Raw genomic sequence first — 60,948 nt, forward strand, 5'->3', positions numbered from 1 at the left:
TTGACACTAATTAATGGCACAAATAATCCAGTAAACAATTGCAGCACAGAAAAAAAAAGGAATCCTTTTTGTGTAAAGTATTTTCCCAAAAGACAAGGACACAGGCAACAGGTAATACTGAACTAAATGTAAAACCTCAACCTTTTTCATTTTTACCTAAACCGTGTGCACAAAACTCTGGAGGGATCTAAATGCTAACGTAGAACCCAGTCAGGACGTCTGCTACTGCTGTTTGCTCGGTTTGTTTTGTTTTTTTATGGGCGATCGTTTTCAGGCTTCAAGTAGCACCATTACACCAACATTTCACATTCTAGACATTGTTTTAGGTGTATTTGACCAAACGTTTGACTGAAAATTCACATGCAAGCTTTTTTCAAGGCTGTGGTATTTGCCCGCAAACAATACCTTTCAGCTAGCTAAAACAGAATATTATGCTATCAGCGAGCAACATGGCTAATGCCTTTCACACAGCTTTGTCTCAACTCCAAAGAGCCACAGAAGTAAAAGCTAATAACAATTGAAACAATCTTTGAAAGAATGACTTACCAAGCATGGCAAACAACTCAAATATGTAGAGCAAAATGTTCTGAAACGGCTTCACTTCAGCTTCGATTGGAGCCGTGCTGGGGGCGGAGTCTGTGAATTTACTCTGTTGGTGTCATAGCCCCTCTAGGAGTTCAGAGTTAAGAGGTCAAGAGTTAATGTTTCCATTGTAACACCTCCAGATTTGACAGAGAAACACTCATTTTTAACACTCGATTTTAACTACTATCATTTTACACCTCAGAGTTACATTAAAAGAATGTGACTCTGCTTAGAGTAAAATTAACTCTACTTTTGCAAGAAGACTATTAACACCAAAACATTTAACACTTTTGAATTTGCTGTCGTGACATACCTCAAACTGAAGAAGTGCCTTTACATAATGAAACATGTCGCCATGAAGAGAAGTTTTGTCTTTATGTCATCTAAACAGGATTTGTAATGTGACTCCAACTTCTGTTAGTAATGTTGTGTTACTGTTGAAATGTGAACTGTTTCTTTAAAGGGCCCATAGTCACAGTCCACACCAACACAAGTTCAACATGAGTGAAACAGAAACTCTGACTCCGTGAAAGGTTCATGGGTCAACATCACATTAACCATTATGGAGTCTCTGATATAAAACCATGATATGATCCAAATGGAGGATCATGTTTATTATTATGGAGAAAACCACAGAGAGAGGCTCAAACTGTTTTTGTGTCACGGTAACTTCTGCTGTGAGTTTAATATTCACTCACTTTAATGTTCACCTTAGAATCCTTTTTGTCAGGTGGATGTTACATTCACCAGCTGTCTGTTGGTCTTTGGTTTTACTTTAATGTACAATGACTCTACATTTTGCAATCAAGTCAAACCGAGGACAGTAAGGATCTCCAGAACCATTCATATTCATGAGAGAACTCAGAGAAGTTTTTCAGAAGATAGTTACCAAATTATGGTAGTAGAATAAAAATGTACAACTAAAAATACAAATTTATTACTGTTCCCAAAAAAGATGTAAATGTTTTGGTTGATGTGTATTTTCAGTCTTTACTGCATCATTGGCGATGACAGGAAGGAAGAAGCTTTTTATTTGTGAATTTAAGGCAACTAGCAAAAAAATTATGGCTTTTAAAATGTGTTGAACACATTTCCAACATAGTAACATCGACAGTATATTTACACTATAAACACATGCAATAAACATTTACTACACAGTACACATAACAGCAAACATTTGTCTTCTAGCAAACCATCAGCACATTTTCAGTGAGACATTTCAAAAGCTGCTGGGTTAAACCGAACAATAAAAAGCACTAAATACAAATGTATTTCTATTCTTTTTTAAGAGCCTCAATAATATTTGTCTTAATGAGGTTTCTGCTGTGATGTCACATGTGCACAGAGTTATCCACCATACTGAACGTGATCAGAACCACCTGAAGTTTGCATTCATGAAGAGGGCGTTACACCAAAAACCTCTCCTTGCTTTGACTGCTAGCAGATTGCCACAGTTGTCCATAGTTTGGATGGAAGAAGCTGACTTCTGCAGGAACGTGCCAGCTGACCACTGAGGAGTAGTAAAACTTTAAAAGTGCAACGCAAACCAGAAACGGAGAATATTAGCCTTCAAAATAAAAGAAACGCCTCAGTGCAGCAGCTGAGAACAAATGGTGTTTGCAGACAAGTTGGTGTTTTCCATCAAACTGGAGTGACTGCAGCAATCCATTAACTAACCAAGGAATTGTAAGGCTTTAACCAACCAGTTGTATTTTTCCCTGGTGACAGGTGGTTACCAGAGCTCCAGTCCTGTGTGACTAAGGTCCTACTCACTTAACCCTACATGACCTGTTCAAAATAGCAAAATAATTGTCATGTGACTTCAAATCCTTAGTATTATCCAAATAAACCATTTCAAACACCATTTAATTAACATCTTATTTATGAAGATAAAAAAAGGTGGGTCTCTATGTTTTTTAATCAGGGTTTAATTTTTCTATCAAATTATGAAGCCAGAGATACAAAAACACTATATTCAGCTCATATTCATATTCAGTTATTTTTTTCCTCTTTAGTTCAGAGTAATTGTTTATGTGTCTGTTTGCTAGAAAGGACATGTTCTCTTCATAACACAAACATAAAACAGTGACTCACCGGCACACTCATCCACATACCAACATACATACTAGTAATAAATAAAAACACAATATAATTTAAAAGGAGTAATATTCTTCTGTTTTCATTTTATTGTGCCACGTGTATCACCACATCTAATCAGAAAGCCTCTAATCTCTCCTCCAGCCATAAAACACATGCAGCAACACGTTGTATATGGGAAAAACAAAAAAGCAAAAGCAGTTTGAACTTATAAAGAACAGAAAAACATGTACAGATTAAACACAGAGGCACTGAATTAAGCTACTAAATGAAAATATGGCCCAAAGCCTTCTATGAAGAAAGGTTGTGGCAATAAAAGGTGAACATTTTATAAACACAAAGCAGTGACTTTGTTTTGGTGATTGATGTAAATCACCTTCTAACTGGCTTAAAAAATGCCTCCACTGCCGTATGTTATCTACCTATTATTCTATTATTATTTATCTTGTTGATCACTGATTTATGTTGACTTTCAGATACTGCTGTAGTTGGTTTTTAGGCCTACCATTTCTTTTGTTGTTCATTTGTCCACATATTTTTTAAGGACCCAGTGCACACCATGGTAAGATACATTTTTGGCTCATAGCTCGTTGATACAAATTAACGGCGGTGAGACTGTCGTCTTTGGTATTTTTTGTTGTTGTTTTGAGATTCAAATTAAAAAAATAGAAACCTGTGATCTGATTTTGGAACAGATTGGTAATAACAAAGTACCTAAAGATACAACATTTAATTAAAATTAACCATCTGCTTGTTAGCAGGTTTTAAATCTCACATAAAAGCGAGGCCCTGCCATTGTGCATACATTTAATAACATTTTACCTTTTTTTATGCAGAACAGAGAAACCTTGCTTTAGTAAATCTTAAATAAAGGAATAACACAACTTTGTAATTCTGCTTCCAGGATTATTTTATCACTATTATTAGTTGCATTATTTTACTTCCTTACTTCCTGTGCTGAGTCAGTTCTGCATGGCAGCTTTGGCTAACCAAGAAATGGAGCTGCAATTTTGGGAAAACTAGCAAGAAGGAACTACTGATGAGTGCAATGCTAAAATTGCATCTAGCATTGTTAAAGCAACATTTTATTGCACAAAGAGACACAGAATATCTTTTTAAAACTACCTGATCATTTTTAATAATCCTCACAGAGTCAGATGTCTTAAGTCTTTCTAGCTGAAATTTTAGGTAGGAATAACATTGCAGTATACTCACAGGACAAAACTGGGACTTAAGCATTTTCATTGCTACAACTTTTTTCGACAGATGACTGTGGTCTTTTACTGGACTGTTATTAATAATAATATCAGTGAATGTTGGCAAATTACGTAGTTTGGAAGCAAAGTTTCAGATCACACAAAGACATGAAGAAAAATCACATCCAAAAACATACAGGCACATCAAACACGTCAAATCAAATCAAATCAAAACACACATCCAGCAAGACACATGTGGAGAATTTGGTCTTTAGGTTGATACATTCATGAAATGGAGAAGGCTAATTGTCATTTATTCAAGTACAACTCAAGCGGGTCCATCACACTTATGTTTAAAATGGAAGCAAAGATGTGCTTACTTTGACGAGCATTAGTGTACAGTTTTTCAGACATTTTAAGTTAAGCTTACAACATTTTAGGGATAAACTGTCCTTTACTGTCCTCTGAGAACTGAGTAATTATCTGATGTGTTAACACACAGCACATAATAATAATAATAATAATAATAATAATAATAATAATAATAATAAAATCTTGTTTAGGTATAGATTGTGCTTATCCTGATTCATCTGTACATGATTAGACACTAAAGTTGCTCTTCATGTACACTGTAGATCTACATAATTTATGTTATTTAACAGAAAGCAACACAACATAAACAAAGAAACAAACAGACATCTTCCAGAACATGTGTGATCATAACCAAAGCTGTAATCATCAAGAACGTCGACTAGAATTAACGTAAAGCCTTTAGTCTTGGTGTTTTCTCCCAACAGACCGTTGAGCAATCATGGAGTGAGGGACGGCTTGGTTATGCAAATATTTCCCAAAGGCAGAGCTGCTTCAGTATGAAGAAATCATCTCTTTGAGCAGGTAAAGAACTACATTTCTTTAGCCGAGTAATCATTAACTCACACTTTATACCAAATCAGGTTGCCGCTTGTGCCAGGGCTAGCATGATTTTCAGGGCAACTTAATCTCAGTCTAAGGCAACGAGAATTATGGCTTTAAAAATGTATTGCACATATTTCAAACACAGTAATTTTGGACAATATTGCAATTGATGCTGAAATATTGCAGTTAGCCTTTGACCACCAGCACTGACTCAATTTGAAGATCATCAAAGGTAAAACAATCACAAGTGACAATATATATTTCAAAGTAATCAGTTATATATTAACTTATTTATTCAAAATATTAGTTAATTTATTAGCTAGCTCACTTTGAATTAAAAAAAATGTTAAGGGTCGTTAGTTTTTGTTTTATAAACTATTTATGCTTAACTTTGTTTGACCGGTTACGTTTTACTGCTTTACCATAAATAATGTATTTTCAATCCAGTGTTTACGAAAGACTGAGGTTCGAGTTTAGTGGCAAAAAAAAAGGTAAGTATAAATGCAGATTTCAAAGTAAGCAGTAATTCCACATTATATTCTATGTCCATTTAAATATTAGCTATACTAGTAAGATTGGGAGTTTTGTATCTGAGGTTGCTTAATGTTGATCTCAAGAGAAATCTGGTTTTAGGATATGTATTAGTGGTACTGTGATTAATGTTTGAGGCCAAAACACTTAAAAGGGGTGTAGCAAGTAATCAGTCCATGGTTTGGTTCATACCTTGCTGTTTTCTTTAATTCAATTATTCTTAGGTATTTCCAGGGGACTGTCTTTGGATGATCTTTCAACACCAGACTAGCGTGCCTTAACTAGAAAGTAACAGTTCCACATGGCATCAGAAGATGGAGCTAAGTGGGAAGTGATTAATTTCTCTGAATTGATACACCTACACTGGTTAATTTAGTTTTTTGTTTGTAACGTCCAAAACGACTATTATGACAGGTAACTCCGATCCGAGAAGTCTAGAAGAAAAGACATAAAAATCTAATATTACGTGTTTCAGATACAGGATGAACTGAAGGGCTGTATAAAAGCACCATTCAAGGATTTTTTTAACTCAAGGAACAACAAAGAAGAAACTTAATGCATCTGTTATGTTGTAGATGTTTTTACCTGTTAGATTGTTTTGTTTTTGAGCTTTTTATTTCAGGCTTCTAAGAGACGATCAGCGCCACCAAAGCAGCCCTGCGTTTGAGACATAGAACGTGGACTCTGACGTACCGACAGAATAACTCAGAACTTACTAACAGCACAAATTTGTTTGTATTGCTGTTAAATGTGTGCGTTTACAGCCATTACTGCGTTGTTCTTTTAAATCTGCATATTGCCCAGTCTGTGCGAGCTTGGAAGGAGTGTACTACACCGTATCAGTGTTTCCTGTTTAAGCCACAGTCGGTGAGAAGGCTGTGATTGCTTATGCACGGACACACTTGTGCGTCGCGTGCATGTGTGGCATGTAGGAAAAGAAAAAGGCAAAGAACGTGCAAACTGCTAAAGATGAACAGTGTGTTCTAGTATTCATCTTTAGTGGTTTGCACATCACTTCCTGTTTATGATTCATAGACAAAAAAAAGAAAATCATGTCTTCCACGATAAATAACTGAAATCATAAACAACAGATTTATATTTTGGGCCCATTCAGACAGAGAAATGCAAGGAAGCTAACACAGAGCTGCAAAAGAGAACTTGTTGACTGGATTTCCAAGACGATTTGTCAGTGACTGGGTCTCTCCTGTGGGCTGACATATAATTGCTAGTTTTTTTATCTTGTGCTTTTACATGAAAAAGTGCAGCAGTCCAATCAGATATTAGCTATGAAAGACTTCATAGTTGTTCTCCTATGCAAAGTGTCTCTGAGTGAAAGAGCCGTATGGACTCAAAAAGAGCCTGTATCAGTTTTTAAGTTACAGATAAACCTGCACTGATTGAACCATTGCTCTACCAGTGAAGTCTCTATTTTAACTGGTAGAAGAAGTGCATGTGCAAGTAATTATAATCCAATCTTTCCAAACTGCAGGAAAATAAATAAAAAATGTAAAACATAATTCAGAGGAAAAAAAAAACCCAGGTGGAGGTGTCCTCTTAAAACCCAAACACACCTCCACTTCTTTCTTCACTCCAGCTAAACAAACAGCTGCAGTCTGACTCATGTTTTTGTGTATTATGGGGTGCCGGCAGGTGATCCTTTGAGGCTGTTAAGGGCTGCGTGGATCCTGAAGTGCAGTCTGGACTCCATGGAGTAGTCCTTGTAGTTCGTCCTGATGATGACACACAATCAGAATCTCAAATAAACACGCGTTTCGCAATCCTGCCTGCGCAGGAATGTTTTGTTTGGTTAGTATTTTTTTCTAAACCACTGTAAATACCTCACTCGTGCATTTAGTGCCACATAAACAATGCTGTTTTTCCTGTCTGCGCAGCTCGAGTTATGGTTGCAAATTTCCACTGTAGCATCCTTTAATGTTTTCACAACAAGCACACTATGAAGTGTCTTGATGCATGCTCAATCATCCAGGTAAGTAAATCTCTAAAAGTTGATTCTGTTCATCTGGACGTAGCATTTTCGTTTTCTCCGAATGAAAATGAATAGAATATAAGTGTGTGTGTGTGTGTGTGTGTGTGTGTGTGTTCATTTAAAGGTATCTAAAGAGCAGCGACTCCCAAACTGTACGCTGCAGCTCCCTGGTGGGGTATTAAGGTACTTCAGGTGAGACTTGGGAAGTCATTTAAAATAAAATAAAAAGAATAAAAGAACTGAAATAGTTATTTCTTGTAATTCATTTCTAATGCTATCTAAAATGTTAAGGACAATACAATATAATTATTTCATATTTCCATTTCTATTCCAACTTTTTTGAGATATTTTGATGCCTTCAAATTTATTTATTTTTTTGTGTGTCTCATAAACGTGTGTTTATAAGATTTCCAATGATTACATTTAGTTTTTATGAAACTTTTTACCAGCATCCCAACACATGCTCTAATTGGGGTTATAGTAGAATTTCCATTAAATATGTACATTTTAGACAAATCCAATTAATCCAATGGATTAAATAAATTATAAATTATATATAAATGGAGGCATGGCTGTCAGGTGGCAGAAGTAATGAAAATAAACAGGAAATGCTTCATTTTCTGTTTGTGTGATCAGCACAGATAAGACTGAAAGTTTGGGGGCGCTGCAGATTTTCACATTACAGAGTTAGAGCAGTCTGTTTAGGAATGGCTTATAAAGAGTGTTTAAGCAGAACTTACTTGGCGTTCTCGATGTATGTGGTGGCCTTGAGGAAGTCTCCCTGTTGTTTATACAGCAGACCCAACTCATAAAGGGTGAAAGGAATCAAGTAGTGATCATATCTGATCCGACCCTCACTGAAAGTAAAGCCCATTAAAGCATTATCTTTATTTTCAGAAGGTAAACCACAGCATTAACTGCCTAAACAAGGTCGTCGGCATGCTTTTGTGTTCTTATCTGTGCTTGTGTTACCTGGAGAGCACCTGTGTGAAGCACAGCTCAGCCTGCAGTAACCTGCCCAGGTGCTTCAGGCAGAGTCCCTTCAACATCTGGACCAGACAGCTGTCATCTATGTGAAACTCTGACGGATCTGAATGAGAGATGGACTGTTAGACATAGATTTACATAAGCTCCTAACCTTTCATTAGCCAGTAATTATTCAGCAGTAATAACCTTACATGACAACCTAACGCCTTCTGAGATAAAAGGATTCAGAATGGAGACTTAAACATATTTAGCTCCTGGAATACACCAGCTGTTTTTTGGCTGTATGTTTTAAGTCATTGTCCATCTGCATTATGAAACGCCGCCCAATCAATGTGACTACATTTCGCTGAATATGTGCAGACAGTATGTTTCTTAACATCTCATATTCCTTCAGCTGCTTCTGTCCTGTGTCACATCATCATTAAACACTGGTGTCCCAGTGCCACCTGTAGCCACGCACGCCCAAGACATCACACTGTGTCCGCCGTGTTCTACAGATGATGTGGTGTGCTTTGGATCATGACCTGTTCCACTCCTCCTCCGTAGTATTTTTCTCACCATCATTCTGGTAGAGGTTGGTTTTGGTTTCATCTGTCCAATAAATGTTTTTCCAGAACTGTGCTGGGTTTTTTTTTAGAAATGTTTTAGCAAAATTCAATCTAGCCATCCTATTCTTGAGGCTTATAAGTGGCTTGCACCTTGCAGTGAACCCTCTGTATTTACTTTCACGCAGTCTTCTCTTCATGGTAGATTTGGATATCAACTCCTGGAGAATGTTGACGTGTTTGGCTGTTGTGAAGGGGTTTGTCTTTAGCAAGGAAACGATTCTGTGATCATCCACCACTGTTGTCTTCCGTGGATGTCCAGGTCTTTTTGCATTGCTGAGTTCACCTTTCTTTCTCAGGATGTACCAGACTTTTGCCACTCCTAATATTGTAAAAATTTCTCAGATGGGTTGTTTCTGTTTTTGCAGATTCAGGGCGGCTTGTTTCACCTACATGGAGGGCTCCTTTAACCAAATGCAAGCACCACACCTCAAATCAACTCCAGGCCTTTTATCTGCTCAATGGATAATGACATAGTGAAGGAACTGCCCACACCTCATAAACCCTTCATCCAATTTGAATGTGGACAGCAGAGTTTACACATTGTTTGTATATAAATGTATTTAGAACATGTTTCAGTAAACAGGTAAAAAAATCCAAGTATAAATGGCCTAACTGTAATAATGAGCTCACTGTATTCAAATGGCCTCCACAGTAACCAGCTCTCTCACAGATCTCTTCAATAGAGCACCTTTGAGATGTAGTCCAACAGCAGTTTCAAATCATGGATGTGAAGCTAACAAATCTGTCAAACTGTGTGGAGCTATCATGTCAACAAGGTCTGAATTTTCTGAAGACTCTTTCGAACCCCTTGTTCAATCATTAACACAAAGAATTAAGGAAGTTCTCAAAGCAAAAAAGGCTCCAACAAAATGTGTCAAATGAGTGTAAAATACCCAAGCTTTATCGAAGACTTAAATGTAATTAGATTCTTAACAAAACAGCTGTGGTAACATCTTATAGCCGACTCCATGTGCACAGTTTTGTGATGTCTCAGGAGTTTTAATCAGTGTAGATGCATGAATACTAATATCAGCTGCTTACAGGCAGGCTTGAAATCACTAACATGAGCAAAATAGAAGCAGGCCCAGGACAGAACCCTGTGGAACGCCTGTTTTACTCTCATGAGATACTATTGGCAGCACACAGTGTTAGCAGTAGTGCTAATAGCAGAGGTGCAGTGTTGAGCTCACTGGGGTCATTGCGAAGCTGCTCCTCTGCCTTCTCTATGGTTACCAGCAGGGACTCGGCACAGTCGGCTCGCTTTCCGACGATGGTGAAACCATTCCACACGTACATCATCTCCTAAAAGAGACAACAATTGTGCGTTATACTTCACTACCAGCTCATTCAGAGTTCATCACACTCAACTAACCACTCTCAAAGTAGTGAGTTTATTATGTGCATGTGAATGTTTGTGTACCAGCAAAGGGATGACCAGGGGGATGGGGTTAGCAGCTTTGTAACGCCTGGACTTCCTCACTGCAAATTTCTCCGTTGGAATGGACTTCCCAGCCAGGCGCTGTTTCAGCCCCTCCACCTGCCTACACACACACACACACACACTGTCTTACTGCTAATCCTGGCCTTAAACATAGCTCGGCTCTACCTACTTCACATAGGTCGATTCAGCTCAGGGTGTTTAAAAAATACATGTAAAAAACCGGCTGACCTGAAGAGCTCCACAACATTCTCCCCCGTCTTCTTCAGCTCCTCCTCTGACATCATGCTTAAAATAGCTGCCTTCTGGTAAACATAGATAGCCTGCAGAGAGCAGGTTTTATATTGAACTATCACGGACTTTTATGGTTCCATTTCTGTGCCTGATATATGAAACACATCTGTTTTTATTCTGAGCTTACCTTGGACCAGCGACTCTCCTTGCACAGCAAGTCAGCATATTGGTACGCCTGTTCCCACTCCTGCTGGTACGAGTGAGTCCACATGAGCTCCCAGTAACACAAGTGGTGAATCTGCTTCCACTCCTGCTGGCTGCTCACACACTCCTCGTACTTGGCCCGAGCCTAAAAGAAACACAGAACACTTAGACCTGCTGTTCAGGTTTGTAAAGGAAGTGCAGAGGGATGGGAAAAACCAGTGAAAAGGGAAAGACTTCTATTAACTTCATTTTAATTCCACATAAAGTAGAACAGAGAACAATTTTACTTCTTTGTTTAGCTGATAAATGTGCTGAAATCCTTGCGCTGAAACGTCTAGTTTTCATTTGGACTTTGGCACTGAGGGTCTGAAAACACAGGGACAAACCTTCTCAAAGTTTCCTCGCAGCGCGGCAATGCGAGCAGAGTAGAAGAGGATTATGGAGCCCTAAAAGAAAAAACAAACATGATGTTTATTTAGTTACGGCCGAGTTTACTTAGACGACTGTTTGCGGTTTACTTACTTTGGGGTATTTCTGTTGGTATGGCTCCAGCAGAGCTTCAGCTTCCACCAGGTTCCCCTCTGCAGTTCCTGATCAAAGAGAACACAACAACATTCACTGCCTAATCTGCTAAGCAGCAGAAGATGCTTCTGGCTTTATTTAGGCCTTTGTGGTCGGACATTTGAAGCCAGATTAAGATGGTGAAGCTGAGGTTTCTCTACCAAGACTGAACCCCCCCCCCAAAAAAAAAAACATTAAAGTGTTTCCTACCCAGTATGAGTGAGACGTATGTGTGGTAGAAGAGCAGAGTCAGAACACAGAGGATTGACCGCAAACTGTGGCTGGAAGCTCCCTCTCTCAACTGGGACAAACCAAAGCCCTGCAGACAGATAGAGAAACAGTATGATTTTGTCTGTGTAGCCTATAGTGGGTTTTTAAAATGTTATTTTAAACAGAGCTTGTACTCACCCTGTTTCCTGAGAACCCGATAAACTCCAACAACCTCAAAATTCTCTGAGGGAGGAGAGACAACATCTGGAAGACAAAAAGATTTCCCTAAAATCAATCATTCAATAAAATCAACAAAATTGTGCTTTCAATGAACCATTATGTGCCAGATTCAATATAACCTGTGGATTGATGTAAAAAAGAAAGGATGTGGGGCCAGTGATGGTGCGTCCAACGACCAGTTCAGCTGTGAAACAAACTGGCTGAAGTGGACTCTCGTTAATCTTAAGAGCTTAAAAGGAGGTGTTTAACTGAAAAGTGACGATTCTGACTCGATTAATGAAAAAATTAGTGTAAGGACACATGAAGTATATGAAGCCGTTCATAGGTTTATAGGACTCTCACTAATATTTTTCTTTTATCTGTACTTTCACATTAAAATGCCAACCAACGTGCTTCATCAGCTGCACTGTGTGGACGTTTTAGCTGCTTCCATCCAACTAATAAAGAAAATTTGTAGATTTCTTGTAGATTATATTAAAGTAATAATATAGTTAAATATACAATACAGAAAGCATTTACATTGGCCTTTTTTTGGATCCGTAAAAGTTTGACCCTCTGGCCTGATGATCCAGTGGAGAAAAAAAGATGGACACTGGATGTGCTTTATTCTGAGCGAGACGGCATCGTCCTAATTATGGCAGATTAAACCAGCATTAAACTTACCTACATTAACTGACTCCTGTGGATTAAAAAAACAACAACTCACCAGGTTGAAAGAGCCAATGCCCAGCTTGACTCCACCCTCGAACTGTCTAAATGAATCTGATTGGCCGGCCACGTCTTGAGTGGCATTGAGCACATTCTGACAGTCCCTATTGAATACATAACAATCATGTTAACAATGATATTTCTACTAAAATACATTTAAAATGTTTCATTTCCTCCATAGATCATTCACTCACTTGTAGATTTGGTAGCTGGTCCGAATCTTGATCCCTCCTTTGATGAAACTGATCATGTTCTCATCCTAGAAAAAGGAAATATAGATATAATATATAATTAAACAGCCTTATTATTAGTCTTACCAGAAGCTACTCATGAGTCATGATTCTGGCTCAAATCCTAAATGGCTTCTAACCACACACACTATGAAAGATGCAGTTTCCGAGTGTGTAAAGTGAAGCCAGTGCTCACTCATCATCACATCCATTTTCGATGGTGAAAACACTCAGCTCGAGGTTACAAAAGGCATCACAGTGGCAACAACTCAAACCAGAAGGTTTAACTGAACCCAACCTGAAAAACAGTGGACGACCCATCATGTGTCCTGAATCACCCTTCATTAATGCTGGCGTCAAGCTATGATTGATGAGGAAGCAATTTTTAATCTTTAATTTAACACTCAAAGCGTCTGTACTTCAGGTTCTCTGCCTTTTAATGTTGTTACACATTCACACGAGGAACATTTAGCAGCCACTGCGGGAACTGCGCTTTAAAGGGGCTTTCAACTAAGGTTACGTATGAAATATATATGAAACGAAAGCAAATACGTGAGCAGGCACACAGGTGAAGTTAAAGGCAGACAGCATTTCTGACCTGTACAAACGTCAGCGTTGCTTTCTGCAGCAGACATTCAGCGTAGCAAAGCTCTGCGTGCATCTCTCCTGCAAACACACCAATGCAGCACACTGACTTCCAGCTCTCTAAATTTTCTTCACTTTCTGTAGACGTCAGTGGAGTGATGTGTGGGCATGTGTTTACAAACCTTCCTGCAGGTTGGACTGCTTGCTGATCAGCCCGGACAGAGATCCGACCATCGAGTTCTTCTTCCTGAACCTAGAGAAACAACGAGGAGACGTTAAATCTCATATTTAACCAGTCTCTACTGTTGCAGTTTGAGATGACATTAAACGTTGCTGTGCATGGGGGCCTAATTGTTCTCATTTGAAAGAGACTTTGAGATGAAGAACTAAAAGTATATAAAGTATAAAATTGCAATAAAACAATTAGTAGAAAAACCTCCTGTGGGTATTCCCATTTACTGAACCTTTGTTGAGTGTTTTCTTGTAACACTATGAGGATCATTTTCCCTTTCCCCTAAAGAGACAGGATTGCTTGATATAGATTGTGATTGTGATATAGCTTTTTGAAATCATATTTTTTCTCCCTCATTTTTGGAACACAAAGCTACGGTATATATAATATTCTAGAATATCTAATATCAGCGGTCTCCAACCTTTTTCGCGCCACGGACCCGTTTATGTCCGACAATATTTTCACGGACCGGCCTTTAAGGTGTTGCGGATAAATACAACAAAATAAAACCAGTACCGGTACAAAAAAGGAAGATTTATTCATAACACATGGGAAAAGACCCAGGGAAACAGAGTTAACAATAATAACGCTAAAAAAACAACGAGAAAAACCAATAAAACCAATAAAAACCATAAATTTCACACCCGAGCCTCAACTCTCGCGGCCCAGTGCCAGATGACTCACGGACCGGTACCGGTCTGTGGCCCGGGGGTTGGGGACCGCTGTCTAATATCATAAATGGCTTAAAAGACGGAGATAGCCACTGTGGCGTCACCCATTAGTTTGTGAAGCCTGGAGATTAGATTAGCGTTTTCACCTTGAACTTCTTGGTGTTCGGGACTGGCTGCCTGACAATCTAGATAACAACTTGTCAAATCAACAGCCAGTGAGTAGATCTTCGATAATTCTCCTTCATGAAACTTAGAATGAACAAAAAATTACAAAATGGATACATTTTTTATTTAATATGACCTGAAACTAATAACTGAAGCCCATAAGTTCATTGGGAAAGTGTTTTCAGAAGCCACACAGCAAGCGTACTGCTCTGTCAGAGTTCTTTAAGCTGCATGTTATTCTGAAACCACAGCTATTGCTTCCTGCAGGCCGCGAACAGGAATGTGTATTTAAGGCACTTCAGCACTGGCTTCACTTTTCAGACTTGAACGTGCCCATTATGATGCAGCCACACAGCCCGGTCACCATTCATACAGTTACTCACTGCAGTGCCACTGCGCACACACAATCTCTGATTCAGCGCCAGAATTGGAGAAGAAAATGAAATTATCTGCTGCTGATTTTCTTTATTATTCTGGACAATTCAGGGCTCAAGGATGAGTCACTTTTTCCAGACTTTTCAGCCTAAGAAATCTTTTTGCAGCCACAGTGGTCGTACCCCAGTTTGTTTCATTACGTTATTACATGTTGTGAATGGACTGAAAAGCTTCCTCGCCCAGAAACATTAAGGCTATAAACAGGAAGAAGACCATGTTTTCCTGCCTCTCACCTCTGACAGGTGTGCAACGCCTCCTTGATGGTTGCCATGGCAGTCTGGATGTCTCTGTGCTCAAAGGTCATGGTCGCCTGCATCACCAGGATGCTGCTGTATCCCAGAGCGTGGTACATGCTGTCCCTCCACCTGCGCACAGCAGCAGTCATTAATAACAGGGAGCTACGACTCCAGCAGACACTAGAGAAAGAGAGAGGTGTAACGAAGCAGCGCGAGGTAACGACTGCTGTGGTTACCATGGTTTGAGGAGATCCAGGGCTTGAGAAAACTTGTTGTTGAGGACCAGGTTGAGAGCACACTGAGTCTCCTGGATGGCAGTCTGCAGATCCATGTTACCCGCCCTACACAAAGGCAGAACCAGCAGTCAGCACAGAGCGTGACTAAAAGTGAAAGATACACAGGAAACGATCCTCACACACACACACTCAGTCTGTGCGCTGCAGGTGTGTGTGTGTGTGCATGTACTCACGCAGGTATCCGATCAAAGGCATCTTCGAAGCAGTCCTGAAACACACAGAAACACAGAGTTTAGTTCTCAGCATCCTCCTCCAGGTGACAGAAAGGCCTGTGAGACGTCTGATTGGACGCGATTCTAAAGCACCACATTTCATTTGTACAATGTGTGTAATCAGCAACAAGTTTGCACTGCTCGGGAATTACTGGAAGGCTACATGACCCGAATCCTGAACCACGCCGCCATGACTCTGACCTACTCGAGGGCTCTGTGAAACCATCGGAGTCATTTCAGAACTGAACCACGAACTATTCATTCACCGCCACACACGCTGGGAACAAAAAGAAAACCATTTTTATCTCATTCTTCAAAGTGATGTAAAGAATCCATCAGGTTTCAGTCTGAATTATATCCTATAAAATAATACCAGAGTCTTTTGACTGTTAAGTAATTGTAGTTTGCGTTTAATCGAACTGCTTTAAATTTTTAGTGTAGAATGAAGTTATTTCCGACTATCCAGGCAATGTTCTATTTAATTTTTATTTATTTATTTTTTGGGTCTTGTAAATTTATTCCAGTTTTTTTTATTTTTAACCTTTCAGACACTACTTTTTGAGAGTTATTCAAGAGTTTTCGAAGCTTAAGGTGTCTGGATTTTCCAAATTGTTATCAGTGACTTCTCGAGTTGTCACAATTCAGGGCTTCCTCTTAAAAAGCCTTTGAGATTTATTCCTGAGTAATCAAGGGAATACAGGACTTATGATAAATATTCTGACAATTGTAAGAGCTTTTCAAACTTTTTGCAATTTTTCTGCCTTTTCACGATTTTGCACAAATTTCAGAGTTATTCCAGTTTTGGGGGAATAGTGTGTCAGTTTTATGGACCTCCCAGGGCTATTCGAGAGTGCCTGGATTATTCCTAAATTTCAGGTTTTTCGTTTGTTTGTGTTACTGAGACTTTTCAGCGTTTGCGGGGCGTGTTCCAAGAATGCCCTATATTCCTATACTTTTCAGTTACTATGCTGTAAAGTGTTACAGCCCCGAGAAAGCAGCCATAGAAATTAAAATATGAATAGTTGAGAGCGTTTCCATCATTCAGTGTAAGATGGTTTCTCTGAAGTCTGGAATTTGTGTTTTATATTTTAGTAAATACCTGCAGTGCTAATAAGGGTCACAAGGGTCATACATGGCTTAACATGAGTAATAACAATCATGCTGCAGAGCATTAATTCATTAGGCTAATTCAAGGTTTTCCATTCATTTCAATGCAGTCAGCGATTCAGGGAAGATTGCTGTTAGAGGAACTGCTGCCCATTGCTTAATGCTAAGACCTGAACCCTAGAATTAGGTTCGAAACTCCAGATGTTTGAAAGACAATATTTCTAGCATAAATCCAAAAACACTTTTACACACATCTACACGTGTAAGCACGACTGCAACACTTCAGAGGTCTCAACTATGAAATATAAGGATTCATATATGTGCGTAATGGTGTAAACAGATTTGTGTCCACACTACATAAGTAACATTTACACAGCATGTCAGCAGCAGGCTAATAATAGCTACACAGTGGCTCCTTACATAATAGGGTGCAGCTGCAGTCAGCGCTGTAAAGTAACTCTGCCTGCTGGCAGCAGCTTCTCACTGCTCCACATTGGAGCACTGTGACCCATCTAACCACAAAACATATATTTAAATCAAAAAGATATAAAAGAAAAGAACCAAAAAGTGAATCATTGTGAGTTAATAAGAACACAAAAATATCATAGAAATGTGGAAAAAAGCCTTGGAAAGAGAAAAGAACAAAAAGTGACAACATAAAGAAGTGAAAACAAATATACAGAGACACAAAAACACCCCAAAAAGAAGCAAGACTAGTAAACAGACAAGGTATGTAAAAGAAAAAAGCAGGAATTAGAGACATGAAGAAAATACCTATAAATAAACAAATAAATAAAAGTGCTAAACTTCAATAAAGTACCATACCACCTTTATTTATAAAGCACTTTCACATAAAACCAGGGTCCACAAAGTGCTGTTCAAATAGCACAAGCAAAGTAAAAGTAAAATAAAAAAATAAGATAAAATATGTTAAAACAAATTGAGTTAACCTCTTAATATGTTTTAAGAAGCGTTTTAAACTCAGAAAGAGAAGAGGCCTGCCTAACGTGCAAGTACTAAGAAAAGACACAAGAAGTTAAGCAACAAATGAGTTTAAAGACACACTCACAGAAACAACCACAAAAAAGCAAAACAGCTAGAAAGACTTAAAAGCAATATAAATACAAAGTATCAAAATAATCACAAAAACATTCAGCAGAAACAAAAATTACTACAAAGGTGAAAAAATAAAAATGAGTACAAAAAGACTTTAAAAGTGGATCTGTTCATTTTGCCAGTGTTTTACCTCATTTTGATTGTGGTTTTCCCCTTTTTGGGGGTTATTTTATGTTGTTTTGAGGGCATATTTACTGAGAGTTCAAATGGCTTCAAAGAAACAAATTGACAAGAAAGAAAAATAAATTTAAATAAATTCACAAGAACAAAAAATAAAACATCAACAAAGAGGCAGAAAAAGTTCTTATTGCAAGCAAACCGCAACAAAAAAAAAAAACAGCGCAAAAACACATTACTGAAAATAATGAAGGCCTCAAAAAATACATAATCAGAACTGACAACCAGAAAAAACTAAAAATATAGAATAAAAGAAAAAAACAAAATCAAAAAAAGAGAAAAAGTCAAAATCATGGACAAGCAAACATCGATAATAAAAGAAAAAGAAAGACTGGAATAAGTAAGACGGGATTAGCACAAAAAGTAGAAAAAAAATTAAAATATATACACGAGTAAAAAAGAAAATAACCATGAACCACCACATTTCACGCTTTGACTCATTTAAATTTAACGGTAGAATTTTTAATGAAACAACAAAGTAATGCAAGTATATCAGACGTGTCGATCAGACATGTGCACAGGAGCAAATAAAGGACATTAACATGTGCTGAGTGTCAGCATCCCTGAAGGTTAAAAATGGTTTTTACAAGAATTACAAACTCTACGGAGTGACTCTTCCTGCAGGCAACAGCTTCAAGTCTGATTTTTCTGACATGTTTACATAACTCACTACAGCCCTGTGTGTGTCTTTTACCCTGAGAGAGAGGCCTTTAAATGAAAACAATGGAAAACGAGACACAGGACAGAACACAGAAGAATAATAGGAGGCAGAAAATTACTAAAATACGAGACATAATCCCTTCAGAAGTAACATTTGTAAAAAGTTTCTTTTTAAGTTAAAAACAAAACCCCACAAAGAGAATCAATTACCTCCAATGCCCAAGAGACAAAACTAACCACACACAACAAATACAAACATGACAGAGGCCAAAAACCAACCAGAAAAAGAAATGAAATAATGGAGAAACTAAAAATGATTAAAAGTACATTAAAAAAAAGATCAAACACAATCAAAAAGACATAAAAGGCCCACAAAAAACAGAAACGATGCTATCAGAAAGAGCATAATTCCCACAAACATAGATGCAAAGAAAAATATCCAAAAAACTAACAGAAACACGTAAAATGCCATCAAAAAGAAACAAAATTCCCACAAAAAGAATTAAAGCAAATGTAAGCAAGCAGCAAAGCAGCAAGAAGCAAAATGTCAGCAAACAATGTAAAATAACCCCCAAAAAGAGGAAAACCCCAATCAAAATAAGGTAAAAAAGTATGTATGTATAATGTAGAAAGATGAAATCAAAATGAGGTAAAAAACTGACAAAATGATCAGAGTATGTAGAAAGTTTTTATTGGCTGAATTATGGACCGTGTGTTATTTTATGTGCAAGTTTTTCTCTGTTTGAAAGTGAGATGGAGAAAATGTAGCAGATGATGGAGGAGGAGGAGGCCGGCTGCAGTCAACAGAATATTTTCACAAAACTGGAAAAGTCCAAAAGTAAAAATGTGTGAATCCAAACAGACGTTGCTTCCTAACTCTTTTCATTCCAGCAGATGCTCCGTGTGGCATTCCCCTCTCGCTCTGTCAATGTTTTGGTCTGTTTGCGACATTCATGGCTAAGGAACAGCTAGCGATCACAGTGAATAAGACCTGGTTATGTTGTAACTCAGACCTTGCCAAAGTGTGGGGCTGGGGGGGGGGGGGGGGGGGGGGGGGGGGGGGATGAAATGGGGGAAAAAAAAGCAAAAAAAGAAACAACAACGCTTGGACACTGCTAGCACGGGGCGCCCACAGAAACGCAAAGCAGGAGGTGAAGCATCGCTGAATATGTTTCCAAACAAACTATCTTCCAAGCCAAAGACTAGAAAATATGGTGAAGCAAATCTTCTCTTTGGTTTCACCTGCACAAGTGCCGAGGTAGGTCTCCCCTGCAGGATTGGTTTCCCCTGCGTCGGGAGCACGGACTGGGCTCTCCAAATCACAGACAAACAGTATCCCACATTCTTGATTTTTAGTTCACAAACACTTGTTGTAATGACTAACTACTCCTGACATTTTGGAGATGTTAGCTCTTTATACAGTAAAGTTACAGCGGGATACAAATAACATCCGGCTGATCCTGCCACGATTTGTTCCCTCGGTTCAAATCACGGACAAACAGTATCCCACAGCTGTTTATGTTTTTAAACCCATTTTGCACAGAGAGGCCTTTTTTGAAATATTTTTCTTGTAAAACAAAGGGGGGCCTAGCAAAAAAAGTTTGGGAACCACTGTTGTAACTACAGCTGATAAAGTTATTTAAAGCAGAAAGCTAAGTTACATTATCAGCCCCTAGCATTTGGATGAATCAGCTAATCTTACTCAAGATTTAGTTTTCTTGAAATACTTTCAGATTTGCTTGTGTTAACACCTTTGGGATGACTTATAGTGGAGACTGTGACTATGTGATTAGGTAGAGGATCATCAGGGGGTCCTTTGTCCCTCTTTGAGGGGAAACTCCCACTGGGTTTAAATCTGGGACCTTAGAACTGAAGAAGCTTCTCGGATGAGAGGTGAAACATCTTCAAGCAACTTAAAGAAGTCCAGACGCTTTTCTTTCCAAGCTCCTTAGACAGTCTGATCTCACAAATATGTTTCTGGAAGAACGGTAAAAACACACTCCTGAGGCTTGTGGAAAGACTTCCTAGAAAAGTTGAAGCCGTTATAGCTGCAACTCTCTTGGGCCAGATAGCTTTGTAGAAAACAGAGACTACAGATGAGGAACATACAACCATTTAGTGTATTAAAGAGGTTTGAGTCATCGCCAGTTTTACAGCCTAATAATCGTGAAAGTCATTAAACCTAACCCACCATATCATACCTGAGAAAGGTGGCTACGCCCAGGCATCCAGACAGGCAGCAGTGGCTTTTTTAACAACTATATTTAGATTAACCATTAAATATTAATTTTTCGACCATAAAGAGAAAAAATATTGTTATTGTTATAGGCTGGGATCAATTTGGAAGAAATATGATCCAGTACATCTAAACAACCCATAAAAAACTGAGTTTAAAAGCTCATTTAGAAGTTGCATCATTTTATTTTATAGCTTTTTATTCCTGTTATACTTTGGTAGTTAAAGAAGTCAAACTAATACCAGCAGACCAGATACCAGCGTATTGCAAACACACAAAGCAAACACAAAGAGACAAAAAAAAGACAGAAAGCCTTAAACACTGAAAATAACCACAACTAGACACTAAATGACTACACAAATATGGGGGAGAAAAACACACACAAAAAAACAGAAATGGGCAGAAAACGACTATAAAAGGTAAAAAAACAGGAACAAAAACACAACCAAAACGTAACTACAAAGTAACACAACACTAACACAGAGAGACACAAACAGACTAAACTTCAACGATAGGACGACACAGGATTTCTGAACACGTTTGAAACAATCGAGATATAAAAGTCATTGAATATTTTTATCTTTCTATTCACTGTTTGACTTTATTAAGATGTAATGGTGACTTTAATCATGTTGGGATTTTCTGATATTTACAATCAAACAAAAAACAGATTTTTTGGAAAAATCTGCGTCACTTCTGTTTGATGTTACAGAGCAGGAGAGGTCAAAGTCAGAGACGCGTCTCCTGTGACTGCAGCAGCTTCCTCATCAATTAGTCAAAGCCTGCAACTTGTGTCCGATTACCCAACGCACAAATAACCCGGCTGCACTCGAGGAGCGCCTATGGAGCGTCCTCACAGCCCCATCGGAGCCTCGGACCTCCCTTACATCCTCCAGAACCAAATCTGTGACACCTGGCATTAACAATGATCTTCCCTGACCTCTGACCTCACATGGGGAACAGAAAGCAGACAGAGAGTGTGTTTTCTTAACCACATCCTGCAAACTGAACTGGTTGCAAACCACTACGGGATCTGAGGTGTACTTAGGCTTACCAGATGCCATTAATAACAAATTAATACATTTCATATAAACTAGTGAATCTGAATTATATTTCTTCATTTTTTGGTATTTTGTAATTATTCTTTTTGAATTCTCCCACTTTTACTCCCCATTTTTTTTGACCCATGTTTGAACCCTCCCTTTTTCTCATAGTACCACCAGAGGAACACACAACTCCAAAGGGATTTGTGTTTCCTCCTGGTCCTGCATTATTGCCAAACTCACCTCTGGGATTCCTAAAATCAGCTCTCTGGACAACCTACTGCTTCAATTAAATAAGCATAAATTAAATTATCCACTTTGCGAGTATCTGTAAAAAAAAAAAAAAGCCTCTGTGTTGTCTGAGGAGGGCTTCAGCAGTCAGGCTTCCTAACTGGCTGTGAGAAAGGTGTGCATTATATTCTATAAGACTGAGCTGATCTGTGTTTTCTTGGCGTTGCTCACATTCCTGTCGCGCCTTTGGGTGTGTGCACTGCATGGTAGGATGAACTTAAGATCCTGGATTCACAGACAGTCAAATGTCACAGCAAACATGCCAGAACTGACATGATTAGTAGTTTCAGTCTGAGCAGAGGCAATACCCTTGCACTGAGTGGTTTTTAAATAAAAACAGCTCGCCTCACATTATTTAGAGCTGAGCGAAAGTCAGCTGAATTCCTCTGTATTAGGATGAGTCAAGGCTGAAGGAGTCGAACACAGGAGCATTTGTCAGCTGAAATGAGGAAATGACTGGCTGAGGTGTGACGCAAGAGGGCCTTAACAGAAAAAACCAACCCATGTCATCAACCTTAATGTCTGCAGCGGGTCTATCAGGGAAAATGGTCATTTCCATCTGAATCCTTGACACCTCTTCAGAGACAAACAGGTAAAAAGGCTTTATGGAGGCTAATTGGGTGTCCTGCTTGCTAAGTTCATCTGGTAGTAAAACAAGTAGTTTTAAGGGAGCTTAAGAGCCATGGACCTATAAATATCCTACTAAAATCCCCATGGATTTTTAGTTTTGCTGAAGTCCTTGCAGATACCCAAACTTGCAAATAAGTGAAAGTCCTCATAAAAATCTTTCTTTAGTGTGTGCGCTGAACTGAACTCCTAGACGTCTCCAATTCTCTTCACATAGCAACTTGACGAAACCCTGAAACATCTCTAAATAGAAGTTAGTACAGAGTTTCAAAAAATATCCCGATGGCCCTTCAGCCCCCTTGGCATGCTTTAGCGCTTGTCACTACCCGATCTGTACCGGAAACCCAATGTGTACCATGATGCGTGAATCTTACGTCACTTCCTCTCTTTGCCAACATTGTGACGGTTAATGTATTTGAATGGCACGGTTAGCGCCCAGTTAGCTCCTAGCATTTCTCAACAGCTCTGCCTCCTTTTCGACTGCCCGGGACATTTAAACAATGGATAATCCGTATACAAACAAAGTCGTGCTTTTCTACTCAACAGAGAGCGTCCCCCGATTGAACAACAGCGCCGTAAAATAAGAAGAATGGCGCCTAATTACAGACTTAACAATACTGACTTAGTAATGTGTCACGTGAAGATTCATCAGCCAGATTAAGTGTTTACTGACAATTGACAGTGATAGCGAACATCATCATCACTATTCCAACAATCCTCTCCTCACAGACAAGCATGAACACACTCTATCACTAAATCAAGTTTAACACACGTTTATAATGACTAGGGATGGGTATCGAAAACCGGTTCTTGTTGAGAACCGGTTCCCACTGTTTCAATTCCTTGGAATCGTTTGCCATTTTAACAAACGATTCCCTTATCGATTCCAGTCGCCCCGAATGACGTCACCACGTTGCGGAGCGTCATTTACCTGACAGGAAACACGGCGCCTAAGCTCAACGCTCAAAAGTTTGATTATACTTTACGAGAACGGATGACAACAGGGCAACTTGCAATACTTGCAAAGTAGATATTTCATTTAAGGGAGGAAACACTACGAATATGCAAAAGCATTTGCTCACAAAACACACGATGACCTTAAATGAATGTCGTGTTTTTAATTCTGCTCCGGACTCGTGAATCTCAACCCAGCAGCAGCGGTAACGTTTGCACGTCCTCTCCCGTTAATGCGGCAGGTAAATAATCAACTAACAGCGCATATTATGTTAGCGCGATCTGCCTTATTACAAAACCTGCCATTACTGTGCATTTAGGGGACCATGATGAGACAGACAGAGTCTGGCTCAGATGCTGGCAGCTCTCGCTGCAGTCTACCGGTAGCGTCTCCTTTCAGGCCAGGATAGAAAAATGTCACCGAGCAGTGACTAAGTTTGTGGTCAAAGGCTGCCACAGCAGATGTTCCCGATTTTCGGTAAGTGAATGTGTTTAATTGTAGGCAGGGACATTACTGGATATTCTTGTGTAATTGCCACAGAACAATTTATGTTATACTTTGTTATTGCTACAGAAGAACATTTATTTTATTATTTTACATTTACATTTTTTTTCCTGGGGACCCTGTGACACCCCATTGAAGAGCCGTAGGCTGTGGATCTCTTAAGATCTCACTGTTGGGTTTGTAAGGCCATGTTACTCCTAAATTTCTATCTTGTTCAAAGAGAAGATATAAAACAAAGTTCTAAGATAATCGACCTTAGTGTTCTCCTTTTTAAAAAAAAAAGAATCGATAAAGAATCGAATCGTTAAACAGAATCGAAAATGGAATCGGAATCGTGAAAATCTTATCAATACCCATCCCTAATAATGACGCTACTCCGGTTTACAATAGGGTTCATTCGCTCGGTCAGCAAGTGGCGGTATCCTTGTACAAACTGCCATTAAATGAAACAGAAGAATAAGAAAACATCTGCACATGCGTGGTACGGATCCTGTAGACCCGATTTATAACTGTCTTTGTTTTTGTCTACATTATATAGAAAGGTTTCATTATCGCACACATTTTAAGAGATACCTATTATTGTTAACACCTTAATACAGGGGTAGGGGACGTTAGTCCTTAAGAGCCGGTGTCCTGCAGGTTTTAGATCTCACCCTGGGTCACCACACCTGAATCAAATGATTAGTCCATTACCAGGCCTCTGGAGAACTTCAAGACATGTTGAGGAGGTAATTTAGCCATTTAAATCAGCTGTGTTGGATCAAGGACACATCTAAAACCTGCAGGACACCGGCTCTCGAGGCCTGGAGTTCCCTACCCCTGCCTTAACAGATACTCTGACCTGTAACTATCGTAAAATGCTTCGAGCGGAAGTACACGCCTGTCGAAAATGCATGGTACGGATTGGGTTTCCGGTACAGATCGAGTAGTGACAGCTCTCTTGGTGGTCCACTTTCTCAGGATATTTTAAGAGTTTATGGAGACTTCTTTTGGTTCCGTTTCTGTTTTGGGGGTCTTTTGTGCCTATTGCTGGGTTTTGTGTCTAGTGTCTTGTGGAGATGATTTTGAATGGCTGCTTCCAAAGAACACCTGATGGTCTCTACAGCCCAGCCATATATCCAGTATACAGACCTGCTGAACCCTGTCATCTAAACTAGAAAACCTCAAAATATCCTTTAACACCATGACAAACCAGTTGATGAACTCTCTTCTACATTACAGCTGTACTGCGACACTCCCCATTTGAACAGTGTGAACCAGGGAGGGTCAGGGTGGAGGACTGGCTTTAGTGAAAACAAAGGTTAAAAATTAAACCTGGGAACTCGGTTCCCATCATGTTACCACTGACAAAGTTAGCATACTGTGAACATTTTGACTTCCTCAGCTCACTGATGTTATCTTTTCACTAGTTTGAATGTGAATTTGAATGAATGTGGTGGTGTGAAAGTGCAGAAAAAAACCTGCACTGTAAACCCCTGTGTTTACAGTGCAGGAGGCAGCCTGTGGCTGAAATCAGAGCTGTCATTTACATGAAGCTGTGCACACATGCAGACACGTGAACCAATACTATCAGCTCACTTAGCGCTGAGACATAAATCCAATAATGAGCAGGCTGCCTCCACAGCTCTACACATAACTGAGGAAATACATCCAGAGCTCAGTGAGAATCCCATATTATGACAGATCTATGGTCCCATACATTGCTCAAGGATGGCGATCAAGATAAAATGAAAAGTTACTGTGCTGCATTGTATATTTATTAATGAATTGCCCTTTGGTGCACACCCCTGTCCTCTACTTTTACCACTTAATCAAAGTCCAAATTCACTCCCCACAGCCTGCGGCACATTTAGTTCAGTTCAAAGTAAACTGTTTTTTCCCCTGTGAGTAATCATTGTAAATAAAACGGATCTGGAATAGGTGTGATGATGGGTTTTGCTGTAACTCAGCTGCCCTACATGCGTGCAGCACTGTATGTTTGGAGAATTGTATAGATTAGGATCTATTTACGGTCAGTTGGGAGTTCATTTTGCATCCATGGATACAGTCTGTGGTGACTATAGAAGCACAAACATAGGAAAAAATGAAAGTCTCACTGAAATACTACAGGAGGCTTTGTAAGGTCGATTTCAACAGAAATATAGACAGGCGTGGTGAAAAGATGAGAAAACCTGACAGAAACCGATAAGGACTACGCGTTTATGTTGCATTATTTAGAAATGGTACCACTATACAGTGATAAAACACACTATATGTACACATATCTAGCTACCAACACATATACCACATAAGGCTTTCTCCTCTAGCAGCACAGTAGCAGTAGGTTATTTTTTTGTGTTTTAACGCACATCAACATTCAGAGCTAAAGAAAGGTAGTGCTAAAAACTGCAGTTCCTCTAACGTCAGCTAGAGGCTGGCTCAGAAAAGTGAGACTCTAATGTTAAAACATACAGTGGAAATTGAAAGAAAAAGCTGTGCAGCTAAATTTGACCTTCATAACAACTGTAAAGGGTTATAAATGTTCATATAACTCACCTATTCAAACTATATTAATGCTAGGGGGCGTGGCCACTGTTTTTAATGACGGCTGCTTGCTAGGTTTCACTCGAGCTAATTGGAGATGCTGAACCTTGTGCTGCTTGCGCCTTTCAAAGCATTTTATTACCAACACGTCCCTTTTAGGTCCCTGCAAAAATCCAGCATGGTCGCGGCCAAAACACCAATTTTGAAGCCAAAGCCATAGCTGTGGCCATCTTTTAATACAGTCTATGCTTTCCAGCCAAACAAAGGTGTGTGTTTTTAACGCCTAACCAGTTTCTGATATCATATTCACAGTTTAGGTGTAAAATCTGTCCTTTCCAGAACTCTGATGTGACAGAGAGACTAAAACACCCTCAACAGCCTGGTGGATGTAGCCCACGTGATGTAGGTATATGAGATCAAAGTGGGAACATCATCACAAATAACTGGTTACATCACGCACTGTGGACATGTCAGTGGAAATGCGTGCGTTAAATGCGATCTCCGGCTCCCACCTCCGCCTCTGCGGCCGCTCCGTTGCCTACGTGGGCCATGTCCGCTCCCGGTGCCTGTTCTCCCTCTGGTCCGCGGGTCGCCTGGTTCCGCTACGAGGACGGGCAGAGTCCCATGACAGCTGCAGCCGAACCTCCGCTCCTCTGCGGCTGCGCACGGATCTCCTTCTGCTCCTCTGTGCTCCGTTTATTTTGATTCTTATCGCCGTAGGTCCGCTTCGTCCTTGAGTCAGGCGCGCTTCTTTGCCTCTGCTCTCTTCCGTGAAAGAAACACGGAGAGAAAACACACCTCCCACATTTCCGTTTCTCCGCCCATAGAAAATAGAAGAGAGGGAGGAAATGAAGGAGGAGAGGAGAGAGGGAGGAAACGGAGGAGGCCAGTGTTTGTGTAAGCAGATCAGGCAGAGGCGCAGATTACATGTGAGCACGGGGCGGGGGCACATTAAGTGTGTAAGGGGGGGGGGGGCTCGTGTTTATTAATGGGACAAAAAAAACACTAAAACCAGACAGCAGGCAGAAGTTCAACCTACTGTTTTGATTCAAAGCAAATCCCTTTTCTTCTATGTGTCATATATAAATTATATTTTAACTATAAATTTAAAATGGCCACTTTATTAGGCACAGGCTCCTCTGCATGTTAATGCAAGTATCTAATCAGCCAACTGTATTGTAGCGTCGACATGCTCTACATGGTTGAGTTCAGACTGGGGTTCAAGCTGTGGCTGGTGTGAGAGTGCCAACTGAGCCTTGTTTAAACAACCTGCCCAATTATTGTCCAGGCCTTTATGATGGCAACATGACACACTGCCTACATGACGATGAGTTCACTGTCCTCAAATGGCCTCCACAATCACCAGATCTCACTGCAGCAGAGCAGCTTAGGGATGTGGAGGAACAGGAGATTCACACCATGGATACGCAGCCTGTCACTACCAAGGTGTACCTAATAAAGTGGTCGTTGAGTGTATGTGGGTAAAATAATAATAATCAGACTTGAGACTCTTTGTTAAGTTTGTAAAATTCTTATTTGTGAAATAAAAAAAATACATATTTACATGAAGACCAAGATAACAGGAATAAAACTGCTAAAAGGAATAAAAACACATCATTGAATCACAAAAAAACCAAAAAAATTAAAACGGCCAGAACCGTCTGTAGGCCTCGTGCATCTCAAGGTTTAATGCTTCAGTTTAAAAAAAGAAAGAAAAAATATCAGCCCCAGTGACGGCGATGACAAAAAACTTCATAAGAGATGACAGAGTCAGAACTGTGTCAGGTGCAGGAAAATCTCGCCTCTAAATGTCACAGCAACAGGACGTCAGCTTAAACAGCAGGTACACATTAATGCTTAGGTGTGTAATGCTCTCGCCGTCAGTTTAACGCTCATTACATTAAAGTGGAAAATAGATAAACATCCATTTAAAATAAAATCAGCTGCTCCAAAGCGCTTAATAACTTAATAAGGTGGCCTTAGCACAACAAGCTGTGGGGTAGGAACAGCACACCTGCTAAGGTGTGACAGTCCACACTGCGAGAAGTTAAACAGGTAAGCACGCTACTGCCCAATGAGGTAAGTGGTTTTGGAAAATCCTATTGTGTGTCTGTGTTGCTCCCCCCAGTAGCAGTTGGTCCGGTCCAGGCTGCTTCCAGTGATGATGAGCCGTCAGGAGGAGTCCACTGGAGCTTTTGGAGAGGGGGGAAAAATTATTACATAAATCCGAGAAAAAAAAAAAAAAAAAAAAAAAAAAAAAAAGTATATATATATATATATATATATATATATATATATATATATATATATATATATATATATATATATATATATATATATATATATATATATATATATATATATATATATATATATACATACATACATACACACACAAAAATTATGAACTGAAACCAAACAAACAGCAAAAAACCAAAATGTACAACAGCATTTTTGCATTTAAATAAACACCCCTCACAAAATGTCAGTATTAATGCTTTAATAAAAAAAGAAATAAAACTTACAAAAATAAAAAGTAATTTTTTTCTGTATATAACTTTAATTATTGAATGATACAAAAACAAAAGATGTGGTGTAAATATTTCAGTGTTATTTATGAAATTATGTTTTCTCAATTTTACTTTTAAAATATTTTCTAATATAAGCTATAAACGCTTGTCTTTAATATTTTTACTTCCTGTAAGTTTGTGTAATTTCTTGTCACAAATCAGTTGATTTAGTTTTTATTTATTTTTACCTTCAGCTTTCTCCTCTCCATCTTCTCCTCCGTTATTCCTCTTCTTGTTCACCTGCCCCATACTTCTCTTCGCCTCGTGCAGCAGCCCCTCCTTCCTCACCTTCTCCATACAGCGCTCCACCCTCTGCGCCTCCTCCTCCTCCTTCTCCTCCAGCAGCGAGCGCAGAAAGGCGGCGCTCACCACCTCCTCCCCCTCCCCCACCAGGAAGGCGTTCTTGAAGCGGTTATAGAGCATCGACGCCTTGTCCATGATGTCCTGGTTTGCCCGGTAGTAACGCATCTGCTCACGAGGAAAACAAATACATAATAACAACTGACACGATTTGTATAGTTATTATTTGTTTATTCATTTGATTTATTTTGAATTCAGTCCAGGTTTAAGGTTGCAAGTGACCAATCACCTTGGAGTGATGTCATAGCTTTGCTACGTGGAAACACCATCACACCTAATCCCAAACGTAATCACAGTGACACCCTAACCCCCACCCCATTTTTGTGATTTCTTGTCCTGAGTGGACACAAAGCGATGACATCATAGTAGTGTGACAGGTCAGATGCATTGCTTATCCAAGAACCACCACGAGGATATCAGTATGTGCGTTTACCTTCCTGAGCGTGGCGACGAGCTCGCTGTGCCTCTGGACGTGTTGAGACGTCACATAAACCATACTGAGCTGATTCAGCGCCGCCAGACACTTGCTGATGTCCTGAGGATGAAGCACATTAGTCGCGTCGTTCAGTTTCAGTAAACATGCAGCGTTTTTGAAATATTAAAGCTGCATTTAGATTTTCTGGCCACAAGGGGGCGATGTAGCTCCTGATAGCTAAAGCAGTGAGAATCATAAAAATGATCTAATGTCGGCTCACTTTTTATAAAATCACTGTGAACGGTTTTACATTTTGTGCCGTCGTTAATCTGCAGCCAGTTTAAGTTTCGGCTCTTACGGGATTGTCGTTCTTCAGAGAGATCCGGATGTCTCCGTGGATCCGGTGTAGCGTCGAGTCCGTCAGCGTCACCGTCGAGCGCTTCTTCTGCTGCTCCTTTACCGGGTTACCTTCTCCTCCAGCGCTCTTCTCCACTGCTGCTGACGTCTCGGGTCGGCTCGCTCCGTCACTTTCCTTCTCCTCGCCGGTCTTCCTCTGCCCGCCCGGCTCCGCGCCTTCACATTTCTTCTCGCCCGTTGTTTTTTGCGTTTTGTGTTTTTCTGCATTTTCCGCCTTTTTTGGTTTCTCCGCCTCGTCCTTCTTCTTTTCTTCACCCTCCTGTTCTTTTCTTCTTGCTGCTGCTGCTTCCCCCTCCTCCTTGCGCTCCTCGTTTTTCTTCGCAGCCTCCGTCACGCTCTTGGCTTTTTTCTCCTCCGCTTGAGTTCTTTCAGATTTCATCTGGACCTCGATGCTTTTCTTCGAGCTCCCATCATCCGACTTCTCTTTTTCTTCAGCGCCCTTCTTCTTCTCTTTCTCCAAACTTCTTTTCTTTTCCACCTTCTCCTCTTTCTTCTTCTCCCCCTCCTTTGCAGATGTTCCTCCCACCTTCTCCTCTTCCCTCACGGTCATTCCTCCCATCATCGTCTTCACCTGGACCTTCGGACCCTGCCCAGCTGTTGCCTTGACGATCTTTCCAATTATTTTTCTCTCCTCCTTCTTTTCTTCATCAGTCTTCTTCTCCTCCTCCTTTTCCTTTGTCTTCAGCTCCACATCTCGACTTTTCTCCAACTTTTCTTCTACCTGCATCTTCTGCGATGTCCTGCCGTTCCCCTTCTTGGCTCCTTCCTTCTTCTTCTCTGATGTTTTCTTGGCTGAGGCCGACTCCTTCGCACTCCTCCACTCTGACCTTGTCGGGCTTCCTGTCCTCCTCCTCTTCGCTCCGTCGCCGCCTCTCCTGATGAGAAAACAGACAGAGGTTTAAACTCCTGACTGATTTTACCGTATCATTTTTTTCCCCTTCCTCTTACAGAGCGCTCCTCGTTGCCTCCCTCCTCCTCCCTCCTCTCCCGGCCTTCAGCAGACCCCTCAGAGACTTTAACACGCTCTCCCTCTTGGCGGCCAGGTGGCGCTGTCGCTGCAGGAGAAATGTTGAGACGTTTTCATCCTTCTCTTCAATTTAAAACATTTCCTTAATGAAGACAGACTCTACCTCATCGTCTGGAGCAGCACCTCCTCTTTTCTCCCTCTCAGTTTTCTCCTTCTGCTTCTCTCCCTCAGATCTCCTCTCCCTCTTCTCCTCTTCCACCTTTTTCTTCTGCTCCTCTTCTCTTCTTAAATCTTTCTTTGCTTCTATAACATCCTTCCTCGCCTTCTGCTGCACCTTCTTCACCTCCTTCTCTCTTCTTGACTGTTTCCTTTCATCTGAATCATCCTTCCTCATCTTCTGAAGTGCCTCCTTTTCTCTCGTCCTCCTCATTTCTTTGGGCTCCGGGCTGGTGTCTTTCCTTGTCGTCTCCTCTTCCACCTTCTGCTCCTCCTTCTCTCTTCCTAAATCTTTTTCTTCTGAATGATCGTTTCTCGTTTTCTGCTGCACCTCCTTTTCTCTTGTTTTCCTCGTTTCTCGGGCCTCTGTGCTCCTTTCTCTCCTTGTCTTCTCCTCTTCCAACTTCTTCGCCGCCTTTTCTCTTCCTAAATCTTTCCTTTTCTGTGAAGCATCCGTCCTCATCTTCCGAAGCGCCTCCTTTTCTCTTGTCCTCCTCGTTTCTCGGGCCTCACTGGTGTCCCTACTTATTTTCTCCTTTTCAACCACCTTCTCCTCCTCTGTTCTTAAATTTTTTTCTTCTGATGTGTCATTTCTCGTTTTCTGCTGCTCCTCCTTTTCTTTCGTCCTTCTCATTTCTCTGGCCTCCAGCCTCCTGTCTCTCCTCTTCTCCCCCTCTTCCTCCACCTCCTTACTCGTCACATCTTTCTTTTCCTCTGAAATATCCTTCCTCGCTTTCTTCTCCGCCTCTTTTTCTTTCATCCTCCTTGTTTCTTTGCCCTCTGTGCTCCTGTCTCTCTTCTGCTTCTCCTCCTCCTCCTCCTTCTCAGCTGGACTCGTCTTTACTCCTTCCTCCTCTGTTCCCTTTTCCTGTTCCTTGTGTCTTTTTGATGATCGTCTCTCCATCGTTGCCTTTTCCTCGCTGCTGTCCTGACTTTTCTTCTGCACCTCCCCTTCACTCTTCCTCTTGACTCCTCGGGCCTCTTCTTTTTCTCCTTCCTCTTTCTCATTCGTTTTCCTCTGGACCACCTCCTCATCGTTTTTCTTCTCTCTTCTCTTCTTGACTCCTTTGTCATCTTCCTTCTCCTTCCCCTCATCCACCTTCTTCTCGTCCTCCTCGTCCTTCCTCCTCTTCACTCCTCGGCCCTCTTTCTTCTGCTCCTCCCTCTCATCTCTCCTTGTCCTTACTCTTCTGCTGTCTTCCTTTTCCTCCTCCTTCTTCTCCACCTTCTCTTCATTTCGGCGCTTGAAGTCTCTGCTCTCTTTCTTTTCCTCCTCCTCCTCCTCCTCCTCCTCCCTCCTTCCACCGGTCGTCATCAGAGCAGGTTCCATCTTCTGCAGCTTCACATTGATCTGACGGAGACGAGGAAAACATGAAACTTTATTCAAAAGCTGAAAAGACAAAATGAGAAAAAGAAGTTTAACATGTGTCTCTGTTGCTTAGCAACGCATCAGATTAGCAGAGGGTCTGAATTGAGCTTTTAGATTAAATCTTACATTTTAATCAAAGAAAGAACTGAAGGCTTTTCTTTGAACAGTGTTGAGCTGCTGAATAACACAAGTTATTAATGGCTCATTTAAACTTACAATGGGCAGCATCACTCCATGCGTGTTCAGCTTCGGCTCTTCTGCTCGGCTCCTGGTCGTCACTTCACTTGCAGCTTCTTTGGAGGCTTCAGCCTGTCTGGGTTCTGCTTCAGTTGTGCTTTTAGCCTTTTCTTTACTCGCTGTGGTTTCACCCACTGAAGCTTTGACCGCTCCTGTCTGAGAAAAAGAAGAAAAAGAAGAAACAAAAGTTTATTTGTAAGCATTTAATGTCAACAGTTCACCATGCTCTTCCCCACTGAGCTCTAATAAAAGAAGAAGCTCCAGTTTCTTCCATAAACTAGAGGATGAGGCGAGCCATGGATTGCTGGTGTTCTCATGAAGGTGTGTTAGAGCAGAATGAACCAGACACTTTTTTCCTGTTGCAGGAAAAACTGGAAAAAGCCTTCAAAGGCGGTGACGTGAGCCCGAGACCGTCGTCCACACAGATTTGTTGGTGCTTTGGAAGCTTCTGCATGGGAGCTTCAAGCTTCAATTCAATCCTCCAATTTCGAGCACACAGAGACGGATCTCCGTCGCCCTGCTTTACTAATCTATATATCCAGAAAACAGGAAAATATCCACAGAAATATCCGCAGGTGCAAAGCCAAAAAAACAATATCAAGCAAAACCTTTATTCTCTCTCCACTGTAGGTCCACGTCATTATCTGTGATCTACAGATGCAGAAATGTGCTCAAATCTCCATGAAAATGTTTAATCTGTGACATCCAACTACTCCACAGCATCACCCGTTGAGACAGACACTGATGGACACATGGATGGGATAAACATTAAGAAGATGAAACTATTCTACTTGTGTTTATGTCTCGAGTTTCCCACATCCCCCTCCTCTGCAGACAACTCCTCCGTGCTTCTGAATTACCCCCACCCAAAAAAAAAAGAAAAAAATATATATATTTTTTTAAAATATAAAAGAATATATTTATATTCTTTATATATATATATATATATATATATATATATATATATATATATATATATATATATATTTTTTTTTTTTTTTTTTTTTCCCTCACTTTGCAGCTTTCAAGTTCAATCTCACAACAGACAGTGAAACACCAGCACACAACAAGGAGCTTAATCCTTCTAAATCCCTCCCTGCAGCACACTCTGAGGATGTGATTTTTCCAAGTTCACAGAGCACATACAGAGTGGGTCCAGTGCTCCACAACCAGGATGGTAACCCTCACTGTCCGACTGACAGGCACCATCTCCAGCCCCCTGGTATAGTTGTTGCAGGGAGGCTGAGAGACCCCAGAACCACTGCTGAACCACTGCCAGTCCAGAGGCCCTGTCTCCAAATGGAACAGCCCCACAGCTTTAAAACATTTAACCTCTCACCTCTTTGTCTGTCTTGGCCAAGGCGGTGCGTTCACCTGCACTCCCTCCTGCAGACGGACCGCCGCTTGCCGACCTTCTGGTTCGAGCAGTCGCAACGGTCTCTGCAGTGTCTGCAGCAGGGGTGGAAGCCTGCTTGGACTCCTCACTTTGCTCTGCAGCCAATCTTGATGAAACTCGTGTGGGAGTTTTAACAGCAGCTTCCTTTTCGCCTCCTGTGCGCCGCCTGTCGGCGGCAGCTTTACTGGCCGACTCGGATCTGCTGGGGGAAGATTTAGTGACAGCGCTTGGAGTTGGACTTTTAGCAGCAGACGTCGGTTTAGAGGGTGTAGATTTGGTCGCTGGTGCGGACTTGGCAGGTGTAGCCTTGGGTGATTTGGCAGGTGTAGTTTTAGGTGCTGGGGTTGGTTTAGCTGGAGTAGCTTTGGTTGCAGAAGCCGGTTTTGCTGGTGTACTTTCTGTGTTTGTCTTCCCCGGTACCTGAACAGAAGATAGAACGAAGAACCTTTATTAGAACCGAAACATGCCTCACTCATGGGCTATAAACATTTATGAAGCAGAGGTGCCAGCAGTGTGAGAAATATGTTGGAAATAGCCTTTTCAGCCCCCTATCCATGCCTTTGACCCTAGTCTGTTCTGATTGGTCAGCTTCCAAAACAAATGTAACTAGTTGAGATGATGCTGCACGTGAAACATTTACTCTTTCATGTCTGTCACATGAGGTCATCCTGAACCTGCTCACATCTGTGAAGAGAACCTGCCCTCACTGTTGGACCTGTCACTTCAGGTGATGATCTGACCCAACTGGACAGACTGATACTACTGAAGTAAAGCTGTGCCACATCAAATCACCCAATATAATTGTTTAGGTGATGTAAGAGTGTCTGAACAATCACAGCAGCTAACTGGAGAAGGTGGAAAATGCCCTGAATTCACTGACATTAATAAAAGCGGCAGCATCAATGAAAGCATCAATAAAACACTGTTCAGTATTTTTATATACCAGATACATCATCACAAATATAATTTTAAAGCTATATAAGCTTTTTTTAAGCAGTGCGTCAGAAATATTACAAACACATCATTAGAAAATGCTTTTAGCAGTTCATTCATAACCATTCAATTACATAAAAATGAACTGAAGCGATTACGTAGCATTTTCATTGCAACTGATGAGTGATCTTTAAAGAGAGACTGACTTTGAGTTTACTCCCGACTCCAGGCGTGTTCTGGATCTCCCACATGCCCTCGGTGAAGCCTTTGATGCGAACGCCGCTGCCATACTTCATCTTGTTTCCCACATAAGGGACGATGTTCTCCGGCGGCAGGAAGCCTCTGGGGAGGGGAGATTAATCACAGTTCGATCAATGCTGCTCAGAAAATGATACAATCGATCTGCAGCTGCACGTACGTACATCTGATGGGTGCCGAAAAAGAAGACGGGGACTCGCTTCTTGTACCCCTCGTCCGACTTACAGATCTGCAAAACACAGAAGAAGAGTTAAAGCGCGTACACACAAACAGCTGCATGCAGGTATTTACAGCTGAGGTGTGAGCGCACCCTCGCCGGCCAGTGAGGGAAGCCCTTCATCTTGGCGAACACCAGGTCTCCGGGTTTGAACTGGTCGCCGTTTTTTCCCGGCATCCTGTTGCTTCAGAGCTCGGTCGCACAGCAGGAATCAAACACTGAAAGACAAGCAGACCATTTAGACCACAGCAGCTGCTTCACACACTTTACCGTGTTTCATTTAAGGAGGTAAATGTGGGTAAGAGTGAGAGTAAATGAACAGATGTTGATTCGAGCTGTTCTTCAGCCTGTAGTAACCCCACACAGCTGTGACATACGTTGTAGTCAGAGGATTACAAACACTCATTAGCATGAATGTGATGGTCGTTTGGGGGTTTTTAATGACTTATTGAATCCACTCTTTCTCCAGGGTGGATTGACCGTACATCAATCTTTAATAACTTAAATAAAACAAGAACTGGATGCACAAGTTTGAATTCATTTTGGACTCTCTCCACACAGGGTCAAACATACACACAATCACTTAATCTTTTATTGATTCATTGATTGATTGATAATACTTTATTCATCCTGAGGGAAAGGGTGGAAAGATCTCATTTCTAAACAAATGCAGATTCAAAGATCATCAGTTCAAACAACTGTATTCAAGTACAAGTTATTCAGATCTGTCACCACTTTTGGTCTAGAAGCCCCATGATGTGACCCTCAGATGATGTTCTCAGTTAGGATGTTTGGGAACCACCAAGAGCTGGAAACAGAACACCAGTGAAACCAGTTTTATATCACCATGGACTGAGAGGGTGAGAAAGAAGAAATAAGCCTCCAAATCAAACTCCTTCAAGCCAAGCAGCCGTCTCGTCTGAAACTGTGCTCTGTAGCAGAACACAGTTTCAGACGAGACGGCTGCTTGGCCTTGTGTGTCAAACAGAAATAAAGACTTCATTGTGTCAGCTGACGTCAGCATGAAGATAAAATATCTCTGGTAACATTTATAAGGTGGGGATGGGTTTTCTTATACAGGACAAGATCCCTGACTTGAGGTTAATTCCGCTGTGGCCAAGTGGAAGGACGACGAGGAGAACAAATCAGCAAGCACTAAGTCTAAACCACAGCATCTCCCCATCAATAACCAACCACAAATATGTTTGTTTGCATGTGTCTAATAAATTCTTCTCTGTAAGCAGACTGAGAGTCCACAGCTGTGCAACCCAAACCTTTAACTGCCTGATAATAAAATAGTGTGAACTCCTGAACTTCTCTCAGCAAAAAAGAAAACCACTCAAACCTAAGAACACAGAGCAACTGTACAGCACGGTGGTAGCATCACACCCTGGGGCTGTTTAGCTGTGAGTGGTACTAGTAACATTACACATTAAGGAATAAAGAAGAAGAGAACTACCTCAAAAATCTTCACCTTAAATAAACATCTAGGTGGTTGAAACATAGACAGTCAGGTGTTCCAACAGGACAAGAGCTGCTTTTTATGAGATAAAGCAGGTGAACACTGAGCTTCTGGTCTTCTTAAAGCCTTTCTCGAGTTTAAAGAAACGACCAATTCTGCCAAGAAGATATCCATCCTGAATTATGAGGAAGCTTGTTAATCCAAATTGTGCACCCAATTCTCGTTTTTTAGCTGTGCAAAGATTCCACAGTTCAAAGAAATCATCAAACGCCTAAAATTATCATGACATTCATGGGTGGGTGTGAACTTCTGACCACAGAATACATGGACTGTGACATTTTTTTTAAGTATTACTTTGCTCCGTGTTTTGTTCACTGTGCGTGTCCAGCCCTGATCTTACCAAGTGCATAAAATCGTCTGTAGGAAACAATTAAAGCGGAAACCCCAACTGTTTCCTTTCTCTTCTTTTTAAATATGAATGTCAGGCCTGAGTTAGAGGGCTTTTCCACTAGTTGGGGATTTGAATATTTCCTCAACTCAATTTCAAACTCAAACACACCACCACACAAAGAATTAATACATTTAACGTAAACTTGGAGATTAACGATAACGTGGCAGCAATACTTCAATCAATACACCCAACATGTGCTAAACCTGAGAGGATGCATAAGCAGGGCCAGACTTGAAGTCTGTAAGTAAAACATTTCACTTCCTGGACCTGAATCGTCCCACCAGCTGACCTTTGCGTGTGCAAAGTATAATCTTTCACACTAGCTCATCAGTTTCGCTCTCGTCTGCGTGTTTACGCTTTGTTTACAAATACAGGCTAACCACTGAAAGCTCGCGCTAACATGCCGACTCGCGCACCCTTACTCCGTGTTCGTGGCATGCACCGTGGATGTGACGTGGACTCACCTGCACACGGAACGACTGCCGCCTGGCACCGCGGACAAAAAACACGAAACAACAAGGCTTCTTGTTACTAAGCTATCCTCTAATGCACGTCGCCATATTGACCTCTGTGTTCGTGTCACGTGATCCACAATGGTTTTTCCCGCCGCTAGAGGACCGTTCCAACCACACGGGAGCTTTTGGACCGTACCACCTTAGGGTACAAAGGTTTTGTTTGTTTGTTTGTTTTTTTAAATCTGAATTTAGATTCCTTTCTTTATAATCACCATAATGATGTCATCAATGCACACCTTAAGAAATAAAGCACTACTTTGAACTAATAATTCTGTCGTCATTTCCGACTTTCGGCATTGAGCGTCTGCCCGTTGCTACGATACCTCAGCGCGTGGATTGGTCTGCCCTCAATATAAAGTACTGAACTTCGTAATAAGTTCATAACTTCATTCACATATTCACGCGTGCACTAATGTGTTTTTGGGGAAAAATAAATGTAACGAACGTAAAGTTCACTGATAATTATAAATGAGAACTACTCGGTGTATATTTAGAGTGCAGACAGGTACCACACCAAGGTGAATTTTTCTAATGATTTTTTTATATGGTTACGTCTTGCATTGTTAGTAACATAGTAAATAGTTAGTATCTTTGTTGGGGTCACTGTTAGTAACAGTAACTCCAACAACTTTTAAAAGTCAAAATAAGACACTGTAATTGGCAGTGATCTACTCCATCTTCTCATAGCAGTGACACTATATGAAAAAAAATGTAGATCCTCGTTTTTTTGTATAAATTAAAATTTCATGGTTAAAGTAATAATAAAAAAAGAGAGCTAGTTTCAACAGTTGCTTTGCAAATGCAAAGTGTGCCAGAAATTAAATGCACTACTATATCGTTCTAAACCTTGTGGAAGGCTTTCCACAAGGTTTAGAACTAATAAATCAATCAAGCTTTATTAACAGACTTAATTCGATGCTTACACAGATTAAAAATGAACACAAAATCTAAAAATAATTAGAGCAGTCTCTGCTCTAATTCATCCTGAAGGTGTTTTGTCAGGTTTCGATCAGGACTCTGTGCAGGCCTTTATGGACCTGTCAGTCATGTTGGAACAGGAAGGGGCCATCCCCAAACTGTTGCCGCAAAGTTAGGAACATTAAATTATCCAAAATGTCTTATGTCAGTGCTCTAGAGTCCAGTGGTGGCATGCTGTACACAACTGCGTATGACATGTTGCATTGTGTTTGCTGATATAATGCTTGGATGCTGCTGTTTCTGTGGAAATCCATTCCATGACACTCTCTAAGCTAATCTGAATGCCACGTGAAGTTTGGAGGTCCGTAGTGACTTACTCTGCAGAAAGCTGCTGGCCTCTGCACACTATGTGCCTCAGCGTCTGCCGACCCGCTCTGTGATTTTACGTGGCCCACCACTTTATGGGTGAGCTGAAGTATATGTCAGTGGGACTCGAGTGAAGGTGATATGGGCAAGAATGTCCCTGGTCACAGTCAGCTGAGAGTTACCTCATTGGTATCACTGTGATCTAAAAGCTCTAAAAGAAAAAAAAATCTTAATACCAGTTGCAAGTGAACAGCAGATTAAAAGCCCTGCTGCTGATCTTCAGTCACCTTAGCGTTGAGGATAACAGAAAACATCCAACCTGCAGTCAGGTTCTGACCGTCTCAAGTTCTGGCAAACTTTTTAATAATTTTCATTATACTGGAGAACGACTGTCAAATTACAGTGTTCACTCTAATATTAGGTTTTACCTAAAGTTTTACATCCATTCACAACTATGAACAATTAGGAATCACTAATTAATTGAACACACTAAGTGCATGTGTTTGGACTTTCGAAGTTGGAGCACACCACATCCACAGATGGTGGTGTCAAACCCAGGAGCTTCTTCTTGTGAGGCAACAGTGCTTAACTGTTTTTTTAAAGTTATTTTTTTATTTATTTTATATTTAAATTGTGTTAAATAATAATAACAATAATAATAATAAAAAAAATTATAAATCACTAATCATAACAAATCTAATAAATACAATAAAACCCCTCTTTAATCAGCTTTTGATGTCCATGTTTTAGAATGGTTCGTATATAACAGAAACCATCTAGAATTGTATTTTTTTTTAAAATAAGAACCTCTTTACCATCAAACATTCTGTGAAACAAAAAGCATAAACAATTGTGTGTCTGAACTACCACTAACTGTTATGGAAATATGAAATAAATTGAATCACACAAGAACAGGTCGTCTTTGTGAGGTTTAATCTGTTTTGCAAAGAGACAAACGACAGTACAGAGTACTGCAGTCTGCATCACATCTGACCAACAAGAACAACAAGCACCAAATCATTTATAGACACAAGTTATTTATCATGGTGAGAAAAGCAGAGCTGTACATGTGGGAATATTTAGTACTGAAAGATTATATGGAGGCAGAGCGTGACACTGTGGAGCCTTTCATTCAGCCAGGTTAGCCTGACACAGAGAAGAGCAGAAACTTTCCATCACACAACTGGCTACAGAGCTTTGTACACAAATATAGTTATATTAAAAAAATAAATTAAATATAATTTAGAATTCAAACAGTTGTTGTTTTGAGCCACCAGATGTCAGTAAAGAGCTTCTATGCATCCTGCAGGTTCTTTCTATAAAGTGCAGGCAGGCAAACCTGCTGCTACTAACTGTTAGAAACATTTAACAACAGACAGAATTTAACAAAGATTTTTTGTTTGTATTCTTAAACAAAAGGCCTTTAATGTGAAAGGATCGAGAAAGTGTTGAGAGTGCAAACGACCAGAGAGTACTGTAATATTGTAATAATTATTATTTTTTCATTTCTTGTGTTTTAAATGTATTTTCATCCATGATTTCATTTTTAATTAATATAGTTGTTGATCTTTGATCGTTGGATCTAAAGAAACTCTCGTCTCTTTGATGGTGTAACGTGTAGTAACTCAGCCTGGGCTCTGTCTGAGTTTCTCCTGTGGATGTCAAATACTCAAGGATATTATGACACAGTGAGAGTGCATAGCTGGTCATGCACATCACATATGTTGCTGCTTTGTTTGAGGTATTATTACAAGGGTTAATTTGTTTCCAGTGTGGAAATTTACAGGAACAGCAACAGGACCTGAATGCAATATGAGACTGCAGGTCTCTGCTTAATTTCAGGTCAGAAGTGATGCTCTGTAGTGACATCATCATAGTGGGCATCTAATCCCTGCTCAGCCTGACTGGGTTGCATCTTTTCCACTGATGCATGAGGTTCATTTCCTGAAAGATAAGTTTTAAAATGTATCTGCTGTTAACTTATGAGGAGTTCAGACAGAGAGATGAGTTAATCATCACCATATTGATTGTTCAGTGAGTGATTCAGAGTGTTACCTTTGGCTCTGAGTTGATATAAAGATATCATGAGAAGAGTGTACATGAAGTATGGAAAGAACACCACCAGGTGGAGGAGCACTCTGAACGCAAGCTGGAGGGAGCTGTAGTCAGGGGGTAGTGCTGAGGTGGTAGGTGGAGGTGTGGTTGTATGTTTGTCTGCAGAGAGAATCCCACCTGTTCAGGTGAATATGTGGATGAAGTAAGAGGTGAAATCAGAGTGAAGCTCCTCACCTGTGACAGTGATCCAGCTGGATGGAGACTCTCCATGACCGCTGATGTCACACTTGTAGAGGCCTTCATCAGACCTGGAAACATGCTGGATGGTCATGTGACCTGTAGGCTGCTTCCTGATGAGGGAGCCATCTTTATAGAAAGCAGCTGGGAGGTTGGAGGGAGTGGTCTTTGTTTTACAGAGCAGAGTGACGTCATCTCCCTCCATCACAGGGAGGACAGGACTCTGCAGGATCACTGATCCACCTCAACACAGAGACAAACTACAGCATTTCATCCATTTACACACAGCTTCATCAACACTAACTCCACACACTCAGCTTACCAGTGACTGTCAGGTTAACCATGTTACTGATGGGACCCTCTCTGGACTCACACCAGTAAACTCCACTGTCCAATGGGTCGATGTAGCTGATGTTACCAGCTGGTTTTCCCCACTCATCTCCACACTGAGTCCTCTGTCGTGTCTTTGGGTTTCTCCTCAGAGTCCATCCAGCAGAGCTGTCGTCCTCCTCACAGCTCAGAGACACAAAGTCTCCTTCAAAGAACTGAGAGCTGCTGGGACTCACAGTCAGACGAGCTGTGATAGAGAGAGCAGGATATTTATTGTCTATGTTTTTTGATCATGAGACAGTTGCCAGTTGTCTCCTCTGCTGTGACATATGGTCCTGAAAGTAACTGGTTGTCTGTATTCACAGCTTTAAGAATCTCCCCAAGTGTTTCAAATTTGCCCATTTTGAAACAGTGAAAGATGAAACTGTTCAGTTTAGAAAAGATAGTTGGGTTTTAAATGTTTCTACTTTTCAGAGCTTTGTTTTCTTTGATTCAAGGGTGGGGTATCTAAACAACATATGTGCTACACATGAAACATTCTTCCTAAAGAAAGAAAGAAAGAAAGAAAGAAAGAAAGAAAGAAAGAAAGAAAGAAAGAAAGAAAGAAAGACGGGTGTAGGTTTAGCTCAGTTGGATGAGCATGTAGTCATATATCGAATCGCTCTGAGAGCGGCCGGCCCATGTTCTAGTACGACCGTTCTTTAAAAAGAAAGAAAGAAAGAAAACTTGATGTTGCTGTCATTTAGGTTAGGTTTTTTTTAAACATATAAATTCCCCTCTCGCCCCTGCGGGGGGTCTACCCTTCAAGCTCAGGCGAATGAGGCGTTGACAGATAGTTTTTTTCTTTCTATCAATTTTGTTTTTCTTTACTCAAAGAGATCAAATTATTGGTGGGGACAATTCAATAATCGCTGGATATTGGTGGGGACATGTCCCTTCCATCCTTGCCAAATCACTCTTGCATTTTTTATTCTAACAACCAATGATTTATACAGGAAAATAATGACTATTAGCAAGGTTGCCCAAACTTTTGCATCCCATTGTAGTTGCCTGTGTATGGTGACAACTTTAATAATCTCTTCAAGTGAGTCAAAAAATACTTTCATCTTTAAACAGCCAAAATGTTTATGCAGACTTGCTAATGAAAAGAAAATGGAGAATTCATATCCATGAAAACAGACAAAAAGGTTATTTTTTAAAAACTATTTCACATTTTGCTAAGTCTGCCAGATTTACAGTGTGACAGAAGAAGGTTACTGACCTTGGTTTGTGGTGCAGCTCAGCAGTGAGATCAGAACTAAAGAGAAATTAAACTCAGGTTAGTTCAGAGTTTCACATTCAACAAGACAGCAGAGGCATGAAAAACACAGAGTGAGCTTACAGAGCAGACACAGCAGAGACGTTTCCTCCATCCTGCTGCTCAGTGACATCAGACCAACACTGACATCAGCTCACAGTCATATAAAGTAAAACCCGCCTCCCTCTCCTCCTCTTCCTCTTCCTCTTCCTCTTTGATAGGATGTCAGTATTGTGGTTTCCTTTGTAGTGATCATCATGAAAAGGTTTCTTTGTTTGTTTGTAGAAAATGAGTTTTAAAGTAATAAAAAAAAGTCGTAGGTGAGAAAACTGAACCAGAAAATAAAGCACAATGGATAATAAATTACAGCTGACCCAGCATCTGTAGCTGTGGGATGCTTTCACTGACAATCACTAAGGTAGTGGTTTTGAACGTGCTTTCGTTTCCTTAGACTCCTATATTAAAATCCTATTCCTAATCCTAAAATTTCCATCAAGACTAATAAACCTCACTGACAGACCCTTCTGTAAAGGATGTTAGCGGTAGCTTTTGTTCACCTGTACAGGTAAAAATTCTCTAGTCACCAGGTTTCTGGGGTCGATGAGATTCACCTGTATATCTCATCTTTCGGGTTGGTCACTGGACTGGCACCTTTCAAACACTTTTCATGTCAAATTGCGCTCTCCAAACATTCACCAATCACACACACACACACGTTCATACTGTACTTTATTCTCTACCTAAGCGCTTTGTCTAGCATTCACACACACTCACTCTCAAGGTTCAGCCACCTTCCCCATGGATACTCCAACATGCAGACTCAAGTAATCGGGAATCAAACTACGGACATTCTGATTAGTATTCAATTGAATTGAATTCACTTTTATTTATACAGCGCCAAATCACAACGACAGTCGCCTTAAGGCGCTTTGTAAGGTAGACCCTACAATAAGACATACAGAGAAAAACCCAACAATCATATGATCCCCTATGAACAAGCACTTTGGCAACAGTAGGAAGAAAAAACGCATTAGGAAGAAACCTCCGGCAGAACCAGGCTCAGGGAGGGGCGACCTCTGCTGTGACCGGCTGGGGTGAGAGAAGAGAGACAGGATAAAGACATGCTGTGGAAGAGATTAATAACAAGCATCACTCAATGCAGAGAGGTCTGTTAATACATAGTGAGTGGTGACTGGAAAGGAAATACTCAATGCATCATGGGAATCCCCCGGCAGCCTACGTCTATTGCAGCATAACTAAGGGAGGATTCAGGGTCACCTGGTCCAGCCCTAACTATATACTTTAGCAAAGAGGAAAGTTTTAAGCCTAATCTTGAAAGTAGAGATAGTGTCTGTCTCCCGAATCCAAACTGGAAGCTGGTTCCACAGAAGAGGGGCCTGAAAACTGAAGGCTCTCCCTCCCATTCTACTTTTAAATACTCTAGGAACAACAAGTAGGCCTGCAGTAATCTTGTTGCAGCATTTTGGATTAGCTGAAGGCTTTTCAGTGAGTTTTTAGGACATCCTGATAATAATGAATTACAGTAGTCCAGCCTGGAAGTAATAATGAGAATCAGAATACTTTATTGATCCCTACACAGCAAAATCTCCAGTGTTAAATTAACACTGGAGATTTTGCTGTGTAGGGGAAATTCTTTTTCGTTACAGTGCTCCATTATAAAAAAAACATTAACAAAGACAGACAATACACAAACTAAGAATAGCACACTATATACAGGCATATATATACACGTAAAGGTCACTTATTAATAAATAGCTGAAAGAGGAAGAACATGTGCAAAAAGGGTGTAGCTGTTGCAGTAAACAGTGTGTTAGATGGAGGAGTTGTACAGGGAGATGGCCACAGGCAGGAATGATTTCCTGTGTCGTTCAGTGGTGCTTTTCGGTAATCTCAGTCTTTCACTGAACGAGCTCCTGTGACTGACCAGCATGTCATGGAGTGGGTGGGAGGTGTTATCCAACATTGTCTTTATCTTGGACAGCATAATAAATGCATGAACTAGTTTTTCTGCATCACTCTGGGACGGGATATTTCTAATTTTAGAGATGTTGCGCAAATGGAAGAAAGAACTCCTACGAGTACAATAACCTCAGTTTTATCTGAATTAAGGAGCAGAAAGTTAGCGGCCATCCAGGTCTTTGTGTCTTTAAGAAATTCCTGCAGCTTAACTAATTGGTGTGTGAATAGGGAAGCATGTATAATGTAAACAGAACTGGTCCTGGCACTGCACCCTGTGGAACTATGAGTGGAACTAATTAACTTTAGTATGTGAAGAGGACTCTCCATTTACACGAACAAATCAGAGTCTGTTAGATCAGTGATTCTCCAACTGTGGTACACGTACTACTAGTGGTACTTGGGCTCTCTCTGGTGGTACGCAGTTAATCTCCAATTTCTTTAAGATTAAACAATATACTATTGTGGAATTATGCAAAGACGAGTTCCCGAGGCTCTTCTGGGAGCCGGAATCAACCAGAAAACATCTCCCCGAGCGTGAGTCCTCTATGAAGAGCAGCCTTTCCTAGTACAGAGCAGTACTATCACCCAGGTCCGAGAGAGAGACGAGTTTCTCGGCCGCTCTGCGTCGGAGAGGGAGTAGCCCCACACCAGCAGCGCCTTCAGAGCAGTTTATTTTATTTTATTTAATTAACAAAAGCTGACTCAACACTTTGATTCAGCAAAGACAAAAGTCACTACGTCTGATTACCTTCCTCTTTCTTTTGTGAAGGATTTCACTGGCAGGGTAGGTTCAGCTTGCCATGTGAAAGAGGTGGCGTTCCTTGAGGGTTACACAGGAAACCTCTGACATATGCCTTTTTTTTGCTGAAGATAGCTCCCATCAACACTCTGTCATGGTTTTGGCATGGGTAACACCAAGATGGAGGTTGCTTCCAGTAGCGGCAGGTATCGACCACCCTGTTATTTCTCCAGAAAGTTCTCACAGACCCACAGAAACTACAGCACTATTGTTGTTGATGCTCTGTCTGACATTTATGAGTGCCATCACCTTCATGACGATGAGTGTTACATCCTGTTTTATTTTAGAGTTTCCTGTTTCCCTCGCCTTCTTGATGAGATGATTGGCTACAGAACGTTCTGGCTCATGGGCTGTTCTGATATCAGTTTATCTTTTGTTTGCAGCTCTCCATCCTGCTGCAGCAGAGGGTTTGAAGTGCATTGCATATCATTTTCAGTTATTGGCTCATTTACGGTAAAATTAATCTTGGTGCATTAAACTTTCAGTCTGGTGTTGTGTCCAGTTGTTTGCTGACCTGCAAAAAACTCAGAAAGAACCAAACCCACAGCTGTGTTGTTAATGATTTAGGTACAGTGAAGCCATCACATCATCTCAGTGGGTGTAGTTTGATGTCATTTAACCACAAAGTTTATTTCTAACAACATGTTAGAAATAAACTTTGTGGCTAAATGACATCATTTAGCCACATCATGTAACAGAAGCTCAGACACCCCAGCACCTCCACCACCTCCAGCTCTCTTCCTCTCAGCTGACCTGCTGTCAGTAACAGTAACAGTCTTTATATTTAAGATTTGACACCTTCAAAGAAACTCCTCCATCTTTCTGATGAAGCATCAACTTTACGTTCACATGGAGGAAACATCTCTGCTTTTGCTGCTCTGTAAGTTCAGTCTGTGTGAAGATTCAGCTGAGGAAATCTAACAAAAAACCCTCAAAAAAACAGTCTGTAGTTTGTTTTTAGTGATGTTTGTCTGTAAGATGAATCTTCTGTACATGTTTCAGCTGAACAATCTTCCTCCTTTCTGCTCCGATTCTTATAATCAGCAAACAGACATGTTGCGTCTGCTCTGCTCTCTGATCACTTCATTAAACACCACAAACCCTAAACGAGTCTTGTTTCTCTTTAATTCTGATCTCACTGCTGAGCTGCAACAAAAACTAAGGTCAGTAACCTCCTTTACTCAGTCTGAAACTCCCTGATTGTGTCTGCTAAACTCAGGCTACATCCACATGTATAGAGGTATTTATGAAAAAAAAAAATCCCATACACATGTGCAAAGATGTCTTCGTCCACATGTAAATGCTAAAAACCCAGTCAAATGCTGTCATTTAGCCGTGTAGAAATGTTGGCCAATTAGAAGTCTAGAAGCATGGGAGGTAAAGAGTAAACAGGGTTCTTAAGTACTCCGGAATAGTTTTTGTATTTTTCTGGAAAGGCAGCTAATTTTGTGTTACTTTTGAAGTGCCTTTGTAGAAATTCATCTCATGTAAACAATGACGTGTCTTAGACTGGGATAGTAAAAAAAGGCGCACACCTTTGATGTTGCATGACTAAATCCCCATTTTCCTTGTCCACATGTAAACGCAAAAACTGAGTTTTTAAAAAGCAGTTTTTAGTGATCAAAAACGCTGTTTAAGTGTGGATGAAAGGTAGGAAAAACTGCGCTTTCAAAAATACCCATGTATGTTTGGACGTAGCCTCAGGCTTGGTTTGATTTTGTGTTTGCAGGTCTCCTCCCTGTTATACTCTGGTGGCTTTTAATGTGGGCACAAATATAAAAGATCACTGTTGTATCATTTTAACCCTCACAGCTCGTCTGACTGTGAGTCCCAGCAGCTCTCAGTTCTTTAAAAGGAGACTTTGTGTCTCTGAGCTGTGAGGAGGACGACAGCTCTGCTGGATGGACTCTGAGGAGAAACACAAGCAAACGACAGAGAGATGGGTGGGGAAAACCAGCTGGTTCGTCCTGTAACATTAGCTACATCGACCCATTGGACAGTGGAGTTTACTGGTGTGAGTCCAGAGAGGGTCCCATCAGTAACATGGTTAACCTGACAGTCACTGGTAAGCTGAGTGTGTGGAGTTAGTGTTGATGAAGCTGTGTGTAAATGGATGAAATGCTGTAGTTTGTCTCTGTGTTGAGGTGGATCAGTGATCCTGCAGAGTCCTGTCCTCCCTGTGATGGAGGGAGATGACGTCACTCTGCTCTGTAAAACAAAGACCACTCCCTCCAACCTCCCAGCTGCTTTCTATAAAGATGGCTCCCTCATCAGGAAGCAGCCTACAGGTCACATGACCATCCAGCATGTTTCCAGGTCTGATGAAGGCCTCTACAAGTGTGACATCAGCGGTCATGGAGAGTCTCCATCCAGCTGGATCACTGTCACAGGTGAGGAGCTTCACTCTGATTTCACCTCCTATTTCATCCACATATTCACCTGAACAGGTGGGATACTTAATTTTCGCTGTCCTCACAGTGTCTTTATAATGACACGTACCCACAGGTGACCCACAGACACCACATGTTCATCAGGTTTCACTCACCACAGAGCATCACTTCTGAAGCAGACCTCATGTTCTGTCAGATTTCATATTTCTTATTAATGATTCTATTGTGTCTCTGTGGTTCTCACTTGCCTTCATCTGTCATCTTTATTCTGGAGATGATTCGGATACATGGACTCTAAAGTACTCTAAATGTACTTATGTGGTCAATTGAACTATATTGGTATTTACTCTGTACTACACTATACTGAAATCACATATTGGGTTAAATTGAGATATATACCATAAAATTATAGTGAAACACGAGCATTCTGTTTTCAATATTTTTAATCATATTATAAAATTATTAAAATTTTTAGTCATGTTACTGAGAAATTATTCTTTATTAGCCTCTCTGATTCTTCTTCATACTTGTTCAAACTCTGCAGAAGAATCTATTCTGTAAGTCTCTCTGAGGCCTGTACAATAACTCAGAGATAAGAAATTCCATTGTTATCATGCTGCAATTGTTTTTTCTGTATTTGTTCTTTCACAAAAAGTTTACTTCTGAATATAAACTTTGAACAGCAACTCTGTGGCTCTTCAGTACTCCTCTTCATTCTCGTGTCTCCTCCGCTCCACCATCTCTCTTTCTATTTTCACTGGCATGCTTGACTTCCTGGGCTTCTTCTTTGGCACGGGGTCAATTGACTCCGGCTGCCACTGATTTCCTTCGTAGTAATGGGATGCTCTCGGAGTGTCACAACTTTCTTGGGAAATTGGGGTGGTGCTGGAAGAATGGTTAGTCAGAAGGGGGTGTTTGATTTTGTCTGTTGCAGAACTGACTACAGGGATCAGAGAGGGAGGGGAACCTAGCGAAGAAGCAGTATGAACTGAATGGAGGTGGGGTGGAAGCGGAGGCAAGACCTGGGGGTTATTTAGGGCAAAGGTGGGATTGGTGTGTTGGTTCTGGTGCTGAAGAGGGGAAGAAACAGGAGTTGAGTCAGAGTGATGTGGCATGCTCTGGAGAAAGCAATGTTGGAGGTTTTTGTGACCATTTAAGCCACTCCCCACAATGTGCACATGTGCCTGTGAATCCTTAGTATGTTTCCAAAATGTGTTGGCATTTCCCTTTTTCCTATACACATACATGTGACTGTCTTGTGTGCTTTTGCGAGCCTGTTTAGAGCCATGTATCTGTGTATCAGTGTGAACGCTTGTGTGGTCAGAGTGTAAGCTGCTGTAGGTGTCTCTGCTGCTGCTCGTGTGAAGTCTTGGGTTTGGGTTGGCGCTGTGTCGGTTTCGACTACGCAGCGAGCTGAAGACCATGGTGCAGCCTGCCACTGTACAGCGATGTTTGATCTTCAGATGGACAGCGTTGTAGTGGATCTTCAGTGTTCCTGCACAAATTAAAATGGGATTTTTATTAGGTTGCTACCGAGCTACAAATAAAAACTTTTCAGGGCTGAAAATTAAATGGTATTAAATTAAATTCAAAGTTTCTTTTCATTAATGCTGGTGTATGATTCAAAAATGAGATCATTAATAGACAAGAGTAGTAGACCTTGAATTAAATCTTCTGGATCTCCATCGGACAGACACAGGTCATTTTTATAGGCTGCTTTACTGGCAGAAAAAAGACTCTCTAAGTATACCATGAAGTAAGGGATAGAGTCTAAAGATAGAGTAAGGAAATAGAGAATATTCAATTGGAGTAAGGGGAACCACAAGAAAACAAGATAAACTATATAGGACCCAAAACAGAACCCTGTGGTACTCCAAAAAATACTTTGTTATCCAAATTTATAACTAACTGCATGTCTGTAGCAGTACTTGTACATAACCCTCACAGACATGAGTAGAACATGCAAACTTTACAAAATGAGGCCCCAACCAGATGGTGGATTCAAACCAAGGACCTTCTTGCTTGGAGATAACAGTGCCAACCACCACACCACCATGCTGCAGTTAGCGGGGTTAGGTTAATTAGCGATTCTGAATTGTCCAAAGAGGGTTAGGGTTAGGGGAATGGTTGCCTGTCTCTCTGGGTTTGTCCTGTGACAGACTGGTGACCTGCCAAGGGTGTGCCCTGCCTCTCGCCCTAAGAGAGCTGGGATAGGCTCCAGCCCAACCCGCGACTCTGAATTGGATAAGCAGAAGAAAATGGTGGGATGGATGTTATACGTAATACTATCATGTTTAATGTTAGTCTTGTTTAAGCTGTCAGTAAACCATTTAAGGATGCATAACTAACATTTACTTTCTATAGTAACAGCATAGATTAGGCGGTTAGCCAGCTAGCTGTAACTTAGTTACACAATATCCATCTGATGTTTTTAACTTTGTCCAAGTAAATTTTGTTATCAGTATAGTGATACTGAGGTATACATTACACATTCTGGTCTCTCATTTTGCACAAGACACTTGATATACAGCACATATAAAAGTGCAACACAAAAATTAAGTCCTATATTTATACTATAGGATAATTTATAGTATATATATACATATATATATATTTTTTTTCTTTCAGACTCTATTATTGCACACACACACTCACAAAGGCCTGAGGATCCATACCTTTGTCATAGAAGCTTTTCCCGCAAACGCCACAGCAGACCCTCCCTTTCCGACCTCCTGCAGCAGATGAAGGGACAGAGCAGAGGGTGGAGGGGAGTGGATGGAGGGTGGTAGATGAGGAGGGGGGAGGATGCAGGGAGGAAGAAAGTGAGGCAGTGGGAAGAGGACAAAGGAAAGATGAGGAGAAGGAAGGGAGAGGATGTAGAGAAGAAGAATGGGAGCCTGGCACGTTTTGGGAAATCTTCAAAGGTGAGGACGGAGAGGGGGAGATGGGTGAAAAGACTGAAGAGGAAGAAATGATTGTCGATGGGTTTAAGGTAGGAGAAAGGGAAAAGTCACTCTCGTGTTTGGCTGTTCCCCTCTGAAGGTCATAGTCCTGCTCACTGTGGAAGGAGGGATACCACAGCGAGCGAGGCGGGCTTGGCTTATCGGGGTCTGCTTTGACTTTTACGGCCAGTTCTCCTATACACTGAGGTAAGATTGGATCAGTCTCTTGGTCTGTTCTTCCTCCTTCTGGCTTGTGCTTCTCAACCAATTTGCTGCAATGGGACTTTCGTAGAAACTGTGTCAGCTTACTGGGAGGAATAAGCTCCTGATAGAAAAAAAGATGGTAATTGTAAATGTAAGAAGCCTAAATCTGGAGGAACTTTAATGTAAGAGGTTTCGAGTATTTAAAAAACTTAATATCATTTGATTACCTTAGTGGGAGAAACCAAACAGTGGAAGGCCGAGCTTGGAAAATGGAATGGCAGCAGAAAAGAAAGTCCACCAGCAAACTTTTCAAAATGGCGGACATTATTGTTGTGGTCAGCAGGACTGCTTTTTTCTAAATGACAGACACTGGTCACCAGTCGTGAATCTCCTCTTGAACTCCTTAACATCATCATCGTTCCTTCTTTCGTGCTTGACTGGCAGCTGCTGTGTGTGGGTTTCAGCTCAGGATCAGAGAGGATTTCAGCACCGTCTGCAGTCTGAAGCATCAACTCGACTATGGGTCGCGTCTCTCCAAAGCGAAGGAACTGTTTGAAGATGAGCACTTCTTCTTCTGGAGTCACCATAAACCAGCGGTCCAAAACTTTTCCACTGGGAAACTGCAGAGGACGAAAGCTCTTTTAAGTTTGGTTGTTGGAAAACGTCCATCATGCACTGCTTTTAATCAGTTAATTACTGTAAATCTAAAGTGATGCTTTGAGAGCACGTGAGGAGAGGTTCCTACTGGCACGAAAAGTCAAAAAGCTTGCTTAGCTGGATGGACTTATTTTTAAACAGTTGTTTTCTAGTCTTACTGACTACTCAAAGTATTTTAGGCTCAAGTCATATTTACACTGACATTCATACTTTTTACACATTTCAGCACTTCTTCATCTGAGGACAATTTAAAATCGACATGCAACAGTTGTTTTATAACTTCAGCAGAATGAGTGTACATTACGTGTGAATAGTGAAGAACTAGTCCAAATCTGCTAAAACAGAAGCAGGAGCAGTTTTAAAAACAGAAATTCAAGTTTTAGTTTTCTCATTAGTTTCTAAATATCATCCACCTTTTAATCCGAGCCACAGTTATAAAAGCAATTCTTGTTTGATTTTTCCTCTGGGATCTGGTGAAAGGTGTGTACTTCTTCTTACCTGGGTTTAGTAAATGCTTACATCTAATTGGTGCTTTTTGAATGCCCCCAAACTACAAACTCAATTTTGAGAATCCTTAACTTAAAAACCAAAAGGTAAAGAATATACTCATGCTTGCTGGTTTACAATTAATTTGTAATTATTTAATGTTAATCATATATTCGTTTTAGCTGTTACTTCTTCATATGGTATCACAAAGTACAGGTTATTTTAATGTCAGACATTAGATGTTCATATTCACTCAGTCACTACTGTGAGTAGTTTACCTGCAGCATGTAGCCTCTAACATAATCCCCCAAATTCCAGCCCAAAGTGTGAAGTATGTGTCCGACCTGGAAAAGAGAAAAAGCAAATTCAAACGGCTTCTCTGCATTACTACCAATCACAGAGGTGCACTTACTTACCTGCTCTGGGGTCAGGATGCTGTAGAGGCGGTCCAGCAATATCTTGAGACGAACAGGAATGGCCTGAGCTCCGTACAAGACCAGGGAGCTCAGGTCGAACACCACCCCAGGAAGAGCCACCTCCACTGGACCACAGCTGGAGGGAGGCTGGGCCTGGAGCTTCTCCAGTGCTGAAGGGGCAAATACAGTTTCCAAGTTTTGTATTTATACAAATGAAAAATGAGTTACATCAGTGATAATCTGGTGATTAAAAAATATACAAAAAGGTCAACAGTGATAAGATGCCTCTGAAGGCCAGCCACAGGTACGACTCACCTGTTTGTCAAAGCAACAGATGTGTGTTTACCATCTACACACTGCAACATTTGTGTGTGCGAGTGTACAGATGCTTACTCCAGATGCTCACACTGATGTGATGACAGCGACACCTGACTCCATGTCACCATAGTGACAGCACACATCTGCACTCTGAGGGCTAACATGACTACTGACATTTTGTCAAGAAGTTTGTTTTCCACGACTTCACGTTACAAAAAGAAGCCGACTCTGACTCAATACTTAGCTTCGTCAGACACATGACCTCTGTTTTACATATCAAAAAGCACAGTTTTATTTATTGAAATTTATTTAACACAGTTTAATTAAATATTGCCATTTGGGGACTCAAATTTTATTAAACCTATATAAACATTTTTTTTCAGTCTCCAGGACTTTGCAATACACACATCTGTTCGAATACCTGCATCACGGGGACATTAACCTGTCACCTATATTATGGAGACAGTTTTTTATTATCAATAATCATTAAGGCTAATGTTACTGTCCTCTCAAATACAAACAGTGTATGTAACAGTGTAATATAAAATGTGTATCCATGGTATTACCATGTGCCACCCAGCCGTGTCCACAGCAATCACATGACCTGAGCTGTACACTTCCTGGTCTGAAACACACGCAGCTGCAGCAGGATAAAGTGCACCTGATGGACTGCCGAAGCACGACACATTTGAGACTTAAACATTTGCATTTTCCACTTTGACATATTTGTAATAAAACACAAACGTGTTTGCCTCATTAACAGAGTCGGTACCTCCTCTGGGTCTGGAGTCATCCTCACGTCTCGGTCCTGCAGTCAGAACAGAAACATAAGCTCAGGCCTCTGATTGGTCAAATACAACGTAACCTCTATCTGACTGGTCACTGTGATTATTTAAAACTTTATGAATATTTATCATAAATGTGCTGATGACTTCTTTTTTGCAGACATGATTTACCACTGTTTTAAGTACCAATGCAATTGGGAGTAATTGTGAGTGTGATTAATGATAATCAGTTAGTGAAATTCCTTTTTGATAACTGGGTTTTGATCACAACTTATTAAGATTCATATGAAGTACTGTTTTAACATAATATATAATATTATATAGCATTATATATTAATATCTTTATTATTATTATATTCTTATTAATCATTAATGTACAATTTCTTTTCCTTCTTTCTCAGAAATGGTCAGACTTATTATATATTTTATTTTGTTATATACTTAATATAATTTTAAATGATGTTAAACAATCTGTTTTAAAAAATATTTCTATTTTATGCTCATTTAAATTCATTTAATTTAGTGTGTTTCCAACTTTCTTGTTTAACAAATCAGATTTTTTTTATTATTGTTGAGTGAAATCGTTTTTATATATTTGAGATATAATTTTTTCCCTGATATAGACACTGTATATTTTCTTGAAAATGTAGTGAAATTAATATTTAGATGTTCTTTCTTCATGGTTTAAAGTTATTAGAATGTTTATATTATATAAAAAAAAAAGACATACTGACCTTTTTTGCCGATGTTAAATTCTCCACTGATGAACAAAAAAAGCTCTTCTTTCTATTTTGAACCTTTTCCTTTTTTATTAGGATTCTTGGTTTTTATTTTCCTTTCCTTGTGGTTCTTCTTGTCTTTTTATTTCTTCATTTCTTTTTTCCGTCTTTCCCTCCTCCTCCTACTCACTCTGTCTTCTCATTTCTTTCTATCTCTCCAGTACAAAACTCCACTTTTCTCTCTCCCTCATGTATTTATTTTCCTTTTTAGGGCGCTCCATCCTTTGACTCCACCCTCTAGCTACACTCACTGGATGTGATTGGGCCCTTTTGTTCTTTGTCTCCCACCCTGACAGAATATCATGATTATAATAATGGCAATGATGCTGATGGTAGTTTCATGTTTCTGATGCTTTTCAAAACAGAAGTTGGAAAACTATCTGAAATAAGCAAATAATAATAACAATCATGTGTTGTTGTTTTTTTGTTGAAAACCTGTAAGCCACACACCCAGCATCCCCACCACAAAAACAGAGGTTAGAAGTTTCAAATACAAAAATTAAACAAATTTGGTATGGATAATCAGAATCATAATAATTAATTAATCCAAGGAGAAATTGTATTATTACAGACACTCAGCCCTTTAAAGCCCAAATCATGATATAGTTGCCAAATTTATTGAAATTATTGTGTTTATTGAATCATCTGACATTTTTGTAAAATAATGTAAGTCATATATAAAAAAAAATAGGGCCAAATGGAAATGAAATATTTCAAAGTTAAAAAAAACCCAACAGTATTTACAAAATGTTACAAGTGAAAACAATCCAGATGTCACAAGGAGGAGTTAAACTTTGATACTCACAGGTGGGAATAATTTCCTGTGATATTTTGTGATGCATCACATGATGTTGATTGAGTTTTTTACTGAATGCGCTTCTGTGGCTGTCCAGCATGATTTTAAGAGAATATGAAACAGTATCTACTGACTGACGCTTGGACAGCTTCCTCCTTTCTGAAACCTGGTGCATTACTGGCGTTGGGGATCAGTTTAATTAGTCTGTTGTTATCTGCTGCACCACCACAGCCTCATCAAACATCCTGAGCATCATCTAGCACATGTTAAAATACCTCGGTCACATCAGAAAATGATTTTTGCAAGTGTTTTTCTTTTTGCAGCATTTTTCTTTTTGCAAGTGTTTTCTGAAGTTGCAGTCCGTTTGGCTTCTCAGGGCCACCGTAGAAGAGGGCCATGTGACACATCAAACTTATTGGTAATGTCACAAGAAAAACAATGGTGTGCTTGGCTTCAACGTAACTTTATTCTTTCATGAGTTATTTACAAGTTTCTGACCACTTATAAAATGTGTTCAATGTGCTGCCCATTGTGTTGGATTGTCAATGCAACCCTCTTCTCCCACTCATCACACACTGATAGCAACACCGCAGGAGAAATGCCAGCACAGGCATCCAGTATCCGTAGTTTCAGGTGCTGCACATCTCGTATCTTCACACCATAGACAATTGCCTTCAGATGACCCCAAAGATAAAAGTCTAAGGGGGTCAGATCGGGAGACCTTGGGGGCCATTCAACTGGCCCACGACGACCAATCCACTTTCCAGGAAACTTTTCATCTAGGAATGCTCAGACCTGGCACCCATAATGTGGCGGTGCACCATCTTGCTGGAAAAACTCAGGGAACGTGCCAGCTTCAGTGCATAAAGAGGGAAACACATCATCATGTAGCAATTTCAAATATCCAGTGGCCTTGAGGTTTCCATTGATAAAGAATGGACCCACTATCGTTGTACCCCATATACCACACCAAACCATCACTTTTGTTGTTCCAACAGTCTTGGAGGGATCCATCCATGTGGGTTAGTGTCAGACCAATAGCGGTGGTTTTGTTTGTTAACTTCACCATTCACATAAAAGTTTGCCTCATCACTGAACAAAATCTTCTGCGTGAACTGAGCGTCCTGTTCCAATTTTTGTTTTGCCCGTTCTGCAGATTCTGTGCCGATCTGAGTCATCCTCTTTGAGATGCTGCAGTAGCTGGAGTTTGTAAGGCTGCCATTTGTGAGTAGCTAATATCCGCCAAAGGGATGTTCGACTAATGCCACTCTCCAGTGACATGCGGCGAGTGCTACACTGTGGGCTCTTGCTGAATGAAGCTAGGACAGCCACTGATGTTTCTTCATTAGTGACAGTTTTCTTGCGTCCGCATTTTGGCAAATCCAACACTGAACCAGTTTCACGAAACTTAGCAAGCAGTTTGCTAACTGTAGCATGGGAGATGGGTGGTCTCGTAGGGTGTCTTGCATTGAAATCTGCTGCAATGACCCGGTTACTGCGTTCACCAGATATCAACACAATTTCGATCCGCTCCTCACGTGTCAACCTCTTCGACATGTCAATGGCTGTGAACAAAGAGAAACTTGTAAATAACTCATGAAAGAATAAAGTTACGTTGAAACCAAGCACACCATTGTTTTTCTTGTGACATTACCAATAAGTTTGATGTGTCACATGGCCCTCTTCCTATTGAAAAAACAAAAGTTGTACCCAAGATGGCCGACTTCTAAATGGCCACCATGGCCACCACCCATCTTGAGGAGTTTGCCCCCTCACATATACTAATGTGCCACAAACAGGACTTTAATATCACCAACCATTCCCATGTTATTACGGTGTATCCATATAAATGGCCCACCCTGTATATTTCTGCATGTGCAAAACAAACAAAAAAAAATTAATTGCAAAGAAACTCAGAAGCTAGTCAAAAAGAGAATAAAGTACACAACAGTATGTGCATTTAGAAAGGATAAGCAAGCCATGTAGTGCTTGCCCAGAAATCTAAAAATCAATTAAAATGTTTTATCTGTTAAAACGAAAATTGTTTCCACCTTCTTTTAGCCATAGTCCTGGTTGCAGATTTAAAAACTGATTATTACTTTGTTTCTTTCACAGGTCATCTAATGTGAGAGACACCGCTCTAAGACTACTAAATAAATAAGGCTGCCCTTGGTCTGTCCATCAGCATCTGTGTCCCCTGAGAAACAGCTTCCCCCAGGGAGGAAGGTTCCCCACCCGAGGGTCAGATTGAATCAGGGTGACAGTGGGACTTCTGCCCTGCAGTTAGAAACAGCAACAAGGTTAAATTGATTATATCGTCCTGAGAGTTTTGTTCTCTCAGAGCTTTAATGAAGCAGTCAAGTTCTCTTGTGAATAAAAAGAAAGAAAGAAATGTCACACTGTTCCAACTAAAGGAAGTTAAAGTGTTTTTCTTTTTAAAGAATCTGATCTGATCGTCAGCTAAATCTGAGGCATTGGGAGATAATAATAAATGTTTCTGCTGCACAAATATGTAATTTTCTCTTGTTAAGGACTAAGTTTAGTTATTGCCTTTCTCTGTGCGTTTCTCAATAATCTTATCTCTGTATAGATCTTTAAAATAACTAAAATTTTTAAATACTTTCCTCTGTTGAGCGCTGTAACTTTCCATATCTAAATACTTTGGGTCACATCCAGAAGTTGAATAATCTGAGACTTGTTTTGGATAGTTACTGCTCAAGATTTTATTTTTATTTTTTTTAAAGTGATCTGCATATATTTTTGTTCACGTTTGTTCACTACACATTTAATTCTTTCTTGGAGCCTTTTTTAAATTAATCTTAAGACCAAAGAGAGATGGAATTAACTATTTCATAAGACATAAAATAAGATGACTGATGAAATATGTCAATGTATTTATTGGTGTTAGAATAAAACTAGTGTAATTGATGTTACCACCCAAATCCTAAACAAAGTACTTTTAATGTTTTTAAAAACCTTTAATTAGAACATTTATTTAGGCTTGATTAAGAACCCATTATGCAGATTTAGGACATAAAGAAAATTTTAAATTAAGCTGTGAATTAAAATAATCCAGTAGACCAGAGTTCAGTTCAGTCCTTCACACCGAGATCAGCAGAAGAAAAAAAACAGTCATACCAGAAGCAGAGAGACTTCACAGTTGTTCCTCATGGGAACTGAAACGACCTGAAAAGTATCTTGTATTGTTGCTGTGAGGTGGAGGCACTCGCATACAGTGAAGGTAGGGCTGTTGGACAGGCTGTCTGTCTGCTGGGATCCAATGGACCTCTTTCCCGTTTTGATGTCGTACTAATTAAAATATCAGACGATAACTCCCCGTTAGCGCGTGATCATCGCCGCTCCCTGACATACTTCCTGAGCAGAACCTCTCTGAGGGGTGGTGTTTGAAACACAGCAGCGGACCACCCCCTCTTTCTCCTCGTCCTGATGTGTGTTTGTAAGTCCTGGTCCTGTACTCTTGGCTCAGTCTACAGGAAACTCAGTGAACCAGGTTACACTGGCTCTCCGACACTTTAACATTAAAGTATGTTTGAAACAACACTTTAACTCAAGGTGTTTAAAAATACTTTAGGTGCTTTTGTGAATGAACTTTTTGGTAGTTGCAAATGTTGCTTTTACAGCTTTTTGTTGCCATGTCCTCCTAACTTGTTTGAGATGTGTTGCTGCCATCAAAGTCAAAATGAACTAATATTTTTCTTTAAAAGTCTCATTTTCTTAGTTTAAACATTTAAAATGTTTCATGGATTCTATTGTGAATAAAATGTGGGTTTATGAGATTATTGGAAATTGGCCGGCATTTGTATACGCTGCACTAAGATGGCCTGTATTTGTATAGCGCTTTACTCAGTCCCTAAGGACCCCAAAGCGCTTTACGCTACATTCAGTCATTCACACACACACATTGGCAATGGCAAGCGACATTGTAGCCACAGCCACCCTGGGGCGCACTGACAGAGGTGAGGCTGCCGGACACAGGCGCCACCGGGCCCTCTGACCACCACCAGTAGGCAAACATGGGGTTAGTATTTTGCCCAAGGATATTCGGCATGCAGCCAGGAGGCAGCCTGGGATCGAACCACCGACCTTCTGATTTGTGGCTGACCTGCTCTGCCACCTGAGCTACAGCCACCCAAATTGGTTTTGGTTTTTTTAATTCACATTTTACACAGTGTCCCAACTTTATTGATTACTTTAGATCAATTCATCTCTAAACACGTGATTCTGAGACGATGCAAATGCATGACGAAGTTGACATTCTGCTTCAAACTCAATTCAAATGATCTAAACAGGAATGAAGAATGTGTGGCCCCTTGGTGTGATCCAACCTGACTTTCAGTTGTTCTAAAGAGTTTATTCAAACTAGCTCTTTCCTCAGGCCCCCTGCACATGTTTGGGTTTAGTATTCCTGATCTCCATTTAAACAGCTAATACATTAAAAATTTGCTCTGCTTCCAGCATGGCTTTTCCCCGTCTGTCACTTTTCTGCCATTTGTCACCTCAAACGTTGAGTTCAGCGGGCTCCAGAGGTGAATTTTACATGACACTAAAGACTCTGTGTGTGTTTTGTGGTAAACATATATTTAACAG

The 60,948-nt window shown here is 40.4% G+C and overlaps 4 protein-coding genes, 1 long non-coding RNA gene and 1 pseudogene across 10 annotated transcripts in view; 1 reads left to right on the forward strand and 5 right to left on the reverse strand.

Moving 5' to 3' along the window:
* Nucleotides 1-858, reverse strand: part of LOC146673609 (uncharacterized) — a 1,132-nt gene extending 274 nt beyond the window's left edge. Inside the window, exon 1 of the long non-coding RNA XR_014908729.1 lies at nucleotides 547-858. This is a non-coding gene — a long non-coding RNA (uncharacterized LOC146673609). The remainder of the gene's footprint in view (nucleotides 1-546) is intronic.
* A 4,968-nt stretch (nucleotides 859-5,826) lies between these two features.
* Nucleotides 5,827-27,607, reverse strand: ttc39b (tetratricopeptide repeat domain 39B). The gene is made up of 19 exons (XM_085390494.1): nucleotides 27,315-27,607; nucleotides 15,525-15,559; nucleotides 15,292-15,396; nucleotides 15,053-15,184; nucleotides 13,499-13,569; nucleotides 13,330-13,397; nucleotides 12,696-12,760; nucleotides 12,500-12,605; nucleotides 11,752-11,817; nucleotides 11,554-11,662; nucleotides 11,305-11,372; nucleotides 11,169-11,228; nucleotides 10,766-10,927; nucleotides 10,576-10,667; nucleotides 10,327-10,447; nucleotides 10,097-10,208; nucleotides 8,284-8,401; nucleotides 8,052-8,168; nucleotides 5,827-7,054 (listed from the first exon to the last, which is right to left on the reverse strand). The coding sequence occupies exons 1-19, from the start codon at nucleotides 27,351-27,353 to the stop codon at nucleotides 6,958-6,960; spliced, it is 1,743 nt and encodes a 580-aa protein (XP_085246620.1). The 5' UTR covers nucleotides 27,354-27,607; the 3' UTR covers nucleotides 5,827-6,957.
* A 1,016-nt stretch (nucleotides 27,608-28,623) lies between these two features.
* psip1b (PC4 and SFRS1 interacting protein 1b) lies at nucleotides 28,624-38,692 on the reverse strand. Of its 5 annotated transcripts, none has more exons than XM_085390479.1 (13): nucleotides 38,535-38,692; nucleotides 36,251-36,375; nucleotides 36,105-36,169; nucleotides 35,889-36,024; nucleotides 34,693-35,169; nucleotides 33,333-33,509; nucleotides 33,022-33,098; nucleotides 31,695-32,952; nucleotides 31,513-31,619; nucleotides 30,506-31,439; nucleotides 30,166-30,267; nucleotides 29,561-29,840; nucleotides 28,624-28,994 (listed from the first exon to the last, which is right to left on the reverse strand). In XM_085390479.1, exons 2-13 carry the CDS (start codon nucleotides 36,332-36,334, stop codon nucleotides 28,975-28,977), a joined length of 3,717 nt encoding a protein of 1,238 aa, XP_085246605.1. In that variant the 5' UTR covers nucleotides 36,335-36,375; nucleotides 38,535-38,692; the 3' UTR covers nucleotides 28,624-28,974. The 5 variants fall into 5 exon arrangements, with proteins under 5 accessions (XP_085246605.1, XP_085246604.1, XP_085246603.1 ...); XM_085390478.1 differs by having other exon boundaries at nucleotides 31,695-32,948; nucleotides 33,012-33,098; XM_085390477.1 differs by having other exon boundaries at nucleotides 33,022-33,137.
* Nucleotides 38,693-40,799: 2,107 nt separating this feature from the next.
* LOC146673612 (Fc receptor-like protein 4) lies at nucleotides 40,800-43,921 on the reverse strand. Of its 2 annotated transcripts, none has more exons than XM_085390732.1 (6): nucleotides 43,873-43,921; nucleotides 43,753-43,788; nucleotides 42,484-42,738; nucleotides 42,159-42,404; nucleotides 41,925-42,083; nucleotides 40,800-41,813 (listed from the first exon to the last, which is right to left on the reverse strand). In XM_085390732.1, exons 1-6 carry the CDS (start codon nucleotides 43,919-43,921, stop codon nucleotides 41,713-41,715), a joined length of 846 nt encoding a protein of 281 aa, XP_085246858.1. In that variant the 3' UTR covers nucleotides 40,800-41,712. The 2 variants fall into 2 exon arrangements, with proteins under 2 accessions (XP_085246858.1, XP_085246861.1); XM_085390735.1 differs by having other exon boundaries at nucleotides 40,800-41,015; nucleotides 43,873-43,914.
* A 4,016-nt stretch (nucleotides 43,922-47,937) lies between these two features.
* Nucleotides 47,938-49,010, forward strand: LOC146673613 (Fc receptor-like protein 5; annotated as a pseudogene).
* Nucleotides 49,011-49,655: 645 nt separating this feature from the next.
* LOC146673614 (zinc finger protein basonuclin-2) lies at nucleotides 49,656-54,773 on the reverse strand. Its single transcript, XM_085400977.1, has 8 exons — nucleotides 54,753-54,773; nucleotides 54,547-54,649; nucleotides 53,663-53,832; nucleotides 53,525-53,590; nucleotides 52,481-52,723; nucleotides 51,633-52,224; nucleotides 50,268-50,452; nucleotides 49,656-50,027 (listed from the first exon to the last, which is right to left on the reverse strand). Exons 1-8 carry the CDS (start codon nucleotides 54,771-54,773, stop codon nucleotides 49,656-49,658), a joined length of 1,752 nt encoding a protein of 583 aa, XP_085257103.1.
* Nucleotides 54,774-60,948: the final 6,175 nt, after the last annotated feature.

Source organism: Rhamphochromis longiceps, linkage group LG3, assembly GCF_057381845.1.
Source record: "Rhamphochromis longiceps isolate RC_006_pf linkage group LG3, R_longiceps_female_GT1.1, whole genome shotgun sequence".
In the NCBI taxonomy this organism is placed as follows: Eukaryota; Metazoa; Chordata; class Actinopteri; order Cichliformes; family Cichlidae; genus Rhamphochromis; species Rhamphochromis longiceps.

Bases quoted from the DNA above. Each gene is read 5' to 3' on its own strand.
- ttc39b (XM_085390494.1), bottom strand. From the start codon at position 27,353: ATGGCCCACGTAGGCAACGGAGCGGCCGCAGAGGCGGAG. The intron at 15,560-27,314 runs GTGGGAGCCGGA...TGTGTGTTTCAG, and splicing joins GAGCGGCCGCAGAGGCGGAG to GACTGCTTCGAAGATGCCTT. The intron at 8,169-8,283 runs GTAACACAAGCA...CTTTACTTTCAG, and splicing joins TTCACACAGGTGCTCTCCAG to TGAGGGTCGGATCAGATATG.
- psip1b (XM_085390473.1), bottom strand. From the start codon at position 36,334: ATGCCGGGAAAAAACGGCGACCAGTTCAAACCCGGAGACCTGGTGTTC. The intron at 33,138-33,332 runs GTAAGTTTAAAT...TTGTCTTTTCAG, and splicing joins ATGGAGTGATGCTGCCCATT to CTTTTGAATAAAGTTTCATG. The intron at 31,440-31,512 runs GTAAGAGGAAGG...TTTTCTCATCAG, and splicing joins GAGGCAACGAGGAGCGCTCT to GAGAGGCGGCGACGGAGCGA.
- LOC146673612 (XM_085390732.1), bottom strand. From the start codon at position 43,921: ATGTCACTGAGCAGCAGGATGGAGGAAACGTCTCTGCTGTGTCTGCTC. The intron at 43,789-43,872 runs GTAAGCTCACTC...ATTTCTCTTTAG, and splicing joins GTCTCTGCTGTGTCTGCTCT to TTCTGATCTCACTGCTGAGC. The intron at 41,814-41,924 runs GTAACACTCTGA...CTTATCTTTCAG, and splicing joins ATATCAACTCAGAGCCAAAG to GAAATGAACCTCATGCATCA.
- LOC146673614 (XM_085400977.1), bottom strand. From the start codon at position 54,773: ATGACTCCAGACCCAGAGGAG. The intron at 53,591-53,662 runs GTAAGTAAGTGC...TCTCTTTTCCAG, and splicing joins GCATCCTGACCCCAGAGCAG to GTCGGACACATACTTCACAC. The intron at 52,225-52,480 runs GTGACCAGTGTC...TTTTTCTATCAG, and splicing joins CAAGAGGAGATTCACGACTG to GAGCTTATTCCTCCCAGTAA.